Source organism: Onychomys torridus, chromosome 4 (assembly GCF_903995425.1).
Source record: "Onychomys torridus chromosome 4, mOncTor1.1, whole genome shotgun sequence".
Taxonomy (NCBI): domain Eukaryota; kingdom Metazoa; phylum Chordata; class Mammalia; order Rodentia; family Cricetidae; genus Onychomys; species Onychomys torridus.
This window is the reverse complement of record NC_050446.1, coordinates 106,779,839-106,851,927: the sequence shown is the minus strand read 5'-3', so window position 1 is coordinate 106,851,927 and position 72,089 is coordinate 106,779,839. Positions and strand designations below refer to the sequence as shown.

Here is a 72,089-nt window from a genome sequence, read left to right as displayed (position 1 = left end):
GAAAAGAAAAGTGAGGACCCAGAGTGGTCAATGACCTACATGTGAGGAAGTGGAGATCACCCAGACTGAAGCAGATGTTGAAGGGGGACAGAACTGGGGATGAGATGTCCTGCTGAAGACACTGGCGAATAGCAATGGCGGGGAGGGGAAACAAAGTGATCTCAAAGGAAAAGGAACTTTCTAGAAGAACAGATTAGAATCTGGCAGTGGGGACAAAGAGAACACCAACCCACTTCCTTGCCCCAAAGACACTGTGCTATGAAAAGACACAAAGCACAATTGCCCCTCGAGAGGGCTGCCAAGGAGTATTCTTCTAGGACGGTCCACTTAAGTCCAGAAGGAAGAGAGGTGCTCTGGGAAGGCATTGATGACATCAGGGAACTTGGCAGCATTCCCAAGCACACACAAGAAGGCTTGAGGATGAAGAGCGTGTCCATATCAGAGACAGATTTAACGGTACAAGAGTGAACCTGAGTGACCATGGAGCTCCTGAAGTCACTTAGGGTCAAAGCCCAGAAGCATGGAGCCAGCTGCCTCATACCAATCTGCATCTCAGCCTGTGGCATCTTATCCACACAGCATACAAATGGGACACACGGAATCATCTATTTTTCTCTCGACTGCAAAAGTTATGTTACCAACTCCTGTTGCTTTTACTTATGGACCACGCCCTTCCTCTCCATTTCTGCTAAGTGTCTTCTCATTAATCTTGCCCAGACATTACTGTACTATCTTAAACTCCTCCACACTATGACTGGATGGGAAGGCAAACCTGACTCATCGCTTTTTTCCTTTACTCGCTGGCTCCCTGGGCACTCAGCAGAGCCCAAGGGGTCTACATAGCCCCCACTGGCCTGGAACTCACTATGTAGACCAGGCTAGCTACAAACTACCACTGAGCTAAATCTCCAACCCTCCTCTTTCATTTTTCAAGATAGGTTGGTTTCTCTGTGTAACAGCCCTGGCTGTTCTGAAACAGCTGTGTAGACCAGTCTGGCCTTGAACTCAGAGATCTTCCTGCCTCTGCCTCCTGAGTGCTGGGATTAAAGGCGTGTGCCACCACACCGGACATTCATTGGTATTCCTTAACTTTGAATTTTTTTTTAATTTTACACCAGTGTTTACTGTCACATAATTAACAATAGCAGAGTTATTAAGCCAGTCCATGTGTGCTGCAAGAGATGAATGGATACAGAAAATGTAGCTGATACAGAATTGAACATTTAAAAAAATAAAAAGAACTAAGATATATTGTTTGCTGAAAATGGATGTGACTGGGCATAATTACAATGAGTGAATTAGGTCAATCTCAGAAAGATCAATATCATTTTTTAAAATGCAGTCCCTAGGTTTCATTCAAATATATTAAATGATGTGAGTATATAGGACATGAGACTGGAGGTAAAGCTAGGGAATGCAGGGTCCTATTTTAAAGTTTGAGCTCTCTATGCAGCCCCAGCAAGCCAGGACCAAGCCATTGAGTTGTTTACAACAGCTTTCTTTAAAACAACACCATTTCTTTTTTAAAATTTATTATTATTATTATTATTATTATTATTATTATTATTAGTTTTAATTTTATACATCAGCCATGGGTTCCCCTGTCCTCCCCCTCCTGCCCCCATTTCCACCTTCCCCCCATCCCCTCCCCTCCATTCCCATCTCCTCCAGGACCAAGACACCCCTGGGGATTCATTTAAACCTGGTGGATTCAGTACAGGCATGTCCAGTCCCCTCTTTCCAGGCTGAGCATGTGTCCTTGTGTAAGCCCAAGGTTCCAAACAGCCAGCTCATGCACTAAAGACAGATCCTGGTCCCACAGACTGGGTGCCTCCCAAACAGATCAAGCTATTCAATTGTCTCACTTATCCAGAGGGCCTGATCCAGCTGGGGGCTCCACAGCCATTGGTTCATAATTCATGTGCTTCCATTTGATTGGCTATTTGTCCCTGTGCTTTTTGCAATCTTGGATTCAACAATTCATGCTCTTGGAGACCCTCCTCTTTCTTGACAGTTGGACACCTGGAGCTCCACCTGGGGCCTGGCTGAGGATCTCTGCATCCACTTCCATCAGTTATTGGATGAGAGTTCCAAGACGACTGTTAGGGTGTTTAGTCATCTGATCACCAGACTAGGCCAGATCAGGCTTTCTCTCAACCATTGCCAGCAGTCTACAGAGGATATATCATTGTGGATTTCTGGGGACCTCTCGAGCACTCTGCCTCTTCCTGTTCTCATGTGGTCTTCATTTATCATAGTGTGTTATTCCTCATTCTCCCTTTCTGTTCTTGATCCAGCTGGGATCTCCTGCTCCCCTAAGCTTTCTTTCATGGCTTAGAGGTTAAGAGCACAGGCTGCTCTTCCAGAGGTCCTGAGTTCAATTCCCAGCAACCACATGGTGGCTCACAACCATCTGTATGATGTATCACAACCATGATATCTAGCGCCCTCTTCTGGTGTGCAGGCATACATACATACAAAATATTGTATACAAAATAAATAAATAAATCTTAAAAAAAAACTTTGAATTTTTAAAGTAACTTTGTAACATCCCTATCCTCTCACCTTCATTGATTTGAGCTTTTACATGTTTTTTTCTTTTTCTTTTCTTTTCTTTTTTTTTTTTTGGTCATTTGTAAGAGTTTATATTTTAGAGACGTTAACCTTTCATAATTTATAATATATCTGGGAATCAAACTTGGGTCCTCTGCGAAAGCAATATATTTGCTTAACTACTGAGCCATCTCTCCAGCTCCCAGTCTTTGTTGTTTTGTGAAGCAGGGTCTCAGTTTGTAGCCCAGGTTGTCCTGTAGCTCACTGGGTAGCCCAGGCTGGCCTTGGACTTCTTGATCCCCTTCTCCCGCTTCCCAAAGGCTAGGATTGCAGATGTGTCCACCATGCCTGCTCTTTAAACATCATAAGTTGCTTATGTATTTGGAGATGAGGAGAACATGCAGATGGGAAGAAAGCGAATTACCCATTTTGGAATGGACAGATCAGGAAGGGATGTGGTGGACAAGTGTGTGTGCTGCTCTTGGTGAGTGACCCAGCTACAGCAGTGCAGCTTACTCAGGCTTACTGCTCATGCATGTGGGTCTTTCCTGAGCTGCTTGGGTTTCCGTACAGCATAGTGGCTCCTTCTAAGAGAGGACCATCCTGAGAGCAAGGTGAAAGAGCAAGACTTTATGGTCTAGCCTTAGGTAATACTGCCTCATATCTACCACCTTCTGTGTGTTGAGATAGAGTCTCTCTGGAATCAAGGGGGAGGGCACATAGACTTTATCTCTAGACTTGGCTATGGAGACATTCTAGAAGACTCTGGGACACATAACAGGGTTACTGTCTTTAGAGGGTCCATTATGCCAGTGAGAGTCATCTATGTTGTAAGGTAGTCATTCTTTTCTAGGTTTTGCTTTTTTTTTTTTTTTTTTTTAACATGGATCTCATATAGCACAGGCTGTGTAACCATGGCTGACCTGATCTGATGCTCTCGTTTCCACCTCTACAGTGCTAGAATTACAGGCGTGCGCCATCACCTGTCAGTTTAATTGCTTACTTTTTAAATTGTTGTATAGTTTCCCTCCCCTCCCTCCTTCTCTCCCTCCCCCACCTCCCTCCCTCCCTCCCTCCCTCCCTCCCTCCCTCCCTCCCTCCCTCTGTTTTCTTAGGTAGCCCAGACTGCCTTCAGACTCATTATGTAGCCAAAGCTGGTTTGAACTCCTGATGCTTCTGACTCCACCTCACAAGTACTGGTGTTAGCTGTATGCCACCACCTAGAAAGTAAATTATCAGTCTGTCTACAAGGACCCTGTCACATGACACTACTCACCTTTCCAGGAGTAACTTGTTATTCCCCATGATCCTCCAAAATACCACACAGTCCCCCTCTACAGACCTGGCCTGGATTCCTACAACTCCTTGAGATGCAAAGAATGCAGACATGGTGGGTTTGCTTCGGGAAAGGGGTTATTGTCTAACAGAATGAATTTTATCCTGAGTGGCTGGTCTTCATGGCAAAATGGAAACCAGAATGCAGCACGGCCTATGGAATTTAGCATGGCCTTATGGGGTTCATCATGGCCTTGTGGGATCCAGCGTGGCCTTATGGAGTCCATCATGGCCTTATGGGATCCAGCATGGCCCTGTGGGACCCAACATGGCCTTATAGGATCCAGAATGGCCTTGTGGGATCCAGCATGTTGTTTGTGAGCTGAAAATCCACTTGGCTCCTCCCAGATTATCTTCTTCTCTGGCTAGCATTGCTTAACTTGTCAGTTGTCTTCCAGAGCCATTACTTAGCACTCTCTGTCTGTTTCACACTGCTTCCGGCTTCTGTTGCCCCCTCTTTTTTATCCTAAAAAAAGAAATGGGAACAGTGAAACACACACACAAACACACACACACACACACACACACACACACACACACACACAGACAGAGAGACAGAGACAGAGAGAGACAGAGAGAGAGACAGTAGTTTGTAATTTTAATCTCAGGGCTGAGGAGACAGATTTCTGGGGTTCACTAGCTAGTAAGCCTACCCTAATCAACAAGCTCCAGGCCTGTGAGAGAACCTGTCTCTCTAAGATTTATTTATTGATTATGTATACAGCATGTTTGACTGCAGGCCAGAAGAGGGCACCAGATCTCATTACAGATGGTTGTGAGCCACCATGTGGTTGCTGGGAATTGAACTCAGGACCTCTGGGAGAACAGTCGGTGCTCTTAACCACTGAGCCATCTCTCCAGCCTGAACCTGTCTCTCAATAACAATAAAAAACCAAATGGTGCCTCAGGAAAGATACTCAAAGTTGTCCTCTGGATTATCCTCAGACACTCACATCACATGCATCATGCATGCATATGCAGACAGACAGACAGACACATGTACACTCACACTATAAACACCTAGAGGATCATGCACACATACATACATGGTCAGATACACACCTTCTCCCCCACAAAAGTCAGCATATTGACTTGTTGGGGTGTGAGATGTGGAGAGAGACCAAGAAAAAGAGCCAACAACACTACACATTTATTGGTCAGTTCTTGGACAAGGCTAGGTGAGAGGGGAAGTCTCTTACCATAGGACCCTATTTGAAGCTTCCAGAAAGGGAGGAAGGCAAGACACTGGAGAGGAGGCTTAGGCATCTAAGTAAACAGCATATCCCAACAGCACAAGGGAGTCACGAGATCAGAGAGTTCCAGAGGTCAGAAATGGTTTAAGATCTCATAATTGCAAAGCTCTCTCTTGCCTGCACAAGCATATCTAAATATAGTTTCATGGGGGCTGCAAAGGTAGTGGGCCATCCATAGTTCGCAGTGTGCTTCAGGGGGGGCTCATTCACAGCACTTAGATGCAACTTTTTTATGTGGTGCCTGGGGGCTTCTGAGCTAGTGAGCTCAGACTGTTCTGAAGAAACAACCAACCAAGAGGCAAAACCACAGAGAGGTTCCTTAGCTCGAGACACCAGGATGCCTCCATGCCAGGCCTCTGGCTGGTCACCATTTATCCTTACACCTAGTTTGGCGTCAGTCTGCTGGAGTCACAACCAGATGATGTGTAGATGTAACCGTCTTGTTAAATAAGAAACACAGAGCCAATTGCAGAGTTAAAAGCCAAGAGGTCAGAGCAATAGCTGAGAGCTGAAAACCTTACCCTTCACTGCTGCTCTGTCTTTCCTCTCTGCCAGAGGCCTACTTCCCGTGTTTTTCTCTTTTTTATAGACTTTCTGTTCTGCCTTCTCGTTGGTTGTAAACCCAACCACATGACCTCCTCGTCATTGCCTGTCTGTACAGACCTCCAGGTCTTCTATGGTTGGTATTGAGATTAAAGGCGTGTGTCTTCATGATGGCTGTATCCTTGAACACACAGAGATCTGCCTAGCTCTGCCTCCCAAGTGCTGGGATTAAAGGCATGTGCCACCAGCTCCCAGCTTCTGCTATGGTTTGCTCTGACCCCAAGGCAACTTTATTAACATACAAATAAAATTACATTTCAGTACAAATAAAATAACACCACATGCTGTGTGTCCTGGACGTGGTCACTGCTGCATGAGCAACTGCCAGATGTGTCTAGGAGCTTGGAAGACCCAAGACAGGCTCTTTGCTCTGAAAACACGGGCTCCTTTATTCTTCCTCGTCTTTTCCTGCCCATTCAAGTCACATACCATCTCTTCTAGATGTCCTCCCCCCTGACACCTCTCTACCCACTCTCCCATCCTCATTTGCATGGCATCCTATGCATGTCTCTGTTTCCCGTGCCATTTAGGTGGGAACCTCCCCAGTAACTGCCTCTTACATGTGAAATAAAAAGTATGCATAGTCTGGGCCATTCCAATGTCCTCTGTATATCTCAAGGCTTTAGATACAAAGGTTCTCAATAAAATAAGTAGGCAGATTTTTTTTCCTGGGGAAGAAAAGACAGAAAAGATGGCTCCATTGAGGAAGTGGAGAAAGAAAGAGTGGAGGAGCCAGGCAGTGGTGGCACACACCTTTAATCCCAGCACTCCAGAGGCAGGTGGATCTCTGAGTTCAAGGCCAGCCTGGCCTACAGCCATGGATACACAGAGAAACCCTGTCTCAAAAAATTGAAAAAAAGAAGGAAGGAAGGAAGAAAGAAAGAGGATATATCCTTTATGTGTATGTGTATATCCACATATATGTATGAGAGAGAGAGGGAGGGAGGGAGGGAGAGAGGGGGAGGGAGAGAGAGAGAGAATGGCTTTGATAAAAACCACAGAAGCATGGCATGGGCAAGGAACTATGAGGCCTATGAGACAGCAGTCGTTGGCTGTAAGCACTGGGTATCTTGGAAGAGAGGGGGTACAGGTGGGAGTGGATGGGCACTAGAGACCTCCACAGCAATATAGCTGAGAAAATTCAGTCCAGACCTCAGATTCTTTAATCCCAGGCAGACCAACTAGCTCTAACAAAGCTGATTTAATTGAGAAAAAAAAAAACGAACAAATTAGGAATGAGAGCCTCTTAATTAACGATGAAAACTCCAAACATTAGATGGAACAGGAAGCACATGTAAACATGACCAGCACATTCTTTCCATGTAGATGGATTTAGGTGTTCGGCCAATTTCTAAGTAGAATAATGTGACATAATGATGATACTGGAGCAAGGAAATCAGGATTTGAACTCATAGTGACATTAGTTTCTGATCTGGATCTCAAAAGAATCCGATGGCACATTCGATTTGAACGGCCTGGGGCAGTGCAGTTCCCTGACATTACCTTCCTACCTCTAGTCAAGATCATGAAGGTGGCAATGGGTCCAGGGAAAGAGTATCACAGCAGTCACAGGACAGGAGCCATAGGCTCAAATCAGTGCAGCCAGCATGGACTGGAGCCAAATGAATCAGTTCACCAATGCTGTTCTCACCTCCCTTTGACCTCTTCTCTGTGTTCTCAGGAACTAAATGCAACGTCAGGCACTGAAGAAGCCAGTGGACCCTGGCCATTTAGGTCAGTGGCCAAGGCCAGAACGGGGTGGAGCATCCAACAGAGAACAACTGGTGTATTCTGCACAGCCGACAGCTTCATCCATGACAAGAAGTGCCCAGGATCCCAGAGCAGTACTTGGATGGACATTGCCAGTTCTTCCTTGTGGCAAGCTCGTCTTCCTTCATGTGCTGAGTGCTCTGCCCTTTGGGAACATGTATTTTCTTCACAGAACTTCTTTGAATGCTGATACTGTCTCTTCTCTGCCTTAGCTTGATCTGATTGGCATTGAGACACTTTGTTTATTCTTGCTTTTTGGAGTCCTGAAATGACTTTATTTCTAGAGAGCGTTTTGTCTGATCATTCCCATCCACTATGGGTTAACAGCCATGGTTAAGTGTGAGAGTTAAACTGTACTTTCTGCCCACTTGAATGGCTTTCACTTAAATTCTGTACACACCAGAGATGGGAATTGCTAATGGTAGCCGCTGATGATTAGATATTTGAGAGAAACCAGTTAGGAAATTATTACAGTGGTGATGGTGAGGGGGAACAGAGGATGATTTTTTAATACTCCTTGGGTTCCTGACAAGCTGAGTTCGTTCCCCAAGTGTAAGAGGAGAATAAAGTCCCAGAAGCTTTCCTCAGATGAGTACCTCCATATCTATGCCATAGCAATAACACACACACATGGACGAACACACGTGCACATGCACGCATATGCACATATGTTTTCAAAGGTGTTTTGAAAGAAGGAAAAACAAGATGTCTAGAAGAAGATGAATTTTGGGGGTATTGTAAAGTTTGAGTGCCGAAGGACACTCCGAGAAGGATGTTCCCAGTCATTCCTGATCATTATTCGGCTATATAGTTTCCAGAACATCAGGTTATCTCAATTTTAAAGTAAATTTTCAGAGCCACATCTAGGGACAGCACATGAGTGCCACCAACTAGCGTTCACAGGCCTAGACAGCTCTGGAGAGCCACACCCATGCTTTGCAGAGTAGCAAGAAACTTGCTTTGGTTTGTTTGTTTGTTTTTTCTCACACAAAGTTACTGGTTCCTCTTGGGATTTGCTTTTTTATTTATTGGTTTTTTGAGACAAGGTTTCTCTGTGTAGCCCTGGCTGTCCTAGAACTCGTTATATAGACAAGGCTGGCCTCAAACTCAAGGAGATCCACCTGCCTCTGCCTTCTGAGTGCTGGGATTAAAGGTGTGCAACACCACTGCCCTGCCTTTATTTTATTTTTTAAATAACACTAATACAGCCAAACATTAGGCAGAGCTCAGGAAATCTGCAGAAGAGGGAGAGGAAGGATTGTAGGACCCGGTAGTGTCAAGAACACCACAAGAAAATCCACAGAACCAACAAACCTGGGCTCATAGGGGTTCACAGAGACTGAACCGACAACCGAGGAACACAAGGGACTGATCTAGACCCTCTGCTTATATGTTACAGTTGTGTAACTTGGTCTTCATGAGGGACTCCAAGCAGTGAGAACTGGGGATGTCTCTGACTCTGTTGCCTGCTTTGGAGACCCATTCCTCCTACTAGATAGCCTCACCCAGCCTTAAGAGAAGAGGAGGTGCCTAGTCTCACTGCAACTTGATATACTTTGGCTGGCTGATACCATGGGAGGCTGACCTGTATCTGAAGAGAAACAACAGAAGAGGAGTGGATTGGGGAGAGCAGGGGAACTGGGAAGAGGGGAGGGAGGGGAAACTTTGGTTGGGATGTAAAAACAAGCAAACAAAAAGAACCATGATACATTTTAATCTGTTAAAAATGGATAAAATGGGATAACATCTCTATTACAGACACAAAAGGTATTTATATTCTACCATTGAAATGTTTGGACTTTTTTTTATATATCTATTACATTTATTTCTTATGAAGGTCCATATATCAAACTGAACATATTGAGGTCATTTTAATCACTATTTTAAAATTGTAGGAGAACCCTTTACAAATTAGACTCTGTAGATACAGAGATGAGTGTGCTCGGGCATTTTCCTGTCTTTAACAAATCTGATTACCATGATTCCTTTAGATAGTAAGGAAATGGCCGCATGTAAGGACTCAGGGTGTGCAAGCGGCTCTGAGCTCTCAAAGTTCAGGTGGCCTGACTAAGGCCACACAGTTGTTTAGACACAATGCCAGTGAGATCATATGCATACCTTTTCTTCTCACTTGAGTGCAGTTGGCTTTAAATTCCACAAGCAATCTTGAGCATGAGTGGTGGAAGCCCCAGTGGGTGATAACTAGTGTCTAGTCAACACCAAATCATACATTTATCAAATGCCTGCTGTTCTGAGTGCTAGAGTTTGGCTGGGAATGACAGGTGTGTGGTTCAGCATCATGGAGCTCAGTTTAGCTCCTCCTCATCTCTGTTTTAACTACACATGAACAAGAAAACTGCTCTACACAATGTTTGCCTTGTGTTGCTGGAATATGGAGCAGTCACACAAGCCAATTACCTCCTCTTTCTGACTTGGTCTTCGCAATAAACCAATTTGGAGACACCAACCCAGAGGAATTCTCATTTCCTATGCTTTAATTGGCTTGACCCACCATGAAGCCATCTGTGGTGGCTCAGTTTTATGTGTGCTTGACACAGGCTAGAGTCATTTGGAAAGAGAGAAAATCCCCCCAACAGACTGGCTTGTAGGCAAGCCTTCAGGGACTTTTCTTAAGTGACTGCTATGGGAAGGTCCAGCTCATTGTGAGTGGTGCCATCCCCGGGCCTGTAGTCCTGGATGGTAGGTATAAGAAAACAGCCTGAGCAAGCCAAGGGTAACAAGCCCATAAGCAGCACTCCTCCATGGCCTTTGCATCAGTTCCTGCCTTGACTTCTTGCCTTGACTTGGATGATGGACTACAAACCCTAGGATGAAATAAACCACTTCCTCCCAAGTTGCTTTTGGTTGTGTAGTTTTATCCCAGCAATAGAAACCTAAGTAAGACACCATCTCAACTGATTGGTTCACACACTTAGCTGATGTCCTGTTTGTAGAAGACTAGGCAGGTGGGATTCCCTCCTTCTAGGTCTAAACTTAAGTGGTGATTACACAGCAGATGTAATTGATCCCCCGAGACTCTCCCAGCCTTTGTAACTCAGTCCTGTTTTCTACCTCCTGACTTTTAGCCACTTAATTAGCACATTCACTATTGAGTGCCCAACAATAGTGAGGAAGAAGGGGCCATATTATCTACTCCAGGATATATGGTGACTCCTCTACCAAATCCTTCTAATCACAATGCAGAGGCAGGCTTACTAACTATACAGCTTCTCAAAATGACTCAGCTGTGGAATATTAAAGCAGACATTGCACTATATACGTCTTATTTACCCCATAACCCATGTCTCGCTTCAATAGTAATTGAATGTTGTTAACAATGATGAAAAAGCCATGAAGTCACATAGAATTGTCTGAGCAAACTATAAAATGTAGGAGTCAGCTTTCTGAGATCTCAATCCATCACTTTGCATTTATAATATCCTTTCTTAATAACCTCATCTTTATAGCATATGCTGAGAGACATACGCCCATTCCTCAGGATATTTTTCCACACACACAAGCTTTCTTGTGTATATTGTATTATATACATAAATATGTGGCAGGATTGCATTTGTAAAATTATTGGCTCTAATCTTTTCCTTAGGCATATTTTCTCTCACTAGGAATATGACAATCACATGAACCACTGTGTTTCTAACAGAGACTCCTGAGATTAGAAGAGATCTCTAGTATCACCCTCTACTCTCATAATTAACTATGGCCATGGGATCTGTGGCTTTTGTTTCTTTGCTTGCATTCAGGGATAGTAAAATGAGTTCACAGTGCCTCACTGATACCAAAGGGCTGATATTCAATTGCCAACCCAGGTGATCCCATGTTGAAGATGGATTCTTTCCATACACATTTGCAGTAGATGCAGGATTCCTTTGTGGAAATCCATACAACTTGCACCATCTGAGTTCCACTGATAAGTTAGTTATTAGAAGTCAATTGAAGATGAAAGTCTAGGGCTAAGGATGAAGCTTGCTTACCTAGCATGTTTGGTTCTGGCACTAGGGTTTGTTTGTTTGTTTGTTTGTTGTTTTGTTTTTTAAGGAGTTTTAAAAATGACAATCTAGTGGGAGTGGCTCAAATTCCCCTCTTGCTCATATTTTTGTTTACTGTTGTGTTGTGCCCTCTGAGCAGGGGCAGCTCAAGAAAGAGGGAGTAGCAGGATAAAGTTACATTACACACTTTCTGCCTTTCAAAGTGCACGCTGCTTTTAGATTTGTGCAGTAAATCATTGTAGAGAGGAAGATAGTGTGGATTCTCAGCTGTGACTGTGCATTGGGGAGATTTTTTTTTTCATCTCCAGTGGCCAAGATGCACACTAGACCCTTATTAATCAGAATTTCTGGGGGTCAAAATTGGCATTGATATTTTTTTTAAGCCTTGGAAGAAAGTCTAAATTTGCAGCCACATTTCAAGAGATGGTCATTAAGCAACTTCGGATGCCTAAGAGCAATCACAAATATTCAGTGGCAAAAGAGTTGAGAGAGAGCTTGGATACCAAGAGTCATGTAAGTTCTCCAGATGATTCCAGTTGTGCAGCAAGATGGTAGCTACCAGTTTAACAATGAAAGAGCAAAGTAATGGCTACATAAAACACAAATACATTCTAGCCGTGGAAAGTCCACCTTCTTGCCAATCTTCTTTACCCTTTCTCCCCGGCCTTATAAAAGAGCAACCCATTCAGAAGAGTGGTTGGACATGTTTCTTTAGCTAGTGAGAGGGCTCTGGGTGCCCTTGGGGAACTGGGTACATATGACTCTCCTGCAGATCTTCTGAGGGTTTCTGATAAGAAACTGTCATAGCGATGCAGATGGCATCTGAGTGTTAGATCTTCAGAGAAGGCAAGGTCATATGCCAGGGGTGTCACATGCCTTCCCACTTTCCCCCTCACATAGAATGACCAGATCATTCACCTGACAGAGATCAGGTGTCTCCAACTCACACCAGAAGCTGCAGCATCAGAAAGACCATGGTGAGACTTGGTGGTTCTCCTTGATGGAGGGGAGAGAATATTTTGAATCTTTGCGAGTAGTGAAGAGAAGCTTGGCCCAAGAAAAGTATGCAAATAACTGATTGGTCATTATCCAAAGTGGTTCCAAACTGACTTCTTTACAAGAGAATCCCACCTAGAGAAAACACGTGGGGTGGCATCTGGGGCGAAGCTCCAGCTGTGTTTTATGAGATCATAAGCAAGGCTCTAAGATGGTTCCAGACTGGAAAACCTTATACTCGTTGGTTAGATATGAAAAGACAGAAAGGATTTCATGGCGGCGGCGGGGGGGGGGGGGGGGGGGGGGGGGGGGGGGGGAACCTAACCAATCCAATGACTTGTCTTTATATGTTCTGTTTTCATCAACCTTGCACTCTTCAACTGCCTGTTTTAAGGCATAAAGCTGAAGTTTAAGCAATACCTGGGAAAAGATTTTTTTTTTTTTTTAAATTTGTGTTCTTTGTGAAGTTGCAGCACCAGCGGGCAGCCTAAATGCAGTCTCCTCCCTGCCCTGGGAGGCAGGGACTGTGGTGTCTCTTTCAGGGAGGTGGTTGGTACAGAAAGGTGAGCCATGGATGATTCCTAAACACTTCTCTTACATTGGGAAAAGTACCAGCACCATGGCTTCAGGGCAGCCCCCCATCCAACACCCCACCTGCTCCGATGCCTCCTCGTCTGCTCACCCCAGTGGTACTCATTAGACAGCGTGATCTGTGGGACTTCACTTCCCCTTTGATTAGCTTGTTATCTGCCTTCAGAGCTAAGCCCTAATTAATGAATTCCCAGATGGGAGATGAACCCGCCATTGCCAGCAAGCCCCTTCCTCAGAGAATCCTTTGCTTCCCATCAGAAAGGGGCAGACATCTGGCTGCTGTCCAGTCCTGGGCTTCACAATTCCACTTCAGTAAAGCCTTGGAGAGTTTCTCTCGGAATCCACTTCCTCAATCACCAGCATTTCAGAAGTAATTACACCGATTTAATGCACCTGGCTTTCTCTTACACTTAAAACCTTAGTGACTAGGAAAATACTGGTCAGCATTTATATGAAATCCAGGGAACCAATGATAGTTAACCTCCGGGAAATGTATTGAGTCTCATAGTACAAGAGTCATCTGCAGCCCTGGAGACCACGATTTGACCTTGGTTGTGATAGTACCAAAACCATGCTGAGATTCTTTGTGCTGGAGAACCTGTGGGCCTGGCTGTTTTCTAACAGCTTGTGTGTATACATACAGCTCTGTGTTCCCTAATTAACGACCATGAGAGAGTGTGAGCTTCTGCCCCATTAGGAGAAGAATGGCTAGGAGAGTGGATCCTAGATTCTAGAGCTAGGTACCCTGGGTTTAGAATCAGCCTCCAACACTGATGACATGTAGGGGTTTGGACAGGTAATTATTCCTTCTCTGCTAACTTTCTTCACTATAAAATGAGGTACTACCCTAAATTTTAGCGTCTGTGAGTCACCTGGGTCTCACTGCCAGGGATAGTGCCATCTCTGTTATGGATGACATCTAGCACTCAGATGTTTAAATCTCCCCGCATGCAGCCTGTGCTGAGAAGTGCTATCAGCTGTACACATGAAGCCGTGGGACTCCTTGGATATGCAGCACTGGTGGTAGCCAAGAATTTGCTTGAAATGTGGACTGCCATACCCTTTCCAAACACGCCGAATTATAATCTGCACTTTATCCAGATACCTTGGTGGTTGGCACGTATATCCAGCTGTAGAGGTGCTGGCCAAAATATAGAGTGTTAGCCTGGTGCATAGTAGGGGCACATCAGGGAAGATGGTGGCTTTGTCACTACCACTGGATATGCAGGCAATATATTAGGTGGATGGGACAATGTTAGAGATTGGATTTTGAGGTCCACAGTGTGTGAGACTGGTACAACTGTACCTGCCAATGCCCACCCATCAAAGACTACTGGAGGAAGATAAAACAGGTTTTGCAGCAAAGGTGGGCACACACCAGAGGAATCTTGGGGCTCCCCAGTAGAGGGAATCAGAAGACACTTACAGTATTTGGGTTTGTACTAAAATGTTTTATAAAGAGGGTTTTAAAAAGCAGGGGACAAGCTTGGTGGTGGCAGCACACACCTTTAATGCCAGCACTCAGGAGGCAGGGACAGGTGGATCTTTGAGTCTGAAGCCAGCCTGGCCTACCAAATGAGTTCCAGGACAGCCAGGGCTACACAGAGAATCTCTCTCTCTCTCTCTCTCTCTCTCTCTCTCTCTCTCTCTCTCTCTCTCTCCAAAGTGCGCGCGCGCGCACGCGCGCGCGCGCGCGCACACACACACACACACACACACACACACACACACACAGCAGGGGACAGTAGTGGATCTAATGCTGTCATGGGCTAGGAGCAATCAAGTAATCAAGTGGGGGAGTATCTTAGTCATTTTTATCCATGTGGTCAGTAGATTAAAGTAGGATTGGAGTTGTAGCCTGGAAAGCAACAGGACCATGTTGAATAACTTGGGAAGTTTCAGAGTACCTGCTTGGACACATTGCAGTCACGGCCTGTCTGACCATGCCTGACATTCTCTGTCATTGCTCAGGCTCGATGCCAGCTGTCAACTGCGGGCCTAAGGTCCTTGTGGACATCGGTGACTCCAGAGTGTGGATTAATTCTGGTCTTGACTCATGCTCACTCCAGGCTGGGATCATCCATCAAAACAAAACTATTTCTTGGATTATTAATGTAGCCGCAGCAGCTTTTCTTGCTTAATTGGCTACTGACGGGCATTTTCCCAATCCTGATGGATTATGCTTTGGGGAAGATTTTTCTCAGATGTTCGTCACTGTAATTTATTTAAAGAACTCTCTGTGTAACCAGTTATCACAAAGGATTATGTGCTGGGCCTCTTGTATCTATCTCTCCACTGGAGTCAATTGGGGAATTGTATTTTTGTATAAGTGCATTTATTTCATCAAGATTATCAAATGTGTTTACACAGAGTTGTGCAAAGCATGCCAATGATTTTTTAAAATTACTTGTTTTGATGTTTCTTCCCTTTGACATTCCTAATATTATGTTTGTTCTTTGTTTCTCACCAATGATCTAGCAATTTGCCTATTTTATTTATGTTTTTCAAAGCAGATTTTTCAACCCAGGCATGGTGGCTCAGGCCTATAGTCTTAGCCCTTGAATGAGAGAGACAGAAGGATTGCCATGAGCTCAAGGCTATCCTGGGCTACGTAGTGAATTCTAGACCACCCTGCGCTACAGTCTGAGATCTGGTCTCCAAAACCAAACAACGGCCACAGCAGAAGGCATCCACAGTGACAGCGAAGCAGATTTCCTCCCACCTTTACCTTCGTCCTCAACCATTTCCCTCTTCTGCCTTTCCTGTCTCCTGGTTTTTAACCTTGGTTAAAATTAACTCACTCAGGGTGGCAAGACAGCTCAATGGTTAGAAGTGGTAGGCCGCTCTTACAGAGGATCTGGCTTCAGTTCTCAGCACCCTTGGGGTCAATCATAGGTGTCTGTAACTCCAGTTCCTGGGGATCCTACACCCTCTTCTGACCTTCATGGGCACCAGGCACACACATGTTGCACAGACATACATTCGGGCCAAACATTCATATACATATCATAATGAAGAAAAGAAAGTATGTCCCTGAAGACAGCTTGGAAAGCTTAAAGACTCGTAATATTTAAATTCAGACTCTACGCTTCGTGCTTGTGGTTCCAGACATGAGCCCTCAGCTTTTATGTCCAGGAGACATGCCTACCGTTTGCTGCCATGCCCCCCTGCTATTACAAACTCAGCCCTTTGGAACCATAAACCAAAATAAACTCTTTCTTCCATAAAAATAAAATAAAAAGTTAACAAATAATGGATAAATTAATTTTTTAAATTTTAGATATGGAATCCATAACAAGCCCAGAGATGTTAACTAACCAGTGCAAGACCATGGTCAGTGGCAGAATGTGGACTTCAAGTCGGTATCTCTTTCTAGAACCCGTACTTCTGCACTGGAATCAGTTTGCAGCTCGGGTAGTCTGTCTCAGGCTGTGTTGTGTGATTTTGATCACACTAGTAGCTCTAGCTAACCACCAGCACCAACTGGGTCAGTCCCCAAATACTGGAAGGCAAAATACCCTCAAAACAGCATGGAGGGAAGCCTGGCAGGGGACGAGAGTTTCCCTGAAGCCTCACCAGCCTGCAGGTGCTGTCCGCTGCCCCCACCCCCTGCGGCCACCCCGCCAGCCTGCCACCTTCCTCCCCTTTGCTGGGCATAGTTCCGAAGCCTCCCCCACCCCCCATCAGCCAGCAAAAGATCAGCCACCATGGTGAGCTGAACAACTCATGCCTGTTCTTTGTGGCTGTAATACAGTTGGAAAAAATAAAAACAACATTATAGATGCATATGGAAACATCACAGCTGCTCTAAAGTAACTAATCAATTTCTCAGTTAGTTTTTTTTCCTATGATTTTACAGCCTTTGTTGTCTTACGGGCACTTAGTGGAGGGTGACAGCAAAAATAGCTGCCTTTCCCACCCCAAATATTGGAGATTGATGCACGGGGAGAAAATGACCTTAACTTCAACAGAGGAGGGTTAACAGTGTGGGTGGGTCCAGACTGAAATGTTCGATACACTGCAATCAGAGGGCTGAGGGTGCTTCCTAAGTAGGAAGTTATGCCCTAAGCCTGCTGCAAAGCCAGGTTCAGTTTGGATGAGAACTGGTTCCAAGAGCCATCAAGGACACATGCAGAAATTTTAACATTGATTCCCTAATAGCTGTTCAGAATGTTGAACCCTTCACAGCTATAAAATTGCTATGTGCTGGCCTGCCTACCCATACTAGGTGACACACAAGATGCCTAAGAAGTAAAGACTTCAACCCAAATCCGATACCTGCCGTTAGAAACCTGAGACATCAGTGGACTTGTACAAAGAGCTCCACGTTAATGTGCAGTTTTGCAAGTTTGTTTATTGCACATTATTATATTAATTTGCTATTTCTGCTGACTGAGAAGTTCAAAATGTGTCTACAGGGCAAACAGTTTGGAACTGTGTCCCTGCAGCAAATAAGGACTTCAGTCCTGTAGTGATGGGACATAAACTCGGCACTCCTGTCCATTTGTACAAGATCTGAAGGGAGGCTGTCCTGGGCAGTGTCCGGAGGCTGTTCTTGTTTCATAAAACTGTTCTTCAACTTTCTGTGTGGATTGTTGTATCTGAAAATGTGTGTTTGGGGTTTTGTTGTTGTTGTTTATTGCTCCTGGTGTTTTTTAGATAGTTTCACTTACACAGCTTTGGCTGGTCTGGAACTCACAGAGACTTGCCTGCCTTTGCCTCCTGAGTGTTGGCATTAAACACATGCACCTCCATACCCAGCCAATGTCAGCCCTGGAGATGGGGAGATCAGCCCTGAGGCCTCATGCCTGTGAAGCTTGTAGTCTACCAATTGAGATACATCCCCTAGTAGACCTACGTTGTTAAAATTTAGACAGACAGGCGAGTTCAGTGGTTCTTCCTCTCTCTTACACAACACACACACACACACAAAACACAACACAACACAACACATACTCTAGCATCATACATTTGTTTGTTGGACTTTTGTTGTTGTTTTAATTTAAAAATCCTTGAAGTGTTTTATAAATAAAGTCATTTTAATTTTACAACTTGCTGGATCAGCAGTTGGATCCCCCCACTGGGACTGTTTCTTTACTCTGAATCCCCAAAAAACCTGCACACAGAGGCCTCTCTCGGGTACAGTGGTGGGCCAGCTTGTTCACAGCAGACTCTAGGCCTAATACAATCTGCTTTGATGTCCAGATTGGAATAAGTGCCTACAATTCCAAGAGCATAACAGTAATTTTAAAAATTCTTAGTGATGGGCTGAACATGGATTGGAGTCCCAGCACCCACATCAGATAGCTCACAATCTCCTATCACTCAAACTCCAGGGAATCAGACCCTTCCAGCCTCCACGGGCACTTGAACATCTCTCTCTCTCTCTCTCTCTCTCTCTCTCTCTCTCTCTCTCTCTCACACACACACACACACACACACACACACACACACACACTAAACAAACAAACAAACAAACAAACAAATAAATAAATAAACCTTTAAAGATTTTTTTAAAAAACCCTATCTACCTTTACAGCCATCATTAAGAATTGTAAAAGTTTCCTTGCAATCTGAAGAATGTTGCAGATTTTCTACAGCTGTCCCTTAGTAGCTTTCTTTAATGCACTGTTACGTAGCACTTTGCTCCAAAGTGTGAGAATGGAGAGTCTTTCAGCAAAATACGATGGGCCCAAGGAGCTGCCTCCTGCCTGCTAGCGCACCCCAACAGGAAACACCCTCACCCTCGTCTGTTCTTCATCCAGATGGAGGGCTCTAGGCACTAGCAGAATGGCCTCTCTTGCTTCTTGTGTCATAAAAACAAGAGGCAAACACGTACTCCAAAGTTAACTAAAAATGCAATAAATCACCATTAATAGCATAAGTACTTCCTCTGTTCACAGATTTTTGTTTGTTTGTTTTAAAAGATCTACTCACTTTTATTTTATGTATGGATGTTTTGTTTGCATACATGTCTGTGTACCACATTCACAAAGTGCCTGCAGAGCCCAGAAGAGGCTGTAAGGACTCATGGAACTGGAGTTACAGTTGGTTGTACAATGCCATGTGAATACTGGGAATTGAACCTGGGTCCTCTGGAAGAGCAATCAATGTTCTTCACCACTGAGCCATCTCTCCAGCTCCACTCCTACCTGGCTTTTTTTTTTTTAATAAACTGAAGATTTGTTTATTTTTATTCTGTTTAAGTGTTTTGCCTGCTTGTGTGTATATGTACCACACAGGTGCTTGGTACCTGAGGAGGCGAGAAGAGGGCGTGAGTCTCCTGGCACTGGAGTTTCAGACGGTTGTGAGTTGACATATGGGAACCAAACTCAGGTCGTCTGAAAGAGCAGGCAATGCTCTCTACCACGGAACCACCTCTCCCAGCCCTGTCCATATTATGTCGTTAGTCGATGCATTTTACCCCTTCCAGCCCTGTTCCACTTTGGGTACTAACTAACTTTCCCCAGCCCAGCAGTGCTCTGTGCAGTTGATACAGGAAGCTTCATCCAGGACCCCAAACCATCAGCCCAGACCCCTGATTTCTAACCTAGCATAAGGACATGCCATGCCAGGCCTTTGTGGATGACACTGGCTGCCAGGTCCAGCAGCATCTGGCTCTTCGTGGGGTGGTAACAGCAGCCTGATTGCATATTTCTTTTTCTTCTAAAGAGAATAGTTGGCATTCCATGGGAGCCATTTGCCATATAATACAGCACCTGGCGCTCAGGGGGAGGAAATAATTGATTATTCTGAAGACTCTTCACTTACCCTGCCAGCTGCAGTGCACACAGAGAGTAGGGGAACCCTATCCTATAAGGAAGCTGTGCTCTCCCGGATGCAAGCAAGCCGCCGAGAAAGGGATGACTGTGTGCCAAGTTCTGTTCTCATATTACCAATATTAAGTCACTAATCCTCAAGGCAGCTCCACACTGCAGGGGACGGCTGAGGACTTTAGAGGACAACAGGGTCTTTCTACGTAGTCTAGGCTAGCCTTCGACACTCAACCCCTGCCTCCATCTCTCAGATGCTAGGGATACAAGTCATATAAAGGAGGCTCTAATCCTCAAGCTCGATGCTGGATGTTTGTGAAGATATACCCACTATTGCTTGGTGTAACTAATTGTATGCTTATTAGTGTCGTTCTCCAAAAGAATCAAACATTCCAGAAGACGTTATTGTTTTTGATCCTTTTACAGATGGGAAAACTGAGACGCGAAGTTTGCCGATGGTCACATAGCTGAGAACCACACGCTAGACTCGGAACCGAGCTGCCTGGTTCCAGGCTATCACCATGAGTCACATAGTGTTCGGGAAAGGCTGTGGCCACGTAACAGGAAGGAGACTACATCACCACCCCCGCTCCTGCTGGTGGGAGGAGATTCCCTGCAAGGAAGCAGGTCTCCACTCACCAGGCAGCTCATATCTTGTTCTCAGAAGAACTTTCAGCCTGGTCACACAGGAGGTAAAGTCGCCAACACAGCCAAAAGAATCAAAATAACATCAGGAAGTCTGCAGTCGGGAGCCAGTGGCAGGGTAGGAAAGGAACCAAAGACAAAATTGAGCCAGATAAACACAAAGCAGGTGGGGAATTGGCCAGAGCACCTGCATGGAGAGAACCAAGGAGGCTCCAGTGATGAGAGCTGCTACAGTGAAGGACGGACTTAGCCAGAGTCTGACCGTTCTTTCCCAAGTTGACTTTTAAGAAAATGAGTTTAAAAATCATAAAGATTGGGGCTGGAGAGATGGCTCAGTGGTTAAGGTTGCTTGCTGCTCTTGCAGAGGACCTGGGTTCAGTTCCTAGTACCCACATGGAAGCTCACAGTTCCACAGGATCTAAGGCCCTCTTCTGGCCTCCACAGGCACTGCACACACATGTTACACGTGCACATGTGCAGGCATAGAGTCACACACAAAAAATAAAAATAAATCAATCTTTTTTAAAAACTCACAACATTAAGTGACCTGGAGAATTAGACTTAGGTAGATGCCCATATTCACAGCTCTTTCCCTACCCAGTGTGGCAAATGACCCATAGTTTCATCTAGGGGAAAGAATATGAAACTTCTGAGGCATGTCTTCAAATTCCTGTGAGTCTGGTGTGCCACTTTCTGCCTGCCTCTCTGGATCTTGAGACGTATTCTTGGTATCTCTTCATTGACAGTGATGACAGTTACCTGCAAAGGCTTTACTGTGTGCTTGGACTTGCACAAACAGAAAAGAGCAAGAACAGCAGAAGTTAGACCCCTCCTTAGCAGCACACCTTAGAGCCGAAGAAAAGACACAACTGCAGGACTTCCAGTACCAAGTGAGAGCCTGGGGCAACGATGGACAAAGAAGGCTCTGCGTGTCACAGTCCCCAGGGCTCGTGTAGGAATTCCTCCCATCCTGCCACACTGGGCTCCTGGGAGATAAAGATTTAAGAGCAAATGGTTTTAGGGGAATTTTCCAAGGGAGGATTGGTAGTGAAGTAGGGAAGTAAGACAGAAGGGGAAGAAGCCAGGCCCCGCCTGGGATGCAGCTATTACCACGTGGGTAACCAGAGTTCAGTCCTGCTGGCCGTCGGCTAGACTTTGTGGACCACCCTAGAACTGACTCCCATTTCATGGAAGACAGGTCCCACTATGTGACCAGATGGTCTATGAGCCAAGCATGCTATAGCAGGTGAAGAATTGTAGCATTTGATAAGAGGAAGGTTGTGGACAGAGGCAAAAGTGAGTATTAATTGGCAGTGATGAGGCCACTTAAATGTTTTTTGCATGGTGTATCAACCACGTAGTCTTGTCTAATGATTTGAGAGCTCTCCTATGGTCTGATATGTTAGGTCACCTTTCAGGTAACAACTTCCTGGGAGAAGCTGACCAGAAACTCTGAGCCGTGTCTCAGAGCACCAGGATGACGACAATCAGGGTCCCTGATATGCAGTGTTTTGGAAGCATAATTGTAAAGTGGATTCAGATCTATGGATTTATTCTTTAAGAATAAATTCAAGCTGGGAGGGAGGTGGTGGCTCAAGCCTTTAACCCCAGCCCTTGGGAGGCAAAGGCAGGCAGATTTCTGTGAGTTTGAGGCCAGCCTGGTCTACAGAGCGAGTTCTAGGACAGCCAAGGCTACCACTGAAATTCAACTTGGTGAACCAATGAGTTTTATTGGTATTACTTATGGGAATATGAGTGAAGGATTACTTACAGGAGGAAAAATGACTCAAAGCCAGCTGCATCCCCAAAGCCCACCCCAGCATGGGGGACAGCTCACAAAGCTGGAAACCTAGAGCGCACTGCACAGCCTACAGGCAGCTCAGCAAATTGATAATGCCCTTTCCTAGTAATTTAGTTAGGCTAAACCTCTTCCAGGCAGCTCAGCTGGTTTCTGCCTCTTCCAGGCAGCTGATCTAGTCTCAGAATCTTCTTTGCAGCTTGTCTTGTCTGAGACAGACTCTCCACTCTTACTACTTCCTTTGGCAGAGAGAGGCCTAGTGAATCTGGTCAGTTTCAGGGACTTCCTGAAGCCATTTTGAGTTGTCAACCTCCTTGCTTCAAGAGCTTCCCTGCAGAATGGAATGTTCCAGTATCTGAAGAAACTCTTACACAATAGGGTGTCTCTGGAGTAGTCTGCCTGCTCTCCCAAGATCCTCCTCCAGGCCCTCTTGATACACTCTTAGCTGAAGCATCCAAGCCCCCTTAAGACACATGCTAGCACACCCCATCCCATCATGCTAACAGTTCATGTGTGCATTATTCAAAGCATCTGACCTCAGGGATGCTTCCCTAGGTTGTGAAAGAAACAGCAGGGCTTAATTCTGCTTCTGTCAAGGCTTTTAATGACTCTCTGCTCCATTTCCACATTTATAAGATAGAAATCAAAGATTATTCCCCCAAAGGCTGTAGGTGGGGATTAATACAAATACAAGTCTGACATACAGATAAACATCAGTTATTACCTGAAAATAATTTCCTGACTAAACTCTCATTATTTCCACTCTACATTTTTCCTCATGAGAAATTCTCAGCCCAGCGTTTGTGTGAAATAATTAGCACTCTCAAGAATTCTTTCTGTTCTGTGGAATTCTCCCATTAAGTCTTATCACAATAGAAGAATTGGTCATAATTGCTAACTGGGGGTAATTTAATATGTCTACATGAATGCAAATTCTTATTAATAATTTCTTGTTTGACTTCTTTTACTCTCAGGAGACTGGAGACCTGGCTTAAGAGTCAGTGTCTCACAGGGTCACCAAAAAGATTTGGAACAACACCAGTGAGTACAGAGCAGTGACCAGTTCATGCCTCTGAGGCTTGGCCGGACAAAGAACTGCAGGCAGTATCAGGAGACCAACTCAGCCCTCACCTAAAAAGCAGCCACAAATCAGGCAGGTTGATCACCAGGCATGACAGAGATGCTGTGTTGAAGAATCATGGAAAACTAAGTATAACACTAGTACATTGTGACAATCTGGGGCTGCTGGCCAGCTTGCTTCAGGCAGAAGCCTTTCTATGATGGGGGCACAGTTTTTAGCACAAGAAACCACCAAACTTAAGCAGCAGCACCATCCCCACCATGGAAGACCAAGGACCTCCTGAGCTAGAAGGAGGGGCTGGATCGCCTCCTTCACCTCCCTAACACTAGGCTTCCCTGGATAGAGTCTAATGAGAGGAAAGAGGGGAAGAGGTGGAAGGAGAAGACCAGCAGCAGAAAAGTCTGTGAGCCCCATCCCATATTCCCAACCCCATGGGGTCAGAACAACCCAACTGGAAAAGAAAAGAAGTGTAGCTTGGCATCATGTGGACTTTGTGATCCTTATTACCTGATGACCAGTAAGATTATTTGTTCCTGAAAGCTATCAATGCACCAAGCATTCAAGGCATAACATTAACAGCCACCATGTATTGTATGTAGTCTCTCCTTGGTGCACAGACACTAGGCTATATCCTCTACAGGTCTCTTTCATCATCCAGCCCATGGGGTGGGATATTAGCCATTTGTGTTGTGTTATAAATTACCCAATACTCAACAATCTAAAACACTAATATTATCATTTCATGTGGATTCTGTGAGTCAGAAAATCTGAGGACGATGAGGCTATTGGCTCGGGCTCAGAACTTGTCATACCATGGTTAAAACGGCATCTGGAGCTTCTGGCACCTGATGGAGGAGCCTTCCTTTCATGACTGTCGAGACAGTACTGGCTGTTAGCAAGAGACCACAGTTCCCTGCCATGTGGCCTGTGTGGGAGTGGAAATGCCTGTTTGTCCCCACAACACCACACCTGGCTTTATCTAGAGCAAGAGATCCCATAGAAGCAAGCCACTATACATTTGGTGAGCTAGCCTTGGAAGCCACATTCTCTATTTCTATACTCTGTTGCTTCCATGGGTCAACCCTACCCTATTTGTGAAGGGGGTCACTGTGGAACATCTAGGAGCCACAAAGGTCCCCATTCACAGCAGAAGAAAATGACACACAGATTGAGTTGATTTGCAGATTCCCAGCTGGTCTGTAGCAGAGCTGGGGTCTGAGCCCTGGTCTTGCTGACTCCAAAGCCAGGCAGAAGGTGGTAGTAACTTTTCACACCACTTTGACAAAATGCCATACAGACACAATTTAAAGGAGGAATGTTTTCCTGGCCTCATGGCTTCAGAGGGTTCTGTCCATGGTTGCTTGACCCTTGACCCCATGCCTTTGAGGAGAACATCACCTTGGAAGAAGGGGGTGGCAGAACTTGTCCTTCACCATTGGGCCAACAGGAAACAGCGAAAAAGAGACTGCTTTCTTCTTTCCCCCATCATTCCATTGTAATGATGCTGCCCCCATTCAGGAAGGGTCTTCCTCCTTCAGTCAATCCTATCTGGCAAAACTCTCACAGACATTCCCAGAGTTGTGCTGTATCAATGCACTCGGTGTGACAACAGTGAAGATGAGCCATCACACAGAGGCAATGATGAAGCCTGGAGTGTGACTGGATGTAGAAGTGAGTCAGGGATGTATTCATCACAGTGTAGGGCACCAAGCATCTTGAGTCTTGGCCTCATTTTGCAACATTGCTTTCCTGGCAAAAACACAAAAGGTAGACAGCAAGAAATAGTCAAATTCGGGGCTGAAATTAATTAAATAGAAAAAAAATAGAGATGGCTCAGCAGTGAAGAGCAGTGGCCAATCTTCTAAAGGACCTTGGTTCAGTTCCCAGCACCCATACGGCAGTTCACAACTGTCTGTAACTCCAATTACAGGGGATCTGACACCCTCAGACAGACACACATGTGAGACACCAATGCACCTAAGATAAAAAACAAATCTTTTTTAAAGAGAAACAAAAGAAATACAAAGAATCGATGAAATGAAGTGCTATGGGATGTTCTGTACGTCAAATGTGTTGCTCTGATTGGTTAAAATAAATAAAGTGCTGATTGGCCAGTAGCCAGGCAGGAAGGATAGGGTAGGTGGGCCAAAGAAGAGGAGAAGGCTGGGAACAGGAAGGCTGGGAGGAGACACTGCCAGCCGCTGCCATGAGAAGCAACATGTAAAGACACCGGTAAGCCACAAGCCATGTGGCAAAGTATAGATTTACAGAAATGGGTTCATTTAAGATAGAAAAGGTAGATAACAAGCAGCCTGCCACGGCCATACAGTTTGTAAGCAATATAAGTTTCTGTGTGTTTACTTGGTTGGGTCTGAGCGACTGTGGGCCAGGCAGGAGAACTCTAACTACAATGAAGAGTTGGTTCTTTGAGAAAATCAACAAGATCAACAGACTCTAAGCCAAATTAACTAAAAGATAAGAGAGAAAAATCCAAATTAATAAAATTAGAGATGAAAATGGGACATTACAACAAACACTGAGGAAATTCACTGAAAAACAAAGAGGTACTTTAAACATGTTTTTTTCTACCAAACTGGAAAACATAAAAGAAATGAATGAATTTTATGATATACACAACCTCCTAAAGTTAAATCAAGATCAAACAAACAATTTAAACAGACCCATAACCCTTAGTGAAATAATTAAAAGTCTCCCAAGCCCAAAAATCTCAGGGCCAGATGGATTCAGTGCACAATTCAACCAGATCTTCAAAGAAGAATTAATGCCAATACTTTTCAAATTATTCCACAAAATAGAAAAAGAAGGAACATCGCCTAATTCTTTTTATGAGGCGACTATTACCCTGATACTAAAACCACATCAAGATCCAACAAAAAAAGGATTATAGACCAATATTTCTTATTAACATAGATGCAAAAATTCTTAATAAAATATTTACAAACCAAATCCAAGAACACATAAAAAAAATCATCTACCATCATCAAGATTTTATCCCAGAGGCTTGGGGGGTAGGGGGTAGCTCAACATACATTAATTGATCAAAGTAACCCACCACATAAACAAACTGAAAGACAAAAAAACGTGTGATAATCTCATAAGATACAGAAAAGGCCTTTGGCAAAATCCAACTTCCCTTCATGATAAAAGCCCTACACCAACGCCCAGAGGAAAATCAAATACTATTGTTCTGCTAAAAGAATACAGCAACAAAATGACATCATACTGCTCCACCCATACATCACTTCCTCACTCAGCCTTCATCAGAGAAGCTTCTTCTTGCAGTAGATGGGAACAAATAGAGAGCCACAACTGGACAACAGCAGAGTAAGAGACCTTGGATCACCCAGTCCTAAGTGGGATGTCTTCATCAAACCCCTCCCTCCAGGGCTCAGGGAGTTATGCAGAGGAAGTGGAAAGAGTGTAAAAGCCAGAGAGGGGATAGATGAGGCCAAGGAAACAGTGTCCTCCAGACAGAGCAGTACTGACGCACGTGAGAACTCTCAGAGACTGGGGCAGCATGCACAGGGCCTGCACAGATTTAAGTCAGACAGAGTCCCAGTGGTAAGAGGAGAACACTTCTGCATGCCTATTTAAAACAGTGATGCAGGACACGGACAGCTCCCACCACTAACCAAGCTATCTACAATTATTACCTGATTGTAAAATCGGTTTTCTCCAATGGAATCTCACTAGGTATATTAACCACTTATCAGGGTAGGTCACATGCCCAGTATAATTGGTCAACACGAACCAAACTCAATGGTATTTTTGTAGACATTTTGTCTCGCTTTGTTTTGTGTGGGCTTTCTTTCTTTCTTTCTTTCTTTCTTTCTTTCTTTCTTTCTTCCTTCCTTCCTTCCTTTCTTTCTTTTTTTTTTTTTTTGTCTTATAGATTTTTGCTTTGATTTTTGTTGTTTTGTGAAGGTTTTGGTGTGTTTTTTGTTGTTTTGTTTTGTTTGTTTATTTTAAAGAGAGAGAAAAAAGAACATACATTGGGGAAGTGGGTAGATGGGGGAGGATATAGGGAGGAATTAGGGCAAGAATAACATGATCAAAATGTATCATGTAAAAAGTTTTTCAATAAAAAAGTTTAAAGAAATAATAAGTAAATCCCAGATACCTGACTTGCACATTTTGGCACCCATCCTGTAATAAAATGGGAATTGCCTGCGTCTCCAGTATCCACCCAGACATCCATCTCCAGAGAGTGATGGAAATGTGTACTTACTGTAGAGCAAGCGTCTCACTAGTTGATAGCCACCAAATTGCTAGCAAGTCAATTCCTGGTGTTTTGAAGGAAGAGTTTTGCATGGCATTTTCTTTTCTGCACATCAATGACCTCATAAAATTTGAAAAATTCTCAGTTTTTGATCTGAAAATTAAATCTCTATGTACCATTCCTGAGTTTCCTATAAATCTGCAAAATGACTCATTTCCAAGACAACTGTATGAATACATAAAAACTGGAAATGTAAAAACCTCCAAAAATCCATTGTGTTGAATACACTTCAGAATCCTCAGACTCAGATTACAATGCTCCTTGGTTTGGGTGTGAATACTTCAGTAATGGTTTATATGCCTTTTGTTATTTCTGCCAGTTTCTTTCAGCTTCAATTCTGAGCACAATAAAAATTCATTTTTTCCTGTCACTGTGCTGATCTGAATAAACACTTCTACATACTTATAAAATAGTGATAATTAGCATTCATAAGAAAGACTTCAAGACAGACAGCCTCTGAGGTCTCCTAATTTGCCAAAGCTAAAGGAATCATGTATCAAATGGGCTTTGATGTGCTTTGGAAACTAATATATACATACGTGACAATAATTACTTAGTACATATTTAGTTCAAACATGCTAGTCTCTGCCTAAGACATAAATAATGGAAAATTTGACCTTTAAGAGGAAACTAAGATTGTAAAATACAAGCAACTTTTTCATCCCCAAGCTACTTTTTAAAAGCATGGCATTAAATGTCAACTTTGTTATGATTTCTATCATCTTTTTTATATATATTCTCTAACTTTTGGATAGTTCATCTACGATTCCTTTAAGTTAAAAAAAAAAAATTGAGCCGGGGTGATGTAGCCCATACCTATAATCCCAGCACTTAAGAGACTGAGACAGGAGGATTTCTGTGAGTTGCAGTCCAGCCAGAGCTACATAGCAAGACTTCCTCAGAAAACTTAGATATTAGGGGCTGGAGAGATGGCTCAGTGGTTAAGAGCCCTAGCTGCTCTCCCAGAGGACCTGGGTTCAATTCTCAGCACCCACATGGCAGCTCACAACAGGTTGTAACTCCAGTTCTAAGTGATTCGATGCCCTCTGCTGGACTCTGCAGTCACTGTTAGCACACGGTGCACAGATACTCATGCAGACCAAAAACACCCCCACATACAAAATGGAAGGGAAAAAATTAGATTTTTTTTTTTTATCACTAGAAAATAATGAATCAGAATATGAGGACAGCTGAGTCTACAAATCAGCTTGGTAAGTGCTGGATTTTATAATGAAATGTGTGGTGAGTAATAACGGCAGCCCAGCCCACTGGTCAAAAAAAACCACCATGCATTCTATGGGCTTGGGCCTCCATGGCTTGTATGTGGAGTCTTGAACTTTTTTTTTATTATTATTATAAACTCACTAAAGATTTCAGAAAAACTGTTTCCCACTTGCTTTAGTCCTCCAAACTTCGCGTGCTGAAATTTTCCCTTGGGTGTGATTAGGTCATAGGGATGAGACTCATAAGTGGCTTAGTGCCCTTAAAAAGGGTGCCTGGGGGGTCTAGTTGACACCTTTCACTGTGAGGACAACACAAGAAAACAGGAAGAAGAGAGCAAATGCTGACCACACAGAATCTGTTAGAAACTTGACGTTGCCCTGTCCAGCTTTAAAAGGCTGGAAGAAGTAAATCCTGATGTTTGTAAGTTATTTACTCTGGGGTATTTTGTAATAGCAGTTTAAATGGACTGGCACACAACTCCACTCAAATATCCAGTGTAGATCTCAGTGTTTACCGTAACCTCAAATGATTGTAAAACAGTGTAATTCCTGGTATACCGAAAACATTGATGGCCAAACAAAAAACGTCAGGTCCGTTTTGCAACCAATAGCCATCTGCTCTTTAATCCATCCGGGGAACCACCATACTGTCCTCTTCCTGCTTCCAATCTCTTCTTTGACTGACACATGCTCGTATGGCCGTGCACACCTGAAATCCAGCACTGAGGGGGTTGGGGGGAGCAGAGGAATCATGACTTCCAGGCCAGCAAGACTTTGATTCACAAGTAAGAAAAGCAATAAGCAAGAACATGCTGTCCTGAGCACTCTACAAGACACCACACAAGAAGTAACTGCATGTAATAATTATTTCTGTGAATTGATAAGTATGTGTTTATTTACCAGTTATTTGTATCCAAACTTTATATTTCTAGATATCTAAACTAGTAAATTCTCCTTGTCTTACACTTAATGAACACCAGGCAATCTGCCAATAATCTATTCACTTTGAAGTAGTCCTTACGCTGTGAAGATCCAACTATGTCCCTGGCATTGGCCATTTTGGATATATTGTGAAATGCCCAATCACATCTTTCTCCCAGTTTCTGTGTGAAGGTCCAGTTTTTCTTATCAGTTTGTAGGTTTTTCTTTAAATTTTGTAGGGCTGGTTCTAGACCCCAGTCCTTTGAAAAACACAGCTATTGAAAGTATCTTTTATTTTGTGGTTGACTTTTCACTCTCTGATGTCTTTTGATGACTAGAAATTTCAAATTTTAAAGTAGTCTTATTTTTTAAACTTATACCTTGTTAAAGTCTTTCTAGCTGGGCAGTGGTGGCGCAGCCTTTAATCCCAGCACTCAGGAGGCAGAGGGAGGTGGATCTCTGCAAGTTCCAGACCAGCCTGGTTTACAGTCCTAGTTCCAGGACAGCCAGGGCTACGCAGAGAAACCCTGTCTGGAAAACCAACAAAAACAAACAAACAAACAAGAGTCCTTCTAACCCCAAGGGTGTAAAGCTCTTCCTGCATGCTCTCCTAAAGTCTCTACTGCTTCACCTCTCAGATTTAGGTCAACAAATTGCATGAAATTGATTTTTCCTGTGAGCTGGAAAGCTGAAATGTCTTCACCTTCCACCTGTGTGGGGACAGCCACTCAAAGCTCTGCTCCATAACAGCTTGACAGCCAGGGGATGCCACGGTGCTGGGCTCCTCTGAAGTGTGTGTGTTGGCTCCCTCGGGGCCAGAACGGGTCCCAGAAGGACTGTCACTTCTCTTATCTCTTTCTCAGGGGCCAAATCTGGATTTTTTTTCCCTTGTCATGTGTGAGTAAAAGTCAGAGAAAGGGCAAGCGGCTTACAGCAGTGCTTTCTAACCTGTAGGCTCGACTCGGTGGAATATAAGCTTTGTAATTCACGAGAGCAATCCCCTGTAGAGGACAAGTTCATGGCCACCAGTGGCCAGAATAGTCATGATGGCCAGACTTCTCCCTGCTACTCACGGCAGGTGGTTAACCTCCCTGAGGCCTTTGGGCAATGCCCTACTCCCTCCTTCGTCTCCCCTGTCCTGGTGTTACTAGGTTACTCCCCTCAGGTCCATAGGAGAAGCTGGAGGCCTGTACATTAGACTAGGTAAGGACTGACGAAAGCATGGAAGAGCTCTGACTCACAAAGCAGGACCTTGATTCTGGCCCTTCAGTGTCCACACCCATGATCAGACCTTGGGCAAGTCATGGGCTTTTCTGAATCATGTTCTTTTGATTTTGAAGCAACAAGCTGGTTAGGAAATCTCAACAGTCCTTTCCATATTGCCTGATTCTGGGAAACTCAAAACAGCACTGAATTTAAGCAATAACTATAAAACGAAATGTCTTAGAACAGCAATTGAGTTTCAGAGTATCGATGTTTGATGATTGCTATTTCTCAAACCAGCAAGATCATTGCTATGTGAGATTAAAGTAACAATATCTAATGCCCACACAAAAACACCAGGTTCAATTCTTTTTGAGTAAAGAAACTCGGGTCCAGGGAAATCATGTGCTAACTTGTGGATGAGCCCGGGTCCTCTGGCCACTCCATGCTCTTTATAATAAGAGGCATGGACGATGTGTCCTCTGGTAGCTTCAGTCATCTTTGTGTGGCATGCGCATATTATTCCTGGAATTCCAGAAAATGCCCTGTGTTTAATCCGTTTGTAGTTAGCTCTTTCTGAAAGGATTTGAGGGAAAAGAGCCCACTGATGAGCCTGTGGGCTCCTGCCCTGACTCAGACTTGGAACCCAGCAAGTGGGGACACAATTGGAATGAAAGTTCCCACCTACAAAAGATGAGACAGGGAAGCAAACAGACTGGTCTCAGTAGGCTGAGACTGCATTACTGGGAGAGCAAGGACTCCAGCCTTTCCATGGGATGAAGGCTGAATGCATTTAGACGGGCTGGGGGACCTATACATGCATGGGTAGCTACCAGGAAGTTACAGCTATTTATTGTGGTTTGACTGGAAGCTTGGTGGGATGCTTTCAATACCGGGGCGTATTGTTTCTGCAGGTGGAGTGGAGCAATCAGGCTGGGTCTACGCAGTTCTTTATGCTAGGGGCTATTGTCCCGTACAGCTTGACCCAGTTCCTCAGGACTGAACATATCCCAACTCTGGAAGAGTAAAAAGAAGAAGGGGAAGAGGTTGTAGTTTCAGGGAGGTTTCTTCCTGCTGGAGGGGGATTGATGGTCACAGTAGTAGAGTGGCATCCTAGCTGGGATAGGGACTGATAGCTTTTGGCTATGAAGAATTTAGCAACCTTCTGGGAGTAAAAGCGTGTATAGTCTTTGTTTGATGAGATGGCAGAAACAGCAGGAGCCATAGAGTAAAGTTACTACAATCATCATGACTGTTCTTGCCAACGGGGCGGTCCAGGTCCCTAGTCAAAAGTCCCCAACCTTCCAGAAGGCGTTGTCTGCCCCTCCTCTGTTTCCAATTCTCTCTAGTAATTGTTCAGTGGTTTCCTGTACTAGGCTAGATTAGCTTGTGTAAAAACAGGGCGGTCATCAAGTCTCGTCCTAGGAGGTTTCGGAGGACCGCAGCAGCCAGGGAATCCATTTGATTTTGTAGGGAGATTAGGCTTTGCTGTACCGCGGTCAGGTCTTTCTTAATCTGTTTGGCCAGTTGACTGTGTTGGACCTGTTGAAGCCCTAATGCTGTTGTACGGGTGGATGTTGTAGGTGAGAGCCATTGGGGGGGGGGAGCTTATGTGGAACCTTTCGTTTGGATATAAGGGGCAGTTCAGTACTTAAAAGACAGGGTAAAAATGTATGAGGATACTAAGGAGGAAAGCAGTTTCCAGGGGAGAAGCCAGAGCGGGAGGGAACTGAAAGTCCATACATAATAGGAGGCTTGTGGTTGAATTTTTGTCTGGTCCATGTGGCTTTGGCCCCGTCTCAAACTGACTAGGATTTGTTGGTGCAGAGCTGTCTTCAGAGGAAGGCACAAATCCCAACTTCAGCAGAGGTCGCATCTAGTCGTAGAGTAGTGCAGCAGCCAAAGGCCAAGCTGGTCCTGGAGGATGTTAAGCTGATACGAGATTTCTCTAAGGCTTTGAGCACTGATGAGACAGAAAGCTTAACTAACGTAGAAAAGGCTTTAATCCAGTTGTCTTAGTTCTGAGTTCCAAAACAATGTCCAGAGTGGCAAAAAGAGGGATGAGTTGGACAGAGTTGGATTCCCCCAAATTATCAGCTATTTATAAATGCTGTAGGAAAGTCACATCAGGATTCAAACATTTTACAACAACCACCAGTAGTTTTTAATCTGTTTGTGGGAGTATAAAGACATAATTACAAAAAACGACACAAATGTATAGTCTAATGCATTTTTCTTTTTTCTCTTAATTTTATTCTTTTCTTTCACATAGATAGGTGTTTTGCCTGCATGTATATCTGTGTACCATGTGCATGCAGTGCCCAGGAGGCCAGGAGAAGGCATTGGATCCCCTGGGACTAGAATAACAGAGGTTGTGAGCAGCCATTCAGGTACAGGAGACCAAACCTGGGTTCTCTGGAAGAGTAGCCAGTGCTCTTAAGCCATAGCCCCAAACATGTATTTTTCTTTAAAATATTTTTAGATTTTTTAATTTTGTTTTACATGTATGAATATTTTGCCTGTCCCTGGAAGGCTTGCTAGATAGAGATTTCTAGACTCACCCCAAGAGTGTTTGGATCAGTGGGTCTGTAGTGGGCTTGAGAACCCTCATTTCTAACGAGTTTCCTGAGTACCATCAAAACTACTTGTTCAGTGACCACGCTTTTTCGCCTCTTTGGGTGCTTGTCACTGTTTACTGGTTTATGAAATAGTAGGTTTTATTATGTTTTCACACATGTAATGATGGTACATTAGTCATATGTATCTCCTCTATCACCAGTGGTTATCCTCACATTCTCTGGTCTCCTCCTGCCTTCCTGTTCCCTAGTAATTCTGCATGTTTTCACACACACACACACACACACACACACACACACACACACACACATTCTTTAACGCTCATTCAGTGGTGGGCATGCAGACTGATTTTGACTTGGGCATTGTGAATACATACAACAAAAACGAGTGTGCACACTTCTTTGATAATCACAGAACTAGAAAGATTTATAAGGCATTGCTTCTGTAGAACTAACTACTACTGAAGCGTGCTAGCCATGGTGAATGGCACCGGCGACCTCGAGCAGCCTTCAGTACCCAAACTCATTCTCAAAACCTCAACAGCTTTGTGGAGCTCTTAGACAGGAATAATTCCCTCTGGGAAGAAAGGAGGTTTTCCAGGTTGTGGGAAACAGGGGCCCAGTCAGGTTTCTTTGGGTGAACTGACGTTAGAAAGAGAGAGGGAGACCAGGAAGGAAGTCTTTCCACAGCCGCTCACTCAGGCTTGCTGCAGGTAGCTTGCCCAGCCTCGTAAGCAGATGAGTTGCCTGGGAATCTTGGGAAAGTGTTGCTCCTGAGTTTGGAAGTCGAAGGTGGAGCTCAGTTCCCTGTATTTCTTTTCAATTTTAATCCAATTTACTTATTTCTTATTAGCATACGAAGTAATGGGTTCCACATCGTATCTCCATGAATAGATGTCATTATATTTTGTTCTCATGTATTCCTTTCTCTACTGCATGTCTCCCAGCAGCCCCCTATCTGGTTCCCTTCCCCCAACTCCTGCTGGTTCAAATTCTGTTTTTAATTCCATGTACTTGGTTAGCCCATTTCCCACCTGCATTAAGACCTCTTCCTCCCATCTCATGTGGTGGGTATTGTGTTCCCTGAAATATTGTGTGTTCCCCGAAATAAACATATCTGGGGTCAGAGAACAGACATCCACTAGAACAGAGCCAGAAATGGTGGCTAGAAAATGGGAAGAGTAAGCCATAACAGAAGTTGGGCGGTGGTGGTACACACCTTTAATCCCAGCACTTGGGAGGCAGAGCTAGCTGGATCTCTGAGTTCAAGGCCACTTTAGAAACAGCTAAGCAGGGTGACCCACGCCTTTAATCCTAGGGAGTGGGGGCAGAAAGAAAAAGGTATATAAGGCATGAGGACCAGGAACTAAAGAGAAAAAAAGCATGTAGTTAGTTAAGCTTTGGAGCAACACAGTTCAGCTGAGAGCTATTGGGACAAGGACTCAGAAGCTTCCAGTCTGAGGAAACAGGATCATCTGAGGAACTAGCAAGGTGAGATAGCTGTGGCTTGTTCTGTGTCTCTGATCTTCCAGCATTCACCCCAATAACTGGCCTCAGGTTTGTTCCTATTAATAAGACCTTTTAAGATTCCTACTACATCCTCATCACAGCCTTTCCAGTTTCATGATCTCCACACAGACACACAGGCACTTACATACACAGACACACAGAGATGGACAGATGGATCTCCAGTTCCATCCCTTTCCATGCTAGGAGAAAATGAAATGCTACTGTTCAATGAAAGGAACACATCAATAAAATGACTCCAGTTGGCATTCCACTACACCCAGAGAGTAGTTTTGCCCAGCTGTCATCAAAGAAGCTTCCTCTTACAGTAGATGGGAGCTAATACAGAGACCCACAACTGGACAATATGCAGAGAGTCCTAAATGGGATGTCTCCATCAAATCGGTCCCCTCAGGGTTCAGGGACCTATGAGGAGGAGGAAGCAGAATGATTGTAAGAGCCACAGGGGATGGAGGACATCACAGAAACAGTGTCTTCTAGACACAACAGGACTGACACACATATGAACTCACTTAGCAGCATGCACGAGGCCTGTGCATGTTCAAGCCAGACAGTGTCCCAGAGAGCGGTAAGTGGACATGAGTTCCCAAACCAGGAAGCTCTCTCCAATTGACGGCTGCTTGCAAAGGAAAAATAAGTTTTCTTCAACAGAGTCTCACTGGATATACAAACCACACATAAAGGCAGACCCCATGCCCAACAGTAGAAGACCAGCACAAAACAAACTCAATGGTATTTTGAGGGATGTTTTGTTTTCATGTTTTGTTTGGGCATTTTCGAATCTTACTGGTCCTTTGCTTGTATATTATGATTTATGATTTTGTGTTTTTATGGTGTGTATGTGGTGCTTTTTGTGCTTTTTTTGTTGTGGTTTCTTATTTTATTTTGGTTTGTTTGCTTTTTTATTTGCCTTTTTGTTTTCTAAAGAGAGAGATAAAGAAGGCATGAAGTTGGATGGGTGAGGAAGTGGGGAGGTGGGGAGGAGAGGGGGTGGGAGGGGTGGGGAGGTGGGGAGGTGTGGAGGTGAGGGAGTGGGAGGGGTGGGGAGGTGGGGGGGTGGGGGAGCAGGGGGTGGGGAGGTGGGGAGGTGATGGGGGTGGAGACTTTGGCAGGGATTGCACTGAATCTGTAGGTCACTTTAAATGGCATGGCCTTTTTTAACAATCCTGATTCTGCCCACCCATGAGCATGGGAAGTCTGTCCACCTTCTAGTGTCTTCTTTGGTTTTGCTCCCCGGTGTGTTAAGGTTTTCATTTTATGACTCTTGTTACTTCTCGGTTAGGTTTCTCACAGGTACTTTGTGTGCTCCTTTATTTACTTATTTTTGAAGCTGTTGTGAACGGAAGTTTTGCCTGGTTTCTTTCAGTGGGTTCAATGCTAATGTACAAAATGCTGCTGATGTTTTGTATGTTGTTCTTTCTACTTTGCTGAAAATGTCTATCAGGCCTCTGAGTTTTCTGGTGAAGTTTTTAGGGTCTTTAAAATTCATGTTGTTTCCAAATTGGAATAATTTGACTTCCTCCTTCCCTGTTTGTGTCTCTTTCATTTCTCTTGTCTTGTTGCTCTAGCTAAGACTTTGAACACTAAGGATAGGAAGAATGTGTTCCCTGTATCATTACAGATTCTTGAAGGAAATGTTTTCAGTTTCCCATTTAGTATAATAGTGACTATAACACTTTGGGCATTTGTGGTTTATTTATTTATTTATTTATTTCTAAATTTTATTTATTTATTTATTTTTTGGTTTTTCGAGACAGGGTTTCTCTGTGTAGCTTTGTGCCTTTCCTGGAACTCACTTGGTAGCCCAGGCTGGCCTCAAACTCACAGAGATCTGCCTGCCTCTGCCTCCCGAGTGCTGGGATTAAAGGCGTGCGCCACCACCGCCCAGCTTGTTTTGTTTTTGAAACATGGTCTCACTATATAGCTCTGGCTGACATTTAACTCACTCTGTAGACCAGGCTGGCCTTAAACTCATAGAGACCCTCCTGTCTCTGCCTGCCATGCTGGGATTAAAGGCATGTGATACCATGCATGACAGGTCTGTTCCCATGGCGGTTATTGTTGAAGGTATGTTACTTCTGTTCCTCATCTTTTCAAGGCCTTTGTCATGAGGGACTGTCTAACTTTAAGGCTTTTTCTGCATCTGTTGAATATATCGTGTATATTTTCTCCTTAAGTCTTTGCATGAGTTGAATTGACTTACTATTTACGTATCTTGAACCAACTTTACATCCCTGAAATGATACCAACTTGATCATGGTGTATGATCTTCTTAATGTGTTCTTGATCAATTTGTGGGAATTTATTGAGATCTTTTGCAGCTATGTTTATCAGGGAAATTGGTCCATAATTTTCTTTCTTTGCTGTGCTCTGGTTTCATTTCGTTATCAGTGATGCAGATTTTGTAGAACTGGTATAATGGTCTGTCTCATTCTACCTCATGGAATGGTCTAGGGAATATTGATGTTAGGTCTTCTTTAAAGGTTTGGTAAAATTGATCAGTAAATTGATTTGGTCTCAGGCTTTTCTAGTCTCTGGACTTTTTCTTTATTGTTACTGTTCCAATCTCACCAACTGCTGTGGTCCTCTCAAGTTGTCTACATCATCTTGATTTAACTCTGGTAAACCATGTGAGTCTAGGAACTTCTCTATTTATTCAAATGTTTCCATTTTTCTAGAATGTAAGTTTTAAGTACTCTCACATGATCCTTTGTGTCTATTTGGACTCCCTAAGAGCATCTACTTATTCACCTCAAATCTCATTGCTGTGGGCATTCTCCCCCTTTCTTTTGGGTAGTTGCTTGGGAATTTGCCAAACTTTTTTTTTTTTTTCAAAGAAACAACTCTTTGGTTCTTTATGTTGTCAATTTATGCTCTGAACTTTATTATCTTGTGTCATCTACTGCTGTGTGGATTGGGTTTTTCTTATTATTAAAAAAACTGTAAGGTACAGATTTAGGTTGGAGATTATTCTGATTTTTTTAATGTAAGCACACATAGCTCTAAACTTTCCTCTTACAACTTGCCTTAGCAAGAATGTGTGTGTGTGTGTGTGTGTGTGTGTGTGTATTCTATCATTATCTATATGTATATATTAAAGGAGATTTATTAATGTAGCTTACAGGCTATGGTCTGGGTGTCCAACAGTCACTGTCTCCTAGCAGAAAGGCCAAGATTCATGTAATTCTTCAGTCCATGAGACTGGTCTCATCAGTCGCCACCTGGTGCTGGAGTCCCAAGGAATTCCTAGAGATATGTTGGTCTATACATTGGGATCCCAAAAAGTAGGTTCTAATACCAGTGAAGGAATGCCTCAGCAACATGGTAAATAAACTTGCCAGTGACAGTGAGGGCAAGCAGACAGAAAAATAAATGCTTCCTTCTTTCATGTCCTTCTCTGTTGGCTGCCATCAGCTGCAGCCCAGATTGAGGGCGGATCTTCTGACCTCAAATAATCCAATCAAAAACCCCCTTGCAGGTGTGCCCGTCTGTCTGGGTTTTAGTTCATTCCAGATATAGTTGAGTTGACAACCAATATCAGCCAGCACAGGCAAATTCCAAAACTTCTGGTAAGTTGTGTTTTCATTTTCCTTTGATTCTAGAAACCTTTATATTGCCTCCCTGACATTTCAATAATCCACTGGTTATTCCGGAATGAAACACTGAGTCTCTATTATCTGTGTCTTTTCTATAGTTTTTCTTGCTATAGATTTCTAGTTTTATACATTATGGTCTGATAAGATCCAAGAGATTATTCTGATGGTTTTGTATTGTATAGGATTTGATCTGTGCCTTTGGCCAGTTTTAGAGATGATTCCATGGGCTTCTGAGAAGAATGTGTATTCCATTTCTGTGGGAAGGAATATTCTGTGCACATGTTATGTCCATTTGAACTGTTTTAAGCTGAGGTTTCTTTTGATTTTTAGGTTGAACAGCCTATCTATAGATGAGACTGGGATATTGACACCACTCATTGTTATTGTGTTAGGATCTGTTTGGCTTTTATGTCTAATAGTGTTTGCTTTGTAAAACTGAGAATCCATTGTTTAGTAAATGTATATTTATAATTATTAAATATTCTCTTTTGGCATTTTGAGACAAGATTTATCTGTATAGTTCTGGCTGTCTTGGAACTCGCTCTATAGACCAAGCTGACCTTGGACTCACAGAGATCCACCTGCCTCTGCCTCCAGAGTGCTAGAACTAAAGGCATGTGCCACCACTGCCCAGCTATTAAATATTTCTTATGACTTATTTTCTCTATTAATGTGTAGTGGCCTTCTTTCTGTCTTCTGACTAGCCTTTGGTTTGACATCTAGTTTATCAGCTATCAGAATAACTATGACTGCTGTTTTAGATTTAATTTCACTTGATAGATGGTTGTCTATGCTTTGACTTTCAGTAAGTGGTTATCTTTGCCAGTAAAGGGTAGTGTCTGGGGGAAAAATACTTCTGTCTAGTTTGAATCCAGCCAGCCAGTTTGTGTCTCTTATTTGTGAGTTGAAGTTACTACATTCAAGATTATTATTGAGACATATTTGCTTATTCCTCTAGTTTTGCTGATTGTTTCTCGTTGATTAGATTATTGGGTTTTACTTATTAGCATCAACCATCTGCTGCCCTACTGTGTTGGACATGATGGGTTCCCCAAGTTTTCTGTGCTTAGCCATTCCTCTTCTGAAATGTATTTCTTCCTGTGCTCTTGGGATCACCTCCTTCTTCCTTGGTGTATATGGTTCCTCTAAGCATCATCTGCAGAGCTGGCTCAATAGTCATGAACTGCCTTAGCTCATGCTGGCCTGGAAATGTTTCTTTTTACTCACCAGTCTTAAAGGCTGATTTGCTGGATCTACCATTTTGGGTTGGCAGGGCTTGGAATACAATCAGCCTCTCTCTGGGTTCTGAGAATTGCCAATGAGAGACCTGTTACTATTCTGCTGTTGTATTTTCGACATCCTAACTACAGTATGTCATGGAGGTATTCTTCTCTGGTCGTCATAGCTGTTAGGGGTTCTCCCATATGAGTGGCTATTTCCCTAGATTCGGGACATTTTCTGCTATAATTCCATTGAGGATATTCTTTGTGTCTTTGGCGTTTACCTAAGCTCCTCTTGTGGAAATTTGTGATTTGGTCTTTCAATTATATCTAGAAATTCTTAGACGTTGTGGTCCTGATCATTTACTTTTCCTTTATCAATATTTGAATACAATACTGCCAGCCTCATCCACCAGCCCTGATATTCTTTCTTTCGCTTGGTTGCATCTTTGATGGTACTTTCCACGGTGTTTCTATGTTCATCATTGGGTTTTCCATTTCTAACATTTCTGTGTTGTTTTTATCAGATCTCAGTTTCCTCGCTGAGTTCTTCCATGTTGCCAACCTTTTCATCCATACTAATAATGTCCTCATCCATCTTGCCAACTTTTCCCTCTGTGTTCTTGACTTTCACCTGCTTCTGTCATGATCATTTAAAACATAACTTTGAAAGCTTCTTCTAGCGTTTTACCTGCTTCCATGTCTCTGAGCTCAGCGAAGGAGCTAAAACTTCTAGAGGAGTAACATGGCCTTTTCATGTTTCTTGTGGTTTTGTGTTGTGATTTGCACATCTCTTGGTTTAAACATCTCTTCTGGATTTGGGGAGGGATGTTCTTGTTAAGCAGCCTCCCATGAAAGACTCAACTCCTCAGTACCACTCAGTGAGGAGGAAACAGACTGCTGTAGCCCCACCAGCATCAAATAACACATGACACAGGCATATAGGTCCATCAGTTACAGCTACCAACATGTCATCAGTAACCACATGACTAAAGATACCAAAATTGGAGGAATTGCTATGAATGTAACATTATTTATGGTTGAGTCTGGAAATAGCAAATGAAATAAAAGAAAGAGCCAAGCTGGGGAGATGCAGGTTTAATAAGCGAAATGCACCTTAAGCCTTTGGGTGACACTCTCCTGCTGAAACAGCCACAGAGAGGAGCATTATGTGGGGGCTCTGGAGAGGATGAGGATCCCCACAGCCCACAGAATGAAAACCTAAGCACAATCAGCTGAGGCCTCCATGAACACAGGTCTGCGGGACATCTAACACTTGTCCCATACCAATTCAGCAATAGTAAGAACCAAAAGAAAGATGAGCTCTCAACTGACACCCCTGCCTTGAGCAGGGCTGGCAGGCTCCACTTCCAAGGACACAGAAAGCTGCTCTTATCCCCACCTTGTCTGTTCTTTTGTGTGCATTTGACTCCTTTTCCTTTTCTCCTACACACTTAGCAGGATTTGGAATGCACTGTGGTTTCAATTTTTTTCAGTGCTTTTGTTATGTCCTTTCGTTAATTCATGTTTGGTTTGCTTTCTCTTTCTCCATTTCTTTCTTCTTTTGTGCTTCCAGAGTGTCCTCCCCACTACTACATTTGGCTGTATTTTCCCCTTACCGTAGGGGCTTATGGTATCTTTTTCTTTCTTTCTTAAATTCATCTGCTGGAAAATCTTCTTTTCAGGTCTTACTAATGCTTTAGGAGGGTGTACAACATGATGGTGTTCGTATGGAAATGTCACGCATGTGTCGTCAGATCTTGTTCTCTGTCATTCCCCTCCTCAGCTCCATGCCCTTCCTAGTCAGTTTCGCTCACCGTGTGTATTCCATCACTCCCTCCCCCTCATTTTATTAAGATCTCTTCCTCTCATCTCACGATCTCTCTTCTAGTTTCATGATCTACACACATACACACACATGCATACATGTGCATACATCTCTAAGTTACTTATCTGGGTGTGGTTTATTTCATTTAACATAAGAAACACAACAGATTCAATTCACTCTCCATCAAAGCCCCATGGCATTCCTCACAGAACTAGAGAAAAACATCCTATTTCGGTGGTTTGAAGAAGAACAGCCTCCATCGACTCATAGATTTGAATCCTTGGTCACCAGGGAGTGGTATTATTTGAAAGAATTAGGAGGTATTGTCTTGTTGGAGGAAGTGTGTCACTGGGGCTGGGCTTTGAGGTTTCAAAAAGCCCATTCCAAGCCCAGAGTGCCTCTCTGTCTGTCTGTCTGTCTGTCTCTCTCTCTCTCTCTCTCTCTCTCTCTCTCTCTCTCTGTCTCTCTCTCTGTCTCCCTGCTGCCTGGGGATCTGGATGTAGAACTCTCAGCTACTTCTCTCCAGCAACAGAATATTAACTAAGACAGCTATATTCACATGGAAATGCCCAAGAACCTGAACAGCCAAGACCCTCCTCGGAAGCAGGAGCAGTGCTAACTTTATCACAACACCTGAGCTCAAATTGTATTATTGAGCCACAGTAACAAAGACACCATTGTGCTGATACCTAAAACAGACAATGTCGACCAAAAGTCACTCCAGGATCACATTTAAACCCTGTAGCAACCCTCTGAAGATCTTCCTAGTTAGCTGTAACTGTCAACGTGACACAGCCTTGAGTCATCTCAGAGGAGAGGCTCAAGGGAGGAACTGTCTAGATCAGACTGGCTTGTGAGCACATCTGTGCAGGGCTGCCTAGATTGGTCATTGATGTAGGAGAGCCCTGCCCACCATGGGTGGTACCATGTTCTAGAAAGGTTGCTAAGCACGAGGCTGCTCCAGCCATCAAACAGCATTGTCCATGATTTCTGCTGTCATTTCTTGGCTGTAAGTGAGTCCTTTCTGCAGAGGTAGTGCTGTATGGAAGAGCAGCAGGCCTGCCTTTCTGTTCCTGCCTTGACTTTGCTCAGTGATAGACTATGACCTGGAGGTGTAAGCTCAAATAAACCTTTCCTCTCTTATGTTGTCATGGCAGCAGTAGAGAAACAAGAACTTCAGGACCCATTGAAACACCATCCGTGGCCATTATGAAGACAATCCCAGCTTGAGAAGTCCACCCATCCACTTGAGTGTGCGCTGTCCTCTCCCCAAACACTTCTCTATCAGCCCCGTGTTTAAATCTGTGTTATAATCTCCTTGAGCTACTCCAAGTCTGCTTTCTACTGTGACAGGCGGGACTTCTCAGAGTGTCCCATGATGCAATGCCAAGGTTCTTTGTGTCTCAAAGACTCCAAGACACAAGTTAGTAGGGAATCAGAATTCTCTTTTGGAAGTTCATAGTATTGTTGATAGAGGAATATAGAAACAGACTCAGAAGGAAACTCAAGGACCATTTAATTAGAATTTGAGAAATAAACACTGGGCAGGCAAACCATAGTAGTTGTGCTTGGAGAGAAATGAAGAAGAGAAGTTGTGTCTTTTGAGTTATTGCCAGCAGTGGAGTTCTGTGAATGGCTGGGGAGCTCAAGATAGTTTCAAACTTGGAATCCTTCTGCCTCAACCTCTTGAGTGCTGGGATTACAGGGTTTGCTACCATTCCTAGCATTTCCATGTGTTCTAAACAGCAGCTGGTATGGAGAGTCCCTGAGTATCCTGGGTTCATATGGCTCTTTAACAAAATACCAGAAGTCTAAAATCAAGTCACTGACAAGGCCATGCTTCTTCTAGTCTCTAGCAGGAGATCGCTCGCTCATTGCCTCACCCAGTTTCCCATGTGGTCCTTGGTCGCTGGGGCTCGTGAGATGGCTCAGTCAGTAAAGTGCCTTCTAACAAGCATGAAGACCTGGTCTAGATCCCCAGCACCCACATAAAAATCCAGGTGTGGTCTGTAACCATAATACAGTGATGGCAGAGATGGCAGATCCCCCAACATCACTGGCCAGATAGTCTAGTCAGTGAATTCCAGATTCAGTGAGAGACCCTGCCTCAAAATGTAAGAGAAGAAGACACCTAATAACAACTCTTCACACCTATGTACACACACACACACACACACACACACACACACACACACACACACACACACCAATTTATAAATTAATTTTTTAAGCCCTGAAACTTTTTGCCTTTTCAAATAGAGACTATTTTTTTTAATGACTGAAAGTGGAGAATGTTTTTCTTCGAGACAGGAGGTCTCTACTTCATTTTCCTAAAACCAGACCTGAGCACAATGTCTCCTCCAGCAATCTCTGTCCACCTCATAGTTAGCTTCAGTAGAGGTGGTAAGTGGGAAGGCATCCAGTTCCAGTTACACCCGCATCTTAACCTTGATTAAGTGCGAAAGTTCTGCTTAACAGTAAGATTTCAAGGAAAAGTGGGGGAGCAGTTCATCTCGTCACACTGACCTGCGTGTAGGAGAAGGGGAGTTATGACTTAACGTGAGTGGTGGTTGAAAGGAAGTGGCCCCCAATAGCAGCACTATTAGGAGGTTTAGCTTTGTTGAAGTAGGTGTGGCCTTGATGGAGGAAGTGTGTCATTATGGGAGTGGGCTTTGAGGTCTGCTATGCTCAAGCTATGCCTAGTGTCACAGTTCACTTCCTGTTCCCTGTAAATCAAGATGTAGAACTCTCAGCTCCTTATCCAGCATCATGTCTGCCTGCATGCCACCATGACAATAATGGATTAAACCTCTGAAGCTACCCCAAATAAATGTTTTCCTTTATAAGAGTCGCCATGGTCATGGTGTCTCTTCACAGCAATAGAAACCCTAACTAAGATAGCACGTTAGAGTGTTCAAAATGCGGCATTGTCAGGACTGTCGCCTTGAATGACCTTCCCACCCCCCTCCAAATACCTTAAAATGAAGCCACTTTGGAAACTGATGATCTCCATTTTCCCAGTTGACTTGAGAAAGTCACTCATCTGGCCTCCTCTAAACTCAGTATTCAAGGACACAAACTCAGTGCTGGCATCCGTGTTGGAAAGTGGTCACCCTCACCACCCTAATTTACCTCGGGACATATTTACAAAATTACAAAGAGAGGACATTTGGCTACTATCATGTAATTATTGCCACATACTTTTTATAAAAATGCCAACTCTTTGAAATTCTGGAAAGATTAAGTCAGGCCAAAGCAAAACGTTTATGACCAGAAAAAAATTGGCATCGTTTTGGTGTTTATGCCAAAAACAATGAGGCATTCTGATTTTGGAAGGGGTTGTAGCTCTTCTCTAAAGCATGAGCATGCTCAGAGTCTTTGTTTTCACTGATGCTTGTGTACACTAAACTTGAGAAGTCTGTGAATTATCTGAGCAGGACTAAAATGTTCCAGAATCCTCAGAAAGCTGTGTGAGTAATACTTCAAATGTGAATACATCCAATACCTACACTTATGAAGGATCAGTTATGCAAGTAATAACAAAGAGCTCTTCCAAGCACCTCTGATTTGGGTTTAGAGCTGACCACAGAAATGAACATTTACAAGAGAAAATCAAGCATTAGTCGGGACACTTGCTCAACAGCACAGTCTAAATGTTTAGTGATTGCTAAGCAACCAGGTCCTTCAGTATCCTGCTATTGCCTTTGGGGAGCCTTTTTAATATGGTGGTTATTGAGCATATCCTGAAGTCAGTCAGACCAGTCCAGCTCAGCTGCCCTCTGCTGAATGCCCTAAGACACATCACTCGATGCCCTGAGCCTCAGTGCCCCAACACTTCCCTCAAAGCACTGTTCTGAGCATGAACTGAAGTGCTTACTTAGCACAGGGGCTGCCCCACAATGGCAATAAAGATGAGCTATTCTTAAGGACTGAGACTTTGTGCCCCCTCCAAATTCATGTTGAGAGCTGGTTATAAAGACACACATCTGTAATCCTAGCCAAAAAATTGAAAGCATCAAAGCAAGAGAAGTGGCGTGAGAGAAAGAGAGAGAGAGAGAGAGAGAGAGAGAGAGAGAGAGAGAGAGAGATGTGCTCATAACCTTCAGTGCAGTGATATTAAGTGGAGAGCCTCAAAGGATAGCACCAGGCTTTTACGTGGGTATTGGGGAATCTGAACTCAGGTCCTCATACTTGCCCAGCAAACACTCTACTGACTGAGTCATCTCCTCAGCCCTAAGTATGTACCTTTCAATAGCATTCACCTACACAGCCACAATGTCACAAGTGGAAAATATGTAAAACGCCAAATATAATGTCCAAATACCCAAATACCCTTATACCTCTCTTTTAATCTGGAAATCCTGATAATTCACCCAGCATATTTAATATCTCTCTCTCTCTCTCTCTCTCTCTCTCTCTCTCTCTCTCTTTCAAGGGACTTTTTTGAGACAGGGTTTCTCTGTGTAGCCCTAGCTGTCCTGGAACTCACTCTATAGACTAGGCTGGCCTCGAACTCAGAGATTCACCTGCCTCTGCCTCTCAAGTGCTGGGATTAAAGTGTGCACCCCCTACCACCCTGCTGACTTTTGTGTCTCTTGAATTTTCTCTTATCTAAATAATTCTCCTACCACTTCCTGTCTAGTGACACAGAGCACATATGACAGCAGAGAGAGGCGACCTTGGGGACTGGTCCTCACTGACCCATAGGATGGTACAAGCAGAAATGAAAAAGTCTTTGTGCACTGGGTTTGCCTTCTTGGAGCCCTAAAGGTGTGAAGGTGTGTATAATATGAGTGAGCCCAGGCTAGCCTGCTAGAGGATGAGAGCACATGACCCCCCCCTGTTGCCTCTACAGCTGAAAAGACACAGACAGGTAAGCAAAGCCACCCTAGACTCAGCCCACACCCGACTCACACATTAACTTCGGTCGTGCAAGCAAGTGCAACCAAGATTCCCCAAGTCCCACTCACATCAGTAGACTAGTGCCACTCACCCACAGACTGGGGAAAATAACCAACACTGTTGTTTTAAACCACTAAGTGTGGGACCAAAATCTAAGTGAAAAAAATTATTCTTCCTCACCAAAGTTCAGGAACCGTTGCCTGTTTCTTTTTTAAAGCAAATTATAGATGATAACCTTTGTTAAAACAAATGTGTACTGAGTCCTTTTCAGCATTCACAAAACCCCTATGGCTTTAAGTTATTTTTGAAAATTACATTCAATTAAATTCAGGATTAAGGTTTTATGACTTTCTATTCATACCTACTTTCTCGCTTGGTAGAATTACGCAGCTGAAGAACACCTTAGAACATTCTACTGTGCTTTAGATGGTTGCTAACAAACACACTCTTCAGTAAAAACTCAGTTCTCCATGGTCAGCCCAACCTCCAAGAGCAACTTCATTTTTAAATGTTTACAGCAGGAAGAAAATCCATGAGGAGGGTGCTCAGACTCTTCCGTGTTTTAGAATCATCTGAAAAAGCTTTCAAAGCTGCCAAACCCAGGCTGAGCTCCAGACCTCTAAGTCAGAACCACTGAGGTCAGTCCGACGGCGCCATTTTTCCTTGTTTTACAGTAAAGCCTAAGAACCACCGTGGGTAGAAGCAGCTGCTCATAGCTGCTCCGGCAGCGGATGCACTAGCCTGCTCTCCTTAGTCCCTGAGAGAGTCTAAAATACAGTGTGCGACTCTCTCGCTGATCTGCACTCGGCAGCATCCCTCAAACACAGACAGGCATCTTCATTCATCTGCAACGTCCACGTGTGACAACCTCATCTCCTCCTGACAGCAATGCAAAATGGCCTGATGACCAAGCTTCACGATTCCCCAATGATGCTGACAATATTTGTTGTCTTTTTTTTCTTTTCTTTTACATGTGTGTCTCCTAATTCCTGGATCCTTACCAACACCCCAAAAGGTTTCCAGCTATTAATCAGAGACATAAATAGCACATCATTTTCTCAATAACCTACTTCACTCAGGCGTCCCCGCTCTGCCTCTTCCTGCCTGATAGGAAACACTTTGAAAACCCTTTGTGAAGATTGCTCTTGGCTTGCCATTCCAAGTTTCCCAGCCCCTGCAGCTCATCAAAGAGATTCCTAACTACACACAAAATCATTGCATCTCATGACCTTCCATGAGGGTCTTTTGGTGTTTAGGGATTTTTATCTGCTTTTAACAACCTGGCCCTACAAATCCCCAGCAGCCTCCCTAACCAATGGTCTCCCAAATGAGGCAATCTGTTTTTATTTGTCATATTTAAACTTTTTCAAAATACCACCAAATAGTTGCTTAAGTCTCTCTGTCTCTGTCTCTGTCTCTGTCTGTCTCTGTCTGTCTGTCTGTCTGTCTGTCTGTCTCTCTCTCTCTCTCACACACACACACACACACACACACACACACACACACACTAAGACATAACAAGGAACCCAATAATCTACGAGAAAAAAAGAAAAAAAGATTACACCCTGTTGTTGGAAGTGGCTAGAAGAAATTCAGAGAGTTCTTACCCCAGAGGAAACTTCAGTCATCCATGCCAACTTGTGCACATGTCCATCAGCCCTCTTACCAAGACTCCCCATCCAATTTATATATAAATTAAATTGGAATTATATCATATCAGAAAATTGATAATAAAATATGGAACAGAAAACCCACCCAATGTCTCCAAAAATATCCTAAGGTCAATTACAACCGTTTACTTCCAACTATAGGAGGAAAAATGTCTTGTGACTTCTACCAGAACAATATTTGAGATGTGTGCCCAGCTACGCATAAAGTTCTGGAAAGGGCAGTCGGGGAACTGGGTCAGAGGAGCTCTGAAAAGAAGGGAAGCCAGAGGGGACAATGGTCCACCAGGAGAGTCTGACGGGGCCCAAGGGGACCCAGAGTCTCCTCCAGAGCAGGAGAGAGCAAGGACTGAGGAGAAAAACCAAATGCAGGGGAGACCCGAGGTGCTCCAGTGACACAGATGGAGTTTTATGTCTTATATAGGAATGAAGTTGACAATTACAAACAGATTCCAGAAAACCACAAACCGGTTTATAGAGAGTGGGTTCGAGCCGAGTTCAAAGAGGAAAATTGTGATTGCCTTTATAGGCAGACATAACCCCTGCCAGCCAGATATTTCCAAATGTCTGATGTGGAAATTTCACAAGGAAGAACTCGTCCTTCCTTCAACCATTGATCAAGGCGTAGTTGATCAAGGACTCAGTAGTGAGTCCTCCCAAACTACCGTAGTTACACCTTAGCATGGAGGATTCGGACTAAGCTCTGACTTCTCTGTTTTTCCATAGCTCTACACAGCAACACATCTCTCAGCTCTATTCACTGTGCTTGCCGACAATGGCTCCAGGCTTTTTAATAGACTATGCCCAGATCTGGTGTCCCCACCCCACTGTTGCGTGTTTTGCTTGAGGAAGATAAGATGGTGGCTTCTCAAGTTTTTTTGTTTTGTTTTGTTTTTTAAGCTTGGGGTCAAAAGAGAGAGTGCCGCCCGCCCCCCCCCCCACTCACCTTCCTAGAGGTTCACTATGTGCTTCTGCTGCCCCTACTGGGCCACATGGACTGGGTCAGGGTATACACAGGCCGCTGTGTGCTGTCTGCTTGTGCCATGGGCACGTGGAGGGGAGTGAGTAGGTGCAAGAGAAGCTTGAGTTGTGCCCTGACTTGGGGTTTCATCGGTCTGGAAGGAGGGCATTTTTCCAAATAGAACAGATGTTCTTCTTATGGGCTGGTGGCCATCAGAGCAAATGCTTGCCAGTTAACTTCTCTTTCTTTCCAAGGTATATGAAAGTTCTAGACTTTGAAACTGGAAAGGTCTGGCCTGGTTGGGTATGGAGCAGGAGGAAAGCACAAAGAGTCATAGGAAATCAAGTGGAGCCCCAACAGAGCGGCCACAGGGCTACAGGAATGCCTTCCAGCTGTGAGTCCCCTCCCAAGTCCTGACTTCCAACCTGTGAGACATACCTGCTTGTCTCTGGAGTCCCTTCCTCTGATTGACTGGTTCAAGCATGTTTCTCACAGCTGCATCAAATGATGGCTTCTGACCTGTTAAAAATTACTCCCCAGGGGTGGGAGAGATGCCACAGCACAGGCTGCCATTTCAGAGGAAGAGTTTGTTTCCCAGTACACCAGTCAGCTGTAACTCCAGCTTCAGGGGAAATAGATTTTTCTGGCCTCTGCAGGCACCCGCACATAGATATATGCACATACACATAATTTAAAAACTTCTCAAAGTCTCTCCAGGAGCCTTTAAGGTGGGTCCAGTGAGTGTTGTGCCTGGCCAGCCAGCATGGCTTCCCCCATGCTCCTTCACCGATGGGGGCTCCAGACATAAGGACGTTATCAATATAACTCCTCAGCGAGTCCTCCACTTAGTTTTATAAGATGGCTTTGAACCAGCTGTTTGGTTATTAGAAAGCAGGGTTCAGGAAGGAGAATCACACAGCCTGGTGGGGCAGCACTAGCCTTGTAGGTATAAGACCCCGGGGTTCCGTCCTCAGCTCAGGAAGAGTAATACAATGAAGAAAACACTTGAGCAAAAACAGTTTCACTGGCTTAGTTCACACCCCAATTAACTTCTCCAAAGCATTGAATGTGTCAAAATGAAGTACTATTGTTTCCATGTTGTCAAATATCTGTATAACTTTTTGTTTGCATGTGTGTGCCCATGTTCTTTGTTACACAAGTTAATCTATGCCTACTGTGTCAACTTCAAAATACACACACTCAAGATTCCTCCATGATGCCAGCACCTGGGGATAATTACTCCAACACATGGCAATTTCCACTTCCAGTTTTTTTTATTCACATGTCCAACAAATCTGGATGCTAACCAGGTTTTCGTTACAAGAATTGCCTTCTTGCAGAGCCTGCCTGCCTTGATGTGCCACTTGCGATAATAACAGTATTTAAAGTGAGGTTAAAAGCACTTCGGGAGAAATCATAACTCGGCAAACTGATTTGAGTGACTGCCGGGTGCTATGAAGGCATTGTCTTGGCCTTGGTGGTGGTGGTATGACATTTCAGTTCAGTTACCCAGAATCCCCCTGGAGTGTTAAATTCCTGCTGGCAAAAGAAAGAAGTAGGAAATGGTTATCTCCTTCAGGAGCTCATTCTGCTTCAAGAAAACAAGCAAAGAGGCTGAGTGTGGTGGCGCACACCTTTAATCCCAGCACTCAGGAGGCAGAGGCAGGTGGATCTCTGAGTTTGAAGCCAGCCTGGCCTACAGAGTGAGTTCCAGGAAAGACAACAAAGCTACACAGAGAAACCCTGTCTCAAAAAAACAAATTAATTAATTAATAGCATGAAATTTTCTGTTTGTGTGTCAGCTTTGTAGGTTACAAAGCACAGGGCACTTTATGTAAATGGATGGGGAAATTATTAACACCAAGGAGAACTTAGCCATTGGGGGTTGGGAGGGCTGGAAATGGGAGCATGGCACCTGGAATGAATTAAGACACAGGAGATGTTCATGGTGGGCTCACTTCTCCACACTTAACTGCCTCTCTCCGTGGCATGGCCACCCCTCACAGGTGGCCCTAGGATGCGTAAGAACGGGAGATGGATGTGAGCCTTGAAGCAAGCCAGTGAGCACCCTTCCGCCATGGTTCTCGCCTCTGCTCCCGCTGGAGCTTCCGTGATGCCTGGACGTGCCCAGGGTGAGGAAAGCCAAATCCACTCTCCGCCCTCCAAGCTGCTTTTGGTCACGTTGTTTGTCAAGGCAACTGAGCAGCACACTAGGAAAACCACCATGAAGGACTGAGATCTCCTCTAAGTGGCTCCTGATGGGTGTGATCAGAGCCTACAAAAGTGCAACCCCACACTCCCTGACCTCCTAAGGAATCCCAGGCTGGACTTCCCAAGGGAGAGGATGACGTCTGGTTTGAATCTCAGCTCCATAACTTATTACATGCCCTTTGGCACTTCATCTTTCTTAGCTGTTTTTTCTCACACACACAAAAATTACCTGGTTCTGTTAGGTTCAATGGCAGCAAACATCAGAATCTCCCTAGAGTAAATTAAGTTGAAGAAAGAGGCAATGGAACTCCAAAGAGACTGAGGTAATGACATCACATCCAAAAGCAATACTGGGTTCAGGATCCAGGAGGCAAGTGTGGCGGATTGCACCATTCGGCCAGTTCCTCACTTCTCCGCCTTTCACTGTGAAACTTTGCAGTGGCGTTCCGAGGAGGTGGGGTCTGGTTGGTAGAAGAACTGTCTCTGTGAGCACCCCTTTGCAGGGTGGATCTTGTCCCTTCGTCTTGAACATACTTCATGTTTTGTAGTTTCTGTGACATGAGGATCATGAGGAGCTTTCCTCCCGTGCATTTCTTTCGTGGTGTTTTGCCTTATCGGACTGAGGACTGAAGTCTCTGAAATCAGGGCCAAATAAGTCTTTCCTCTTCTAAGTTCTTTCTCTCGGGTGCTTTCTCCCAACAATGAAAAGAAAGCCTAGTGTGGCCTCTCTCTGCTTTCTGTAAAGAGAACATTCTGTCTATCCGCACATCACCAACAGACTGAGCTGCTTTGGGATTTGACGGACACCATCACAGTTCTTGGTCAAGGACTCAATCACGCCCTCTGCTGGCAGAACAGGGAACTCCGGTTCTATGCTGTGATGTTTCCAGAGGAGACTGAGCTGTTTACCTCCTCCGTCTTAGCCCTTGTTTTCTCTTTCTCTTTCTTGGCCAGTCCCTTTCTCCACCGTGTCCTTCCATCCCCCACAGTGCTTCCCATGATTAGCTCCCTAGCAAGCACAGTTCACTCAAATCTTTGTCTCTAGATGTTTTAAGTACCCCAACCAAAGGCCCTATTTCACTTCAGATGCAAATCAAGGTCATATCCTTTTAATATTCAAGTTAACCCAGAGCCTTATGTCATTCACAATGATAATGGCTTCCACTCCCTCCTAAAACGAGTCCAAGTACACTTATGCTTGATTGATTGGCATTTGCACACACATGCAAGAAAGCCCAGGAAAAAGGGTCACTGCTCAGGGGCAGAGAAAGAGGTCAGCTTTTCCACATATCTACATTATGTGACTTTTTCCTCACACATGTGCATCACCCCAGAATTCAAGTGGAATGTGGCATGTCTACATCCTTTCCTGAGCTCAGGGAAGGGCAACATGAACACCTGAACACCAGGTCTTCACCTGGAGGAGAAGCCATCAAAACAGAAGTGCTTCTCTATAAAAAACAAATCTTTCCCAAACTCAGTTCCCAAACTCTGCCAGCAGTACTGGAAAGCCTTTAATGTTCTTCAATAGCTACAACACTCTTAACCTGCCACCCTTCCAGCAGAAAAAGATCTGTACCCCTTACCACAAAGGAGATTGCATTAACTTAAACTCTCTGTTACGGAGTCCAGTGTGTGTGTGTGTGTGTGTGTGTGTGTGTGTGTGTGTGTGTGTGTGTGTGCGCGCGCGCGCGTGCTGGACATCAAACCCAGAGCCTTGTACATGCTAGGAAAGTGCTCTAGCATTGAACCACATGCCTACTCCTTGGTTCTTTTAAACAGGCTCTCACTATGTGTCCCAGGCTGGGCTTGAACTTCTGACCCTCTGACCTCAACCTCCTGGAGTGCTGGGATTACAGGTGAGCAAGCCCATACCCAGCTAGAACTCAGTTTTGAGTCTGGGGACCAGCTCCATCCTTCAAGGATCCACTCGCTCATCACACCTCTCCCTACTACAGCCTCCTCCAGAGGCTGTAAAACCACTGAAACAGTTTTAATGGCAATCCCAAACTGATCAAAATGTCTCCAGGGCTTTTGTCCACAGACAGGAAGTAGGGCTAGTGGCCATAAAATCTGACACTCTTCATTCTCCCCACTGACACCTGGTATTGCCTTCGAGGCAGATGAAGCCAGAGAGGCAGCCAGAGATCTACCTATTCACGCCAGCCCACCAGTGTCTTACCTACTCACTCTCCGGAAGCCTGGATAAGGAGGTGGGGTGTGTGGAAGAAGCTAGGGCACCTCGAACCTCTACTGAAGGGTCCCCACCTTTCCAACTACAGTAATTTATGGAGCTGAATTACATTTAATTTCAACAGCCTTACAGAGCTTACCTACCAATGTGTCTATAGTCAGTAACAACAGCATGGTCTTAACCTGATTTCTGACTATTCCACAAGAGATACACAGACATAGAAAAATGACTGAAAGGATTTTTTCTTAATACCAGAGTCCAAAAAAAAAATTTTTTTTAAAGGCCAGAGCCCCCTCCCTCCTGTACTTTGAAAGACTAAAGGGACACCATGCCTTTGGGACTGAGGGCAGGAAGCATTGCTGAGAAATCTTGTTCTGGAATGTTGCTTCTTCCAGCTCGACAGACACAGGTTCATCATCAGTTGAGCGTGGGGCCTTGACCTCTGCCCGAACGGACTGCTTAATAGAGGCCTTCGGAGCTTTCTGTGACAGGATCTACCACAAAGCCTTGTGCAAATGCATTTTATGCTTTGACTCAGCGATACCACTTCTAGGAATTTGTCATACAAATACACTTGCACATGTACAAGAAGATGCTCTGTGTACTTGTTCACTGATGAACTGTAATATGTATGTCATTCTGCACCACAACAGGACAAGAACCAAAAATTGCAAATAACTTAATTTGTGGTTTTACAGACATTTTGAAACTGTTACAATGTATCCAGCAATGTGGGTTTTAAAAAGCGGCAACAGCGTGTCCCCACAATAGACTATGTTACAGGAGAAGGATGAAGACGCCAACTATATATTGGATTTGGACATGTTGGGCCATGGGGAATAAATGAGAACATGGTATTGTATTTGCAAAGCAAAGCTCTAGAAGATTGTAAAGGAACCCCCAAGAAGAATGGGGGTTCACAAGGTGGATGGGGAGGGATAAGAGCGCTACTTTACAAGATATCATTTTATGTGCTTTATTTATTTATTTATTTTTTTGAGCTGAGGATCGAACCCAGGGCCTTGTGCTTGCTAGGCAAGCGCTCTGCCACTGAGCTAAATCCCTACCCTGTGCGTTAATTTTTGATTGGGTAAGTTTACTGAGAACTGTCCTGCAGCACGCACTCCATAAGGACATTGGAAGTACATACAATCAAGCTACAGGGCGGCTGTGTGTTCCAGTTCCTTATAACCAGCAACTCCGTAGTGGAGTCTTCACCTCTGCCATCCATTGTTTCCAGGGGATGTGGTGCTGGGAAACCTTGTTCCAGAAAAGAATCACTTTCAAGAAGAAAAGCAACTTAAAAGAAGCTGTCTGGAGAGCTGGTGTACTCAAGAGCCCTGGCCTGTCAACTACATAACCAAGAACTGCCTCCATCATATTGGCCTATGGCCATGCCTCTGAGCAATTGTCCTAACTGATTACTGCTGTGGGAGGGCCCAGCCCACCATAGGCAGAACCATTCCTAGAAAGGGGGGGGGGTGCTAGGCTGCACAAGAACGTTAGCTGAGCATGAACCTGTGAATGAGCTAGAAGCCATGTTCCTCCACGGTTTCTGCTTCTAGCTTCTGCCTCGAGTTCCTGTGCTACTTTCTCTCAATGGTAAACTATAACCAGGAAATGAAAGCCAAGTGAACCCTTTCCTCCCCAGTTTGCTTTTGGTCAGAGTGTTTTGCCACCACCTCAGAATAAAACTAAGACAGTTCCTACACTTTTTCTCCTGTGCATACACCAACCAATATTCAAGTACTGTGGTGATAGGAAGGGGTGGCTAAATGGAGTCCCATAGGGCAGTCTTAGGCTCACCCAACAATTCAGAGTTTCCCTTTCACAGCCAAGAATCTTCAAGAGAGTTATTCTGAGGCAGCATTAACCCACTCCAATTTCCTGAACAATTCTGGAGTGCCTCTTAGGGAACATCCTTTGTGGTGATGGGGTGTGTGTGTGTGTGTGTGTGTGTGTGTGTGTGTGTGTGCTATAGTTCATCTTCTAGGATTTCTTGTGTTTGAAATTTGGTCCTCTGTGGTGATGAGGTGATGGGACCTTTAAGAGGTGGAACCTACTGTGACATCTTAGGTCACGAGACATGTCCTTGGAAGGGATAAATAGGATTCCTCAGGGACCTCAGTCTTGCTCTGGCTTGTCATGTGACCTGTTTCTCTCCCACAAGAGCTCCCACCATGACATGAAAACATGTGCCAAGAGCTGATGCTGCTGGCATCACGGGCCTGAACCTCCAAATCTGTATCCTAAATAAACACTCTTTTCTTTATAAAGTACCCAGGCTCAGGTATTTTGTTGCAGTAAAGAAAACTGACTAATGGGAATCAATCCAGAAATAATATTTTCAAAATGTTACAACTGTTGAATTTTTATTATTTATGTCTCTCAAGTAGATCCAAATATATAACCTCCTGGCCTCAAATCAAGACACCTTTCCTCATCTACCCATGTCCTCCACACCCATGTCACCACTGAGACCACTACTCAAGGATGTGTGTCAACACCAGCCTGCACAGTGTTTTGCATCCCATTTTGCCCTCTCTTCCCCTTAGAATCATATTACAGAGTTCAGCTAAGCCTCTCTCACCTAGAAAGACTTCAGAGAGAAGGATTTTAACTGATAGTTGAGAAACTGCTCTGACTAGAGGGGGTCGTTAATGATTAGCATCTTCTCTGACTAAGGAATCTCCACTTCCAGGCTTGCAAGCTTAGGAGACAAAGTCAGAATACAAAGTTGTCTCCAACTGCATTCTGATAATCTCCAACCCTTCAACTCCCTACTTACCCAGGATTCCCCGGCTTCACCCCATCTCAGTGTGAATACCACCTCATCCAGGGGAATGCTCCTTTGGCCCCTGCTGTAGCCTTGCACCAACACGACCAGCCCCATAATCCCCTGGGCACCTGATCTCACCCGTGGTGAAACTCTCAGCAGCTGATACCTCCCACTAAAACCTCGAAGCTCTGTCCTTTTTCGGCTTTAGGCTTTCTCCCTCACATAGGGAGTGTCATGGCTCACATGGAAGGGCAATAATCACTCTCAAGAAAACTGTCCAAAAAAGAAAGGAAAACCGTCCATTAGAGCTGGGGGTTAGAGCAATGATTGCGTGGTCTGGCTGCCCTGTGCTGCCATGGACAACCATGAGGCAGGCTCTCCATGCTTTTGCAGGTGATGTGAGCCCCCAGTGGCCACAGCATCCCTTGCTCATTAACGCAAAATGTATTGGCTCTCCCTCACCCCACATCATCCTGTGTCCTCTACTCTTACTTTCTATAAGCTGCCTGCACTCAAATTTGTTTGAGAGTGTTTGGAGGGAGCCTGAATTAGAACAAATACTTCAACATTCTGTATTTTTGGTTGTGAGCCTAACCTTTAACAGCTGAGCCATCTCTCCAGCTCTCCTTCAACATTCTAAAGCACTATCCTCTTTGTCTCTTTGGGGACTGCATACTGGTCCACTGACCAATAAAGTCTGCTGAGAATCAAGTTGCTAGGATGACAACTTGGGTTTCCTAGTCTGTGTGAATGTGACCCTGCCCTAAGTCTGTCTTGGGGGATGTTGTGAGCACACCAGAGGGTCCTAAGGGTCTGTTTGTCCTGTATAAGAGGTAAGCTGGTGGACATGACCCAGGAAGGGGTGATGTGTTTAGCCGAAGGTAAGTATGAACAAACCCTTTGAAAGGATGACCTAAAGAATATGTTCAGGTATCTGGCCACAGCCTCAGTCCACTCCTTGTACAAAACAAAACAAAACAAAACTACAAGGACCTTCCTCTAGTCTGGAAATTGTCCTGACCAGCCATAGTGCCAGCCAAACCACAGCCTCTCCCTATGAGGAAGGCAAAAGGCTGGGTCTCCTGTCCTGGAAAGGGCGTGGGGCGGGGGATAGGAGATCACAACAGTGGGTTAGTTTCACATAAGTTAGGACAGGCAGAACCACAGAATGCCCAATCCCAATAACTTTTCCAATTGGCAGTTTATTGGTGGTGCCCTATCCAGAAAATGCTCTCCATGGCCAATACACAGTTCCTGCTTTAACGGGGTAATTTACAAAGCCCTGCATTTCTGAGGTGAATAAAATAACTCCTCTGGAAACAAAGCAGGGGTCCAGGAGACTCCACAAATACGCTGGAAGACAGACTGGGGTTGTCTTTGAATAGCCAAGGAGTATTATAGGAAAGGTCATCTCAGAGTTTGGATGGGGACCTCAGAATTGAAGCTTTGTGCTGGGTAAGCCATGCCGCCGCCACCACCATTTCCAGCTCCACCTCTTAAGGTCTGCATTACAGTATGGTGGCGTCCCCTGCACCACCTCTGAGATAAGACAAGGCTTCACCCCTGCCTTACAGAGGGCAAGAATGCTGGCATTGGGAAGAACGCGCGCGCGCGCGCGCCCGTGTACACACACACACACACACACACACACACACACACACACACACACACACACTGCGACTTCGCACGCCGATGGGACCAACAGCTGCTTGCAGAGAACACTGCTCAGTCTCTGAGATGCTGTAGATGGCCGGCTGTGGGGGACCCACGGGGCTCAAGACCTTAGAAAGCCTGTTGAGGGACCGTCCGGTAGTCTGAGACCCCCTCTTAGCCGTACTGGGAGGCAGGCGGGGTCCCCGGGGCGGAGTCGGGAGCCCGGAGGGGCGGGCCACCAGGGCTGGGTCCCAGGCTGTGGGATGAGCTGCAGGGCGAAGCTGCAACTCTGAAGAGACAGACGCGCAGAAGCGCACCGAGGAGAGCAGGACAGAGCGACACACCCCACCAAGCACGTGCACCTTGACCAGAGCTAGCCAGTGTCCCCAGAGCCTGAGCCGCGCCCACCTACTGCGCCACTGCAGGCCTGGGGGTGCGCCCCTGGAGGCACCGAGGCAGGTGAGTGCCGGGTGGTGGTGGGAGAACTCCGGGCACTGAGCGTTTCTTCCAGGAGGTCCCCTCTGGCCTTGGGACACTGGGGTCGGGGCATGAGCATAGCTCGGGAACCGGGGACTCGGACAGAAGGAGAGCCGAGAAGGGCAGAGGTGTCCCAGGCGCTGCCACGCCCCGCAGACACCCCTGATGGCCGGCTTTGCATTTTGGGCTTGAATTTCCCACTGAATTCCTAACCCCGGGCCAGTGCTGCGCCTCTCGTCTCCAAGGCGAGTGGGAAACAAGGGACCCGCGGGCAGGCTCTCCCACTTAGACTGCAGGCTGGTGCTGAGAAGCCAGTCAGAACTCTCGCTTATCTGTCCCCCGGTGGCAGTCTGTGGGAGATCAATAGACAACCCAGAGGGAGGACACTGGGGTGCAGACTCCGCTGGAACCCCAACTTTCAAGTGGAGTGGTGGAGGGCGCAGCTGATCCATGTGTAGCAAGTTGGAGTTTCATTAACGCCCCTGTGACTGCTATTCCTAGCTAGGGTGATGATTCCTGTCCCCCAACGTTCTCCCTGCCCTCACAAGGCTGGACAGACCTCGCTATCCAGTTTGACAGCTTCTTACCCTCAGCTCCCACACTGGCGGGTGTGCTGAGGTGTGAGAGGAAGGTGTTTTGTGGATGATGAAACAGACCAAGTTAGGTTGGGGAAGTCTCCCCAGCCACTCAGGGACTCCTTTCCCTGTAGCAGTCCCGTCCTGGGGGCAAGCATGTTAGAGACTGTATTCCCTCTCCCTCTGTGGACATCTCAAGACACCAAGAATATAAAGGAGTTCTAAAGCAAGGAAGGACAGTACCCAGAGTCCCTGGTCATCCCCAGCACCTAGAGTCTCTGGTCATCCCTAGAGTCCCTGGTCATCCCCACCCGCTCTTAGGAGGCTGTTTTCAGTTCTGTCTGGTCTCAGAACAACCACCATTTCAGATGACAAGGCACAGTCCCTCTTTAGTCAAGGTTGGCTGAGGATGAAAACCTGGCAGCCTAGGGAAGAGGTCCAGGAGCAGATCCAGAGCAGCAGGGTCAACCTGGGGAGAAATGATTTATTCTAGAGCAGGTTTTTCTACTCAGGAAGACCTCAGTCACCTAAGAATTTCTTACTTGTCCCTAGGTTCATCAGTGTATAAAATAGGCATGTAACTCAAACATTTACTGATAATAAATCATTAATGTATTTTAAAACAATTCTTTGATATGCATATAATTTTACCATTTATTAATGAGGAAAGCAAATTTTCATACTAATGAGATGGATTGCTTATTTTTACATGAAGCTTTAAATCTTGGCTGAAAATTTGATACAGCATTTTCAATATTTTTCAGCGTTGAGTGACATTTTGATTTTATAATCATCAATGCTGAAAATGTCGCTTCATATAAACTTGTGGTACAAATGAAAGAAGTGTTTCAGGGCCATTTGAGAAACTGTTGGAAATTCTGTCTTAATTCCAAGCCAGATTTCACTTATTGATTTTTTTTTAATGAAAGTCAAGTCAGCTTGTCAAACAGCAATTTTTAAATTTTTATTATACTTTTGTGTGTGTGTGTGTGTGTGTGTGTGTGTGTGTGTGTGTGTGTGTGTGTGTGCTGCGAACCTTCTGAGGCCAGAAAACTGTATCAGAAAAGGCAGCTAAAGTACAGTTTTAAGCAACCCAGTGTTAGTGCTGACAACTGAACTCTGAACTCTGGTCTTGTTCAAGAGAGCCCTCTGCAAGCACCTATAACTAACTATAGCCCTTCACATGGAAATTTTTAAATCAAAAATATTTTAGCACAATAAATCCAAGGATGTGCTAGTTAGTAGCTGGCATGACCCTGCCTCGAAAATAAAACAAACAAACAAAAAAGATAGACCAATTTGATAAAAACACAGTAGGGAATGATGACACTCTAAGTCTTTGTTTTCCATAATTAAACCATTACGTTTCTACGAGATCAGAAAGCTTTGGTGCACAATAGCTGTACAAATATAGTTCATAGTACAGTGTGGGTCTGAGGCAAGGTGTTTCAGGCCCTGTTCTCTAGCACCGCAAAGCAAGATGGCACACAGGGCAAAGTGCACATGCATGTTTGGAAACAAGGCTACAGCGCAGTCTCCTTATGTAACATTGTTGAGGGACGCCAGAAACAGCTTAGATTCATTGCACATTTGAGTTCGGTTTTTGAACTGATTTTTCGTCATTCAGAAACCATTTACCGTCGCCCAGCCTTTTGCAACCCCCACATCTTAAAAGGCTGTTATACAACCACAGTTTAAGAGGCTGGCTTCTAGAACCCGGAAGCAAAGAACAGGCAAGCAACAGGAAAGCCCCTCCCACCCACCAACAGATTCCTCCCCATCCCCTGCCTTGTGCCATTGTCTGATAAGGTTGAGCGCAACAACAGTCAAACCAGTACTGTCTGCTGGGAAGGGCGGGATGCCCATGCCCCTTGGGTTTCTATGGAGAGTCCAGTTCATTCTGTGGCCAGCAGGCAGAGGGCCTCCCATCTCCTCACCCCTGGATGGGTCTGGTTGGACTGTACCTAGGGAACTCTGAGGGTATACTGTCAGCTCTGATGTTTGCTGTCCATTTGTTGTATTTCCCTCACCCCAAGATCCTGGATGGTATTAATTCTTCCCAAGGATTCCAGCAGGGAACTGCACTCACTGACCCCCGCTGGAGGTGCTGGACTCCACCTGGACACACCTCCCTGATACCATCCTTCCTGCAGGCATCAATATGGCGGCCCAGAACAGAAACACCAGCTTTGCATCTGACTTGAATCCACCTCAAGACCATGTTGCCTCGCTCCCCTTCAACTTCAGTTATGGGGATTACGACCTCCCCCTGGATGAGGATGAGGACCTGACCAAGACACAGACCTTCTTTGCTGCCAAGATTGTCATTGGTGTGGCGCTGGCGGGCATCATGCTAGTCTGTGGCATTGGCAACTTTGTCTTTATTGCTGCCCTCGCCCGCTACAAGAAGCTACGCAACCTTACCAACCTCCTCATTGCTAACTTGGCCATCTCCGACTTTCTGGTGGCAATCGTCTGCTGCCCCTTTGAGATGGACTATTATGTGGTACGTCAGCTTTCCTGGGAGCATGGGCACGTGCTTTGTGCCTCCGTCAACTACCTTCGTACGGTCTCCCTTTATGTCTCCACCAACGCTCTGCTGGCCATCGCTATTGACAGGTGAGGTTCATGTCAGCCTTCACAGGCTGGTATCGCTCCAGAAGTGACTGCACAATGATTTGTTGAGGGGATAGAGGGGGCTTTCTCCAGCTGTGTTCTGTTCACCAACATTTGAGCAAGCTGGAAGCTCCTGAGTCCATGTTCTAGTCATGACCTGAGATACTTTCTCTGTTTAAGATGTAGGCAGTTCGTGGCCTCCAACACAAAAACAAAAAGCAGAAAATTCAGGCAGCAACCACTCAAAGCCATGGGATACTTAACTAGGGCAACTTCCAGTCAAGACGATGGGTACCCAGTGTCTCATGTAGCTGGATCCAGATACGAAACATTCCATTGCCTAGGAAGCTTCCTGTGCCCCTAATGATTTCCACTCCCAGTCCCAGAAATCACTCTGTCATCACAGTTCAGATCTGTCTGTCCTTTAATCACTTCATCAGAATCATGCAGAATGTAGCACGCCTTTTGGTGACTTCTTGCAGAGCTGATTTGAAAATAAGATAGCAGAGTTTGCTTACAGGAAAGAGGACAGGACATGTTTGCTTTTGCTGTTTTGCATGTATCTGCATGCTTATTTACATAGATTTGCATGAGACCTTCCAGAAGTCCTTGCTCTGTTATAAATTTATAGGTAAGATTTGTAATAGCAGCCAATGAGAAATCTTATATGTTTCAGGTCAGCATTGTCACCAGGGGCAGGGTGGGGGATGGGGACCTTGATGAGTTCACCCTTTTGTGCATTCTGATGATATGTTTCGTGACCTCCCCTTTTGTCTCCTTCAGCTCTTGAGTTTCTCCCTTGTTCTGAGTGCTGTTTAGTGCTTTTTAATATATCAGTTAGTTATTTTTCAGTTCTACTAACAACAGACACAGGAACAAGATGCTTCTTCCTTTTTATAGCAAGATACTCGTGGGAAAGCACCTTTATTACACACAGCTCTGAGGCTCTGTAGTCCAGAAGCCAGCTTATGAAATGCACACTCACCAGCCAGCTGCACAAGATTCCTGCGGGAAAATCACCAAACTATCATTTGCTACAGAGATTGAGTCTGGTTCCTGAGCCCCACCCACCCAAGACTCCTGAATGGGGATCCCTTGAGCTGGGAGTTGCAAATCTGCATTTTTATTCACTTTCCTGAGTGACTCTAATGTTTGCTGAAGTGAGAGCGATTGCTGTCTTCAGCCCTTGTCCTCTTTGTGTTGGTGACGCCGGTTTTACTTTATCTTACAGTCTGTGCTGCTAGAATGCTTAGGAAGCGGTCACCTGGCACAGACAGCAGAGGTCCCATTCCACCATAGCCAACCCTTCCCCACACAGCCTCCATACTCCACCAGCCGGGCCACCACTCCCAGTGACCTGAGCAGAGGAGGGACTGTCATCCCCTTTCTTTCTGTCCCTCACCTGCTGACCCCACACTTACATGCAGCTCTAAGTCCAGTATAAATATGTAAATCCTGAGTCTCGCATTGTGGACTACGCTAGCCTGACCTTCTAATTCATATTGTGTATGGAAATATAGATATCCTTCTCCAAAGATGTATTTTAAGAGCAATCATCATGTCTTTGGGCTTTCTGTCTCCAACTAAGATACCTGTATCTTAGTTTGTGTTACTCCCCCAAACCCTCTGGCACAGGGATCCTCATGCAGATGCATTAGAAGGCACCAAGAGGTGAGGGCAGCAATACATTGCTGAAGTTTCCACGGGGGACTCCTGCTGAGGAACCCTTGGAGTAGGTGTGGATCAGAGTTTTCCCAGGAGCAGGAGGAGGGAGCTGGAGTGTTTATACGTGGCTCCTTCAAGTTATTGCATCTCTGAAAATACTGTACAGGTAGCCAGGAGGACTCTGCAAGCCACTCAGACAAACAAACAAACAAACAAACAAAAAAGCAGGTGTGGGCATGCTGGGATGCACACACACACACGTGCTGAAATGGCAAAGCAGAGAGGAATGAGGGAGTAGATACCAAAGAGGTAAGGACACAGGGTATGAGGACGTATGCACCGAAATGGTGGAGGGCTGTGGGCGAGTATATACTGAAGGGGTAAGAGCAGAGGCATATGGAGGAGGTACTGGCAGTATCTGCCATGACCACAACCAGTTTGGGGTCTACTGTTCCCAGGCTATGTACATGGAAAAACAAGCCATGGGAGATATGGCTGTTTAACACAAGAAGATTTTTTGTTTTTGTTTTTGTTTTCGTTTTAAAATGCTAGTTTTTCAAGAAAGGCAAGTGCTTCATCTCTATAGTCCAGGATGACTCTGAACTGGGACACTGAGATAACAGACATGCACCCCTAAATCTAGACTCAGCTCCCTCATGAAGTTTATACCTGCCTCGGCTGGTAGAGGAGCTAGATGGAAAGGAAGCTTCATGGGCAAGAGCACATCCAACAAGCACAGAGGAGGTCATGGGTAGGTGGTGGGGGTTCTGTAAGGCTCAAGGGGTAAAGGCAGCGCATGGGACCTTAGGCCCTAGGATAGAGATTCCTGATAAATAGGACCCTTCTCCCATCCCCAGGCTCTACCTGATCAGACGCCCTTTCTCCTAAAGTGCTGATTTTAGAAAATGGGTCTTTTCACTGGGGCCATGGTAGGTAGTCTTTCCTAGGATGGTGTTTTTATTCACATCTGATAGAGAAACCATGTGAGTTTGTTGAGAGTTGGAAGAGACTCGTGAGCCTCTGCCCTCCTACCACATAGGTTCTCTCCTAAGAGCCCCCAAAACAAATGTCACCCGCCAGTCCCTGAGCTTACCCAGTGACAATTGTGCCAAACTTCTGACCTCCAAAAGTGCACAATCACAGTGCCTGCCATTTCAAGCAAGGGCATTTATTATAGACAACAGGAAGCAGCAACACAGTGGGGCTGACGCACCGCCCCATGCTCAGCCTGGGTTCCTTGCAGAAGCACAGCCTCCCTGTGCACTTCTGTCCACTGTCCAAATATGCCTGCTCTGCTTGATAGACATACCAGAAGGGCCACCTCAGGCTGTCTTTGGAAATTGAGCCCAGAGACTATGCTCATGAAGACTGGGTGCTTTTCTAGTTGTAGAGAATTAAAGGAATCCATTGACCTCAAAAGCATTTGCGCGCGCGCGCGCGCGCGCACGCGCACGCACACACACACACACACACACACACACACACACATTCAAGCAGACAGTTGGCAACAGAGACCTTGCAGATGTCTCTCTTGCCAACAAATGAGTCAGGGAAAATAAAATAATCAGCATAAGCAACATACCATAACTCCATCATACATTATGAATGTTTGCTTTCTTGGAAGCTGACAAAAAACAATGATAGATTGTCAGTTAAGTCATTATTGTCCCCACTTCACAGATGCAGAGACTAAGTCTCAGGAGCATAAGTTATTTATCCAACTGCACAGCTTGGGAATTGACCTCCTAATTAACGCCCTAAGTCAATGCTCTTTTCTTTCTGATTTACTTGATGTTAACAGTGAATTTTGGAATGTCCTTCAGAGTAAGGAAGATGAACCGGATGACAAAGTATTTGAGTGTAAGAGTTAGCAATAGCTGGGTCTGCAGCTTTTAATCCCAGCACTTTGGAAGAAGAGGCAGGTGGATCTCTGTAAGTTTGAGTTCAGCCTGGTCTACAGAGTGAGATCCAGGACAGGCAGGGCTACACAGAGAGAAACCTATCTCCACAACAGAGAGAAAAATAGCTAGGCTTGATGGCACACACCTTTAAGAGGCAGGCTATCAATCAGGCTACAAATCTGGTGTGTGCTGGTGTGTGTGTGTGTGTGTGTGTGTGTGTGTGTGTGTGTGTGTTAGGCTAGATTAATCTACAGTTAAGTTCCAGGCCACCTAGGACTACATTAAACTCTGTCTTTTTTTTTTTTTAAAAGTAGACAACAAAATTAGCAAATTAGCAGGAATGTGAAAATTTTCTTTGCATTAGTTATTGGTGTACTCTGAGTGTGACAGGCCCAGACTGGGAACACTATTGAATCCTGAATTTGTTTTACAGTATCTAAAGATCAGTACAGAATAATGAATGCCCAACAAAGATAACTACATCCAAATGTCCCCAACCTGTGACTATGCTAAATGGCACCCTATGGAGGAGCAAGGTAACTTATGGAACTAAGGTTGCTGATCTTAAAATAGAGACTATACTGGATAATTTGGGTGTAGCTAATAGAGGGCAAAGATTCTTACCTGAAGGAGATGGGCAGAATGTCACAATGAGCTTATGTGAAAAATACTCCACTGGCCATTGCTGGCTTTGAAGAAAAAGAGGGTTAAAATCCAAGAAATACAGGCAGCTCTTGAAAAGTTAGAAATGCAAACAACAGCAAAACACACACACACACACACACACACACACACACACACACACACACACATACGTTCTTTCCTGAGAACTCCTAAAAGGAATGCCATCTGCTGGCTCCTAAGATTACCCAGGGAAAAACACAACAGACCTCTGACCTCCAAAACCACACTATCACAATGTATTCCATTTCAAGTGTCACTTTGATTATAAAGGAAACATTCATCCAGCTAGCACAGAGAGACAGTGACTCTGAGCTATTCCTGTCCCAGTCAATACCTGCCTGTTCACCTCTCCAGCGCTGTCCTGTGATGCTTGTCCTCCTAGCCTGGTCACACAGATGGGTGGAGAGCTCCAGCACTTGCTATGGTAACACCCGGCCAGGACCCCCCCACAACCTACCCACCCCACTCACCCCATTCCACCCCTTGTGGTTGGGATGGGTCCAGCTTTCTCCTCAGTATTTGGAAGCTTCAAATATGGAATTAGCTGGAGAGCCACCAGCAAGCAGGAATGGATGGGACAAGATGGCAGAAACACCACAAGGGACAGAAGTAGCAACATGGCAGAGGGACTTCTAAGTCAAGTCAGAGGGGCAGAAAGGTGATTGAAGGGTCTGATTAGAAAGAAACCGTAAGTCAAACAGAACTGTCAACAGGCAGCTTCCTGCTCTTGGCCCACACATTCTTTCCAGGATAGTTTGTCTCTTACCTGCCTCTCATACCTCTTCTCTTCCTCCACCTCCCCCTACCACCCTTCCTTCCCCCACCCACATAATGCACAGAAATTATTCTAGGACCCAAATATCTAAATAGCTATCGTTCCATCTCTCTGGAAGAGAGACAAGCAACCCACACAGGTGAGCTTGTTTTCCATGAAGGGAAGAGGCTGGTGGTGTTTCTTGAGCAGTGTGACTCACTGAAAAGAACAAGGGTAATGTTTTAATGAACCACAGTGACGTGTCTTCATTAGTCACTTTCTCTTGAGTGTGAAATGGCATGGGGAGGCAGGTGTGAAAGTATTATATCAGGAGGCTCGGGTCTGGAATCTGCCAGCCATGAACCTGGGCATCGTGCTTACTTCTCACCAGAGTCCTTAATCCCACTGCCTCCATGATGCAAGCTGATGTCTAGCAGGAGGAGGAAGAAGCCTAAGCAGTGTCCACACCTCGCTCTGAGGTACACACTTCTGTTTTCACCTTAGATTGTGGGGTATTTGGGATAAGAACTGTAAGAGTACCTTGTTTGTGGGCAGGGCAGAAAGATTTAAAACTCAAAGGGTATAATAGTGAACTGATGAGCACATGCATCTCCTGAAAGATACTCACGATAATACATCCGTACAATGTTTAATGTTCACAGACATCCTCAAGGTAAGTACCATTTGTCTCAGGTTGTATTCAGGCAAACAGATCTCAGAGAGGATAATTCCCAGATCCCTCTTTCTACCAGTCAAGGGAGAAAAGCCTCGTTGATTTTACCTGTCTGCTCTTTCCATTAAATCCCTACTCTAAATGCCAAGTGGAGCTGTTAATGAGCTAGCACTGCTTAAACCTGGGTAGAGGGTGCCTGGGGATTCATTGTGCTGCTCCCAGGCTTCTGTGTATGCTCTGGGCTGGTTTTTAAAAAAAAAATCGTGCTTCCAAGTTTAACCACCATTGCTGGCTTCCCTCTCCCTCCAGATACCTCGCCATTGTCCACCCCTTGAAACCACGGATGAATTATCAGACCGCCTCCTTCCTGATCGCTTTGGTCTGGATGGTCTCCATCCTCATCGCCATCCCATCTGCCTACTTCACCACCGAAACCATCCTCGTTATCGTCAAGAATCAGGAAAAGATCTTCTGTGGCCAGATCTGGCCAGTGGACCAGCAGCTCTACTACAAATCCTACTTCCTCTTCGTCTTCGGCCTCGAGTTTGTGGGCCCGGTTGTCACCATGACCCTGTGCTATGCCAGGATCTCCCAGGAGCTCTGGTTCAAGGCCGTACCTGGCTTCCAGACGGAGCAGATCCGCAAGCGGCTGCGCTGCCGCCGCAAGACAGTGCTGCTGCTCATGGGCATCCTCACGGCCTACGTGCTGTGCTGGGCGCCTTTCTATGGCTTTAGCATCGTGCGAGACTTCTTCCCTAACGTGTTTGTGAAGGAGAAGCACTACCTCACCGCCTTCTATGTTGTTGAGTGCATCGCCATGAGCAACAGCATGATCAACACCGTGTGTTTCGTGACGGTCAAGAACAACACCATGAAGTACTTTAAGAAGATGCTGCGGCTGCACTGGCGGCCTTCTCGCTACGGCAGCAAGTCCAGTGCTGATCTGGACCTCAAAACCAGTGGGGTGCCTGCCACAGAGGAGGTGGATTGTATCAGGCTGAAGTAGCCTGCTAGTGATGCCCAAGGGAACACAAATTCGATACTCTGTGTATCACACGCCATCAACCACTCACAAGCTACATGGGAAAAGACAGCTGTAGTCATGCTCTCCTGCCCAAATGTATGTGGATGCTTCTATGTCCTAAAATAACAGCACAATTGCTATCAGCGTAACACCTTAAGAGGCTAGACACAAATGGCAGCAAGTGACGTGACTGAATGCCTTCTGTCTGCAAACCACACCAAGAGAGTCCTCACCAGCAAGAGGCCCACATCAACTATACCCCCACCCCTAACCTTGGACATACCAATTCCTTGAATGCTTATAAATAAGATTCTTTTCTTCACAGTTTACACACTTTCAGGTACTCAGTTATAACTGCAGAAAATAAACTAAGACAGGAACTACATTTGCTGATTACCTGCTATGTGCAGAAAGTTATCCCCCTCCAAAAATCTGGTAGAATCTATTTGGCATTATCAAGCTCTGTGTATCTACTTATCTATCTATCTATCTATCTATCTATCTATCTATCTATCCATCCATCTAGGTCACTAGAAAGAGGTCATAAATGATTAGCCAGAGTCATGCTCCATATTCTCCCATTCTGTATCTCATCTGCACAGAACTGCCGAAAGGCAATAGAATAAAGCACTTAGATACAGCAGAAATGTAAGGATGACTCCATCAGTGTCTAGAGTCCACGGTCTCATAGGAAGAGAGAGTTCATACAGCATATTTACCTTCCCCACCCAGCTCCAGCTATCTCCTTGGTATTCTGTACTTACCTACAATGGTGTTATTTCAAAAAGGGAAAATGTCTTTCCCACTGATGTGTCAAATCTCATCAGCCTGTAGGGTGAAGATGGGAAATCCCAAGGCAAGAAATGCATCCAGTTCCTGATACTTCAATGCCAAGTGTTTCAAGGCTCTGAGGTCCTGAGGGAAGAGGACACAGAAAGAGGCAGGGGTTGCCAGCAGCAATGAAGATAATCTGTGTCCATTGGCTATAATTTGGACAATTTTCTAGGATGTGTTCTGTCTTATAAAAGGATCCCTGCTTGAGATCCAAAGACCTGTGTGAATGTCCTAACTCCAGGGCTCATCTCTGTGTGTCTCCACTTTAATGAAATGGGAATAATGAAAACAGATCAGTAGGAAAGCCCATTGAAGTCATGGTGTGTATGGTTTTCAGCTCTACCCTTGTTAAGAATGTGATACTGGAGAGCTCATTAGAGGGACTTTGGAAATAGCATCCACTATGGTTTTTTTAAATAGAGGAACAGCTCCACATTTTCATCCCTGTTCTTTGGACCGGAGACTACTGAACTCATTTTAAAGTAGCGTATCTATAGTGGGGCATAGAGGTCACCCTGTCCCAGGTTGCAATCAAGAGGATGCAGTCAATACCCAAACTCTCAGCCTCCCTGTGGTCTTAGAAGCATGAACAGTCTTCCCAGCACAGCATTGGTGAACCCCAGGACTGAATTCATTCATATTATTATGTCATCTACTGAACAGTAGGGTTGGTTAGGCTGACCTGCCTGCCTAGGTGTCTCCTTCCTCCTTCATAGCCCCATATGCATCCCTCCCTTAACTGCACACTCAGTTACCAAGAAGACCTTCCTCAACACAGGAGGACTGCTATTCTGTCAAGGACATAGTCATGCCACACTTCCATGATAAACCCCCAATCTCTCCAGTAGACCCTGTATCCTTTGAGTGTGTCAACAGACTTCACCTCCTTCTTACATTCAAACATACTGTCCTCCTGTCATTTATATTTACTTAAAAAATACTTCTGTAAATATCAATGTGCATATGTGATATTCCAGTGAATAAAGTGTATGTGGTTATCATATGGGATAGTTAATATACAGAATTATAATCACAGTGTTCAAAGGGTTCCTTGTTAATGTTTTATGCTGTGTTTATATGTTTCAATGTAAATGAAATAATAGCTGTCTAAGCAACTCAAGCCTGAAATGAAAGAGAATTTCCAAAGGCCTTCTTTAGAACTTGGCCATCTCATACTAGCAACTGGCCTCACATCTGTGTTCTCTCAGGAGTGTATTCTTGAGTGTAAATTAGCAGGGAACCATACCCTACATGCCCCCTTGTTTATTAATGATTTTTAAAGTGCAGGTTTCTTTTGCACAGAGAATATTTATGCCTCCAGTTAGAACTAAGGTACTAAGTTAATTGCATTTGTGTTCACTCTTCTCAACACTAACTAAAGGCAAACTTAAGATACTTTTTAACATGTTAAGGTAAGTACACACTTATACCTACTATTTCACATTGAAAAGTTAATCACATTTAGTAAAGCAGATCCATTTTCTTGGCCACAATAAGAGAAAAAATGGTTATACAATGAAACTGTTACAGGTTTTTGTTAAGCATCCAACATTTAAAATAAGTACTTCTAAAATTGGAGAACTCAAAAAATGCTTCAGGCCCTCAGGCATGACAAACAGTTTCAGACTTCACAAGGAAGAATGTGACATGTGGGAGGTAATTAGAAATCTTGACACAAGTTCTGTTTCTGCTCGAAATGGTGGCTCCAGAACATATCCTCTGCATCCAGCCATGTACTCCCTTGTCCTCAAGAACTAACACTCTCTCTCTCTCTCTCTCTCTCTCTCTCTCTCTCTCTCTCTCTCTCTCTCTCTCACACACACACACACACACACACACACACACACACACACACACACACACCAATAGGACACTAGACCAGGAAGTGCTTTGAGGACAAAATTCAACTTCTTTCTTTGGTAAATCAAATTCCAAAGAAAGAAATGACCTATAAACAGTACACAGTTAATTTTTATAAGAGCTAAATCCTTGCCCCAGGATTTTAATGCTGGGCCAATGAGCAGCATCCAATGATTGCCTATATCTTGGTCCAAAGGACCTGGCACACCTTGGTGCCAGGTTCTAGAATATATCAAAACTTCTTTAAGTCCCTAGATCTCTTTGCTTGTTCATTAAAAAGGGATTGAACCCACATTCTGGAAGCCTTATGGTATAGGCTTAAGGTCAAGAGACAAAGTGTGGTTTGTACATGGGACTTCCTTGTAGATAGCTGTTGGAATCTCATGGTACCCAACTCTATCCAGAATACATTCAAAGAATAATATCCAGTTCTTATAAATAAGTATTTCTCCAAAAATTTTTCCATGGTGCATTTTAATTAATATTTATTTTAACATATACTCTCTTTTCTACATTCAGTTGAAGATATTAAGTATGTGTATCCTCATAAGTTATGATATATATGTATATGCATAATCTTGTTATTGTGGGATTGCATGTTTGTGAATTTGTTTACAAACTAAAATTTATTTGTAACCCCCAAATCAGTATGCATGATGCTTGTATAGACACACAAAGTGGTGACTTTTGACTGATCCAACGCACATGTTTCCAGCAGAGGTTGAATGAGCTGGGATTCTGCCTTCTCATTTCAGTTGTAAACAAGTATTTGGACAGGACAGGAGGGGCATTTCCATTCCACAATGCAAGAGTCCCAGTTGTACTTCATACTGTAAAAGACCTTCACATACACAAGGCTA

General features: G+C 44.6%; 1 protein-coding gene across 1 annotated transcript; it reads left to right on the top strand.

Annotated features, from left to right (window-relative positions):
* Positions 1 to 58,206: 58,206 nt before the first annotated feature.
* Prokr2 (prokineticin receptor 2) lies at positions 58,207 to 71,174 on the top strand. Its single transcript, XM_036184851.1, has 3 exons — positions 58,207 to 58,625; positions 61,255 to 61,837; positions 67,821 to 71,174. The coding sequence occupies exons 2-3, from the start codon at positions 61,380 to 61,382 to the stop codon at positions 68,515 to 68,517; spliced, it is 1,155 nt and encodes a 384-aa protein (XP_036040744.1). The 5' UTR covers positions 58,207 to 58,625; positions 61,255 to 61,379; the 3' UTR covers positions 68,518 to 71,174.
* Positions 71,175 to 72,089: the final 915 nt, after the last annotated feature.

Bases quoted from the DNA above. Each gene is read 5' to 3' on its own strand.
- Prokr2 (XM_036184851.1), top strand. From the start codon at position 61,380: ATGGCGGCCCAGAACAGAAACACCAGCTTTGCATCTGACTTGAATCCA. The intron at 61,838-67,820 runs GTGAGGTTCATG...CTCTCCCTCCAG, and splicing joins CTGGCCATCGCTATTGACAG to ATACCTCGCCATTGTCCACC.